Genomic DNA, 72,089 nt, shown 5'->3' on the forward strand with positions numbered 1-72,089 from the left:
CCCTGGCTAACAAGTTGAAATAGCAATACAAAATTGGGTTTAATTATTTATTTACTAAATACCTAACTAATCACACAGAATTATGTATACAAAGAATGAATCGTACCTTGATTACAAATTACGTCATAAAGGAAAAAGTCCCAAGCGGAGGGAGCAGATATGACAGCTGGTTACACAAAAGAAAAGGGTCTGGGTTTGAGTGAAAGAGCGGGAAGACTGAGGGACAAAGGGAAAAGGTGTGCTATCTTAAATACAGTATCTTATGCATTCTAAATTACCTCCCTTTTGGAAAAGGAAAATACAATAAATATTTACTCTGAGCTGCGCTTCGGTAGGTTGGTGGTAGATGGAAGGCCGTGTTGCCAAACCGAGTCCTTTGTCCTTTGAAGAATGTCTCTGGTGGTCAATTGGACACGTTGTAGTAACGTCGTTGTTTTGTAGACGGGAGACTCTGTCTGTTCTTTCCTAGCCCGCATTTCCAGCTGATGTTGCTAACTCAACAGCTAGGAGGTATCACTTCTGTAGTGAATAAGAGTTCAAAGTTCATACCATTCGCAACCAAAGCTCACGCTGAGGTTGGCTTAGTTCTGTAGTTGACATGTTAATCCTTGTCATATAAAGATAAATTATGAAGAGAAATTATAGATAAAACATATCGGTGCTCATCGGCCATTGGACATAAACATTACACAACTAGTTAGAAATCACAAATTCAATAATGAGTGGTTTGGAAGGAATCAGTGGCTAACTGCAAGCATTGCAAAGCAATCACTAGTCTGCTATTCGGTGGAGTGGATGTGTGGTCCAAGTCTGGGTTTAAGGGTCTCCTTTACAAGCTTAAAAGGATAAACATTCAACATGGGCCATGCTGTCAATCCAGCATGACTTCTTCCGCTTTCAAAACAACTGGAAACTCGGAACTGGGAAATCTCAGATTTCAGTAAGTTCAAGACAACTGGGACCTCTGAAAATATTAGCTCTGACAGGAAAAATACATTTTGAACAGTCATCCAAGAAGGTGAGTCCAAAAATGTATTGTATGCTGTTGAATACATTATTTAATATGCCAGGGAGATGTATACTGTAGCTAAGAAAGTAATACTAAGTGTATGTTGTGTAGTAAGCTATTAGCAGCCCATGTCCCTCACCCTAATAATTGGGTCCCTTTTCCCTTATAATTTAGCCCACTGTTCTGTCTTGGTGGTGCACATGTAGCCTATAGCCTGTTTTAGAGAAATGTCATCATTGAATACTGTAAGAGCTTCCATTGTCTGCTTATATGCCCCCTTTATTTATCCTACGGTTCTGAATTGGTGTGCAGGGAGAACACTGTAAGAACGGCCCATGTTCTGAATTATGTTGCTGTACATTTCAAAAGTGCTGAACAAATAGTTATATCGACTACATCCGTCCTAGCTCGCTCATTAATGTCATAATCGAAATAATGGATTGCCTCTTATCCAATCATTATCCCCTAATGCCATAGTTTGTACATCTCAATTGTCAGTAAAAACCACATTTGTTTAAGCAAGTCAGTCATATCAGCTACATTTTTTAAAAAGGCAGTAAATGAGGCTGAATGAACTGTTTCGCTGCCAGACAAAGCTTCGCTGATAGCCAGGTATAACAGTGGTAAGGTGTTGGGACTGCTGTTGGGACTCTGCTGTTTGGACAGCTTTATGTAGGCCTTAACAGTTTGTGGGCACAGTTTGTCACCATTATAGTCCAATTAATGTATTGTTTAGTATTGTGTTGTGCTGTGTAGTGGCTTTGCTGGCATGCATAAAAACATACATATATTTCTTTTCACCATGATTTACATGCTAAAACTGTCGCTTGACTTATGCAATGTTCCCAGAACATTCAGAAAATGTATGGTTCTGCTTTCTGTCAGTTCTTGGCAATATTCCTAGAATGTTCTAAAAAATGGAATTCCACACATTAACATCAATAAGCTCAGGGCCCACTTATTGGTTACACTTGATCTTAATGAGTCCTTGTTTCCTTTAAAATATGGTCTGTTTGAATAGTCTAAAATTAACAGCTTTGTATGTGTAAAAAAAACATGGCATGCTAGCTCCATCCTCGTGGTGCTGTGGACTAATTCCATGGATAGCGAGCGCAAATTATAGGTTTGAATCTCAGTGATGCCGTGTCACAATCAAAAATAAATGTGCTTGCATGATTAATGCCTAAGCATTTTCAGTTGTCATATCTGTGCTTTGAATTTAAAAACGTTAACCTAAAATAAGCTAGAAGTGTTATTAAAAGTCTTGTTGAAACATTCAGTCAAACTTTCAAGGAAGTTATTTAAAAACCTCCAAATAATATTTACATTTATTTTTTAGTGTTAATAAAACTTTCACTAATAATCATAACAAAAGATTTCGATAATATTCTCAGATTGTTACTTAATTACCTTAAAATAATCTATAATTTCCCTTCTCAGAGTGTTAATAAAATCTCCCAGGAAAACTGTCAAGGAGCTTGAGTAAAATGCTCAGAACCTCCCTGCTGTAACGCTGGAAGAGTGATGGGTATGGAGTCAGGCGCAGAGAGCAGAGGATTCGGGAAACGCTTTATTCTCCGTACAGTAACAGCGCACAAACGGGTGACCCCGAAACACAGGCGTAAAACACTCCAACAATGTACTAACTGGTGCATACGCTGTACAGCGGCAATCCCAACAAAAAACAGGAACACTCCTTGACAAAACAGCAAACAAGCCCGCACAAACACAGGCGGGCTAATTGAACTTAAATAACCCCAACCCCCCAAAAAACAACAAGGAACAGGTGAAACCAATTAGACTGAACAAAACGGAAAGGGGAAAGGGATCGGTAGCGCCACCCAAACGGGAAGGGGAGCCACCTTCGGTGATATTCGTGACACCTGCAACATAAAAAGAAACAGTCCCAGAACAGTCTAGAAGGTTCGCTTCTGTTGTTAGAATGTTAACAAAAAGTTATGTTTTACCAGTCAGGAAACATACTGTAGGGCTTCGTTCCCATAACCAATCTGAAACCAAAAATAAACGTTGCTACAATTTCCAAGGAACCAAACATGCTAGCTGGGTTGAGGCAAACTGTAGAAATGTGTTGCCCTGCTCCTCATTTTGCTATTAATAATTTTGGGTTTATGTTGACAAATCAACTGTAAATTTCGGTGTTCATCAAGGTTCCGTTTTAGGACCACTATTGTTTTCACTATATATTTTACCTCTTGGGGATGTCATTCGAAAACATAATGTTAACTTTCACTGCTATGCGGATGACACACAGCTGTACATTTCAATGAAACATGGTGAAGCCCCAAAATTGCCCTCGCTAGAAGCATGTGTTTCAGACATAAGGAAGTGTATGGCTGCAAACTTTCTACTTTTAAACTCGGACAAAACAGAGATGCTTGTTCTAGGTTCCAAGAAACAAAGAGATCTTCTGTTGAATATGACAATTAATCTTAATGGTTGTACAGTCGTCTCAAATAAAACTGTGAAGGACCTCAGCGTTACTCTGGACCCCGATCTTTCTTTTGAAGAACATATCAAGACCATTTCAAGGACAGCTTTTTTCCATTTACGTAACATTGCAAAAATCAGAAACTTTCTGTCCAAAAATGATGCAGAAAAATGTATCCATGCTTTTGTCATTTCTAGGTTAGACTACTGCAATGCTCTTCTTTCCGGCTACCCGGATAAAGCACTAAATAAACTTCAGTTAGTGCTAAATACGGCTGCTAGAATCCTGACTAGAACCAACATTTTTTATCATATTACTCCAGTGCTAGCCTCCCTACACTGGCTTCCTGTCAAGGCAAGGGCTGATTTCAAGGTTTTACTGCTAACCTACAAAGCATTACATGGGCTTGCTCCTACCTATCTCTCTGATTTGGTCCTGCCGTACATACCTACACGTACGCTACGGTCACAAGACGCAGGCCTCCTAATTGTCCCTAGAATTTCTAAGCAAACAGCTGGAGGCAGGGCTTTCTCCTATAGAGCAAATTTTTTATGGAATGGTCTGCCTACCCATGTAAGAGACGCAAATTCCGTCTCAACCTTTAAGTCTTTACTGAAGACTCATCTCTTCAGTGGGGCATATGATTGAGTGTAGTCTGGCCCGGGAGTGGGAGGGTGAATGGAAAGGCTCTGGAGCAAAGAACCGCCCTTGCTGTCTCTGCCTGGCCGGTTCCCCTCTTTCCACTGGGATTCTCTGCCTCTAACCCTATTACAGGGGCTGAGTCACTGGCTTATTGGGGCTCTTTCATACCGTCCCTAGGGGGGGTGCGTCACTTGAATGGGTTGAGTCACTGATGTGATCTTCCTGTCTGGGTTGGCGCCCCCCCCTTGGGTTGTGCCGTGGCGGAGATCTTTGTGGGCTATACTCGGCCTTGTCTCAGGATGGTAAGTTGGTGGTTGAAAATATCCCTCTAGTGGTGTGGGGGCTGTGCTTTGGCAAAATGGGTGGGGTTATATCCTGCTTGTTTGGCCCTGTCCGGGGGTGTCCTCGGATGGGGCCACAGTGTCTCCTGACCCCTCCTGTCTCAGCCTCCAGTATTTATGCTGCAGTAGTTTGTGTCGGGGGGCTAGTTGTTTGTTATATCTGGAGTACTTCTCCTGTCCTATTCGGTGTCCTGTGTGAATCTAAGTGTGCTCTCTCTAATTCTCTCTTTCTTTCTCTGTCTCTCTCAGAGGACCTGAGCCCTAGGACCATGCCTCAGGACTACATGACATGATGACTCCTTGCTGTCCCCAGTCCACCTGGCTGTGCTGCTGCTCCAGTTTCAACTGTTCTGCCTTATTATTATTTGACCATGCTGGTCATTTATGAACATTTGAACATCTTGGCCATGTTCTGTTATAATCTCCACCTGGCACAGCCAGAAGAGGACTGGCCACCCCACATACCCTGGTTCCTCTCTAGGTTTCTTCCTAGGCCACCGTGCTTCTACACCTGCATTGCTTGCTGTCTGGGGTTTTAGGCTGGGTTTCTGTACAGCACTTTGAGATATCAGCTGATGTACGAAGGGCTATATAAATACATTTGATTTGATTTGATGTTATTATTTTAGTTTGCAATATTAAGAATTTTGTTCTCGACTTCAGAAGTTTTGCCTAATATTAATTGCACAAAAGAGAACTTACTCATGAGAGGATTGCACCATATATTAATACTGTTACTCTATTAAGAGTCTGATGGCCTTTGAGATAGAAGCTGTTTTTAAGTCTCTCAGTCCCCGCTTTGATGCACCTGTACTGACCTTGCCTTCTGGATGATAGCGATGTGAACAGGCAGTGGCTCGTGTGGTTGTTGTCCTTGATGATCTTTTTGGCCTTCCTGTGACATCGGGTGGTGTAGGTGACCTGGAGGGCAGGTAGTTTGCCCCTGGTGATGCGTTGTGCAGACCTCACTCCCCTCTGGAGAGCCTTACGGTTATGGGCGGAGCAGCTGCCGTACCAGGCGGTGATACAGCCTGACAGGATGCTCTCGATTGTGCATCTTTAAAAGTTTGTGAGTGTTTTTGGTGACAAGCCGAATTTCTTCAGCCTCCTGAGGTTGAAGAGGCGCTGCTGCGCCTTCTTCACCACGCTGTCTGTGTGGGTGGACCATTTCAGTTTGTCAGTGATGTGTACGTGGAGGAACTTAAAACTTTCCAACCTCTCCACTACTGTCCCATCAATGTGGATAGGGGGCTGCTCCCTCTGCTGTTTCTTGAAGTCCACCATCATCTCCTTTGTTTTGTTGACGTTGAGTGTGAGGTTATTTTCCTGACACCACACTCCGAGGGCCCTCACCTCATACCTGTAGGCCATCTCGTTGTTGTAATCAAGCCTACCACTGTAGTGTCGTCTGCAAACTTGATGATTGAGTTCGAGGCGTGCATAGCGACGCAGCCGTGGGTGAACAGGGAGTACAGGAGAGCGCTGAGAAGGCACCCTTGTGGGGACCCAGTATTAAGGATCAGCGGGGTGGAGATGTTGTTACCTACCCTCACCACCTGGGGGCGGCACGTCAGGAATTCCAGGACCCAGTTGCACAGGGCGGGGTCGAGACCCAGGTTCTCGAGCTTAATGACGATTTTGGAGGGAACTATGGTGTTAAATGCTGAGCTGTAATCGATGTCCATCTGGACAAGAGGTGTTCCTCAGAAGGGTTAGGGCAGTGTGCAGTATGATTGTGATTGCGTCGTCTGTGGACCTATTGGGGAAGTAAGCAAATTGGTGTGGGTCTAGGGTGTCAGGTAGGGTGGAGGTGATATGGTCCTTGACTAGTCTCTTAAAGCACTTCATGATGACGGAAGTGAGTGGCTACAGGGCGGTAGTCATTTAGCTCAGTTACCTTAGCTTTCTTGGGAACAGGAACAATGGTGGCCCTCTTGAAGCATGTGGGAACAGCAGACTGGATTAAGGATTGATTGAATATGTCCGTAAACACACCAGCTAGCTGGTCTGTGCATGCTCTGAGGACACGGCCGGGGATGCCGTCTGGACCTGCAGCCTTGCGAGGGTTAACACGTTGAAACGTTTTGCTCACGTTGGCTGCAGTGAAGGAGAGCCCGCAGGTTTTGGTGGCGGGCTGTGATAGTGGCACTGTATTGTCCTCAAAGCGAGCAAAGAAGTTGTTTCGTCTGTCTGGGAGCAAGACATCGCGGTCGTGGTTCGCAACGGGGCTGGTTTTTCTTTTGTAGTCCGTGATTGACTGCAAACTACAGAAAGCTTTTGGTTGAGGTTATTGCTGCCAAACGAGGGTCAACCAGTTATTAAATCCAAGGGTTCACATACTTTTCCCACCCTGCTCTGTGAATGTTTACACAGTGTGTTCACAGAAATACATGAAAATGTATAATTGTTTGTGGGTTATTAGTTTAAGCAGACAGTGTTTGTCTATTGTTGTGATTTAGATGAAGATCAGATCAGATTGTATGACCAATTTATGCAGCAATCCAGGTATTTCTAAAGGGTTCACATACTTTTTCTTGCCACTGTATCTGGATCAGTGAATGCCGACCTGATAGACAAGGAAACACAGACACAAACACAGGTAGAACCCTTAAAACAACAACAAAAAACATGTCAAATTTGCAGTTTAACTGGTGAAAGAACTGTTTCCACGTGCTGAGCTTAAATTTCACATGAAATCGTATTTTCACATATATTCAATTTAGAGCTTACATGTTAGCACCACCCCTTCATAGGTGAGGATGAAAATATGTATTCACCTCATATGTGAATTGCAGTTTCAAAACTTCCATGTGAAATTTGAGGTTTCACATTTTCAAAACTTCCACGTGACAATCGGATATGCAGTTTCACATGAAAATCTTACTTTCACATGTGGAATTGCAAGTTCACATGTGAAAAATAATAAAATGTCAAAATGTACAGTCTTATATGTGAAAGTGAGTTTTTCACATGTGAACTTGCAATTCCACATGTGAAAGTGAAAATCTAATTTGCAGTTTCACCTGTAAGAAATCTGTAAACAAAGTAAATATAAACTAACACTGCATAGCTTAAAACATGGATGAAACAAAAAAAATATTTGATGGAGGCTTAGTCCTTGCATCCATAGTGTAGTCTTTGCATTTCTGCAACCCCATCCCTCAGCTTTCTACCGAAACTGTGGTGGGGAGCCTACTTTGTTAATGTTTCAATGAAGGATTGCCGCAACAAACACCTTTAAACAGCCATCACTAACATTGAGTGGCTGCTGCCAAAATACTGACTCAACTCTAGCCACTTTAATAATGGAAAAATGTATGTAATAAATGTATCACTAAGCACTTTAAACAATGGCACTTTATATAATGTTTACATATCCTACATTACTCATCTCATATGAATACACTGTACGCTATCTACTGCATCTTGCCATCTTGATGCAATTAAATGTATCACTAGCCACTAGCCACTTTAAACAATGCCACTTTAAATAATGTTTTCATACCTTACATTACTCATCTCATATGTATATACTGTACTCTATACCATCTACTGCATCTTGCCTATGCCGTTTGGCGATCACTCATTCATATATTTTTATGTACATATTCGTATTCATTCCTTTACACTTGTGTGTATAAGGTAGTTGTTGTGAAATTGTTAAGTTAGATATTACTGCATGGTCGGAACTAGAACCACAAGCATTTCGCTACACTCACATTAACATCTGCTAACCATGTGTATGTGACAAATAAAATTGGATTTGATTTGGATCAGACCTGAACAACGGTCAGGAGAAATTTTGTACCATTTCTCTTTACAAATCTGTTTCAGTTCAGCAATATTCTTGGGATGTCTGGTGTGAACTGCTCTCGATGTCATGCTACAGCATCTCGATCGTGTTGAGGTCAGGACGAAGGTGTATTTTCTTCTGTTGAAGCCCTTCTGTTGTTGATTTACTTCTGTGTTTGGGGTTGTTGTTCTGTTGCATCACCCAACATCTGTTGAGCTTCAATTGGCGGACAGATAGCCTTACGTTCTCCTGCAAAATGTCTTGATAAACTTGGGAATTCATTTTTCTGTCGATGATAGCAAGCTGTCCAGGCCCTGAGGCAGCAAACCAGTCAGGAAAGCCAAGACCAGCTTCTTCAGGCAGAAATTTGCATCCTGTAGCTCTAACTCCAAAAAGTTATGGGACACTGTAAAGTCCATGGAGAACAAGAGCACCTCCTCCCAGCTGCCCACTGCACTGAGGCTAGGTAACACGGTCACCACCGATAAATCCATGATTAACGAAAACTTCAACAAGCATTTCTCAACGGCTGGCCATGCCTTCCTCCTGGCTACTCCAACCTCGGCCAACAGCTCAGCCCCCCCCACAGCTACTCGCCCAAGCCTCTCCAGGTTCTCCTTTACCCAAATCCAGATAGCAGATGTTCTGAAAGAGCTGCAAAACCTGGACCCGTACAAATCAGCTGGGCTTGACAATCTGGACCCTCTATTTCTGAAACTATCCGCCGCCATTGTCGCAACCCCTATTACCAGCCTGTTCAACCTCTCTTTCATATCGTCTGAGATCCCCAAGGATTGGAAAGCTGCCGCAGTCATCCCCCTCTTCAAAGGGGGAGACACCCTGGACCCAAACTGTTACAGACCTATATCCATCATGCAATGCCTATCTAAGGTCTTCGAAAGCCAAGTCAACAAACAGGTCACTGACCATCTCGAATCCCACCGTACCTTCTCCGCTGTGCAATCTGGTTTCCAAGCAGGTCACGGGTGCACCTCAGCCACGCTCAAGGTACTAGACGATATCATAACTGCCATCGATAAAAGACAGTACTGGGCAGCCGTCTTCATCGACCTGGCCAAGGCTTTCGACTCTGTCAATCACCATATTCTTATCGGCAGACTCAGTAGCCTCGGGTTTTTCTAATGACTGCCGGGCATGTTGTCCGGTCCTCTGCCGGTCTCTATGGGGGTGCCACAGGGTTCAATTCTCGGGCCGACTCTTTTCTCTGTATGTATCAATGATGTTGCTCTTGCTGCGGGCGAATCCCTGATCCACCTCTACGCAGACGACACCATTCTATATACTTCCGGCCCTTCCTTGGACACTGTGCTATCTAACCTCCAAACAAGCTTCAACGCCATACAACACTCCTTCCGTGATCTCCAACTGCGCTTAAACGCTACTAAAACCAAATGCATGCTTTTCAACCATTCGCTGCCTGCACCTGCACGCCCGACTAGCATCACCACCCTGGATGATTCCGACCTAGAACATGTGGACATCCATAAGTACCTAGGTGTCAGGCTAGACTGTAAACTCTCCTTCCAGACTCATATCAAACATCTCCAATCTAAAATCAAATCTAGAGTCTGCTTTCTATTCCGCAACAAAGCCTCCTTCACTCACGCCGCCAAACTTACCCTAGTAAAACTGACTATCCTACCGATCCTCGAATTCGGCGAAGTCATCTACAAAATAACTTCCAATACTCTACTCAGCAAACTGGATGCAGTTTATCACAGTGCCATCCGTTTTGTTACTAAAGCACCTTATACCACCCACCACTGCGACCTGTATGCTCTAGTCGGCTGGCCCTCGCTACATATTCGTTGCCAGACCCACTGGCTCCAGGTCATCTACAAGTCCATGCTAGGTAAAGCTCCGCCTTATCTCAGTTCACTGGTCACGATGGCAACACCCACCCGTAGCACCCGCTCCAGCAGGTGTATCTCACTGATCATCCCTAAAGCCAACACCTAATTTGGCCGCCTTTTCTTTCCAGTTCTCTGCTGCCTGTGACTGGAACGAATTGCAAAAATCGCTGAAGTTGGAGACTTTTATCTCCCTCACCAACTTCAAACATCTGCTATCTGAGCAGCTAACCGATCGCTGCAGCTGTACATAGTCTATCGGTAAATAGCCCACCCAATTTACCTACCTCATCCCCATACTGTTTATATTTATTTACTTTTCTGCTCTTTTGCACACCAGTATCTCTACCTGTACATGACCATCTGATCATTTATCACTCCAGTGTTAATCTGCAAAATTGTAATTATTCACCTACCTCCTCATGCCTTTTGCACACAATGTATATAGACTCTCTTTTTTTTATACTGTGTTATTGACTTGTTAATTGTTTACTCCATGTGTAACTCTGTGTTGTCTGTTCACACTGCTATGCTTTATCTTGGCCAGGTCGCAGTTGTAAATTAGAACTTGTTCTCAACTAGCCTACCTGGTTAAATAAAGGTGAAATAAAAAAATTTAAAAAGCCCCAAACCAAGAATTAGAGTATGCTATAGCTAAGGAGATGAAGATAATTCTGGCGTTTGATTGCAAATATGCAGACAGAGTCAAAAAGAGAACACAGAAGGCTCTGGATCTTCAAACTCAGGGCAGCCATGGAATTCGTAGCAGAGAGGGAGAAGCGTCCATCCATGTACGGGTAAGAGAGTCTAGCTAGCTACATTTTCTGATAATACACATTTCTAATTTAGTTAGAAAGTCGTTTTCATTTCAAGGTAAAGTGTACTGTTAGCTAGCTAACGTTACATGTATGATCTGTGTATCTCAGAGCCATTATTATTTGTATCTCAGAGCCATTTGCATTGCTAGTTATAGCCTAATGTTAGCTAGCTAACATTGACCCTGTTTTTTTAGCTACCTCCATTTTCATGCAGGGTAGTAAAATTATGAGTTGGGATTATGGTTAATTGTTTATCTAACTACCTATGTGTCTAATCAAAAGACTCCTCTATGCAAGTAACTATTTCAATAGAACTTTCAATAGACGTAGCTGGTAATTTGCTCTGGCTATCTACTCCGAATTCAGAGCACTCTCGTCCGAGTGTGCCAGAGCGCAGAATAACTGACAAATTTACGAACGCTCAACACCCGTTGAATATGGCCGGTGTCAGTAAATGTTGGCAAAAAAAAGCGTAAATATATTGTTGCCAGCATCACCCTACTTTTCAGGCAGTGTCCAGTGTGCGCTCCGTGAACAAAACGCTCTGAATTTACCAACAGCCAATCTAACAACGCCCAGAGCACACTCTGGCACTCCACATTAAATGTACGAAGACACCCGTAGTATAAACTAGCCTTCAGTCTTGAAATCTTTGGTTGTTTAGTATATATCCTCACATGTTAATCCTTAAAGAGATGGATGGGGCTCTAGCTTAAAAGGGTGTGAACGATGCTGAATGGGTGTAGTCAAAGAACAGCTCTCCAGTCTGTACCAAAACATTCAAGGGCCAAAGTTGATCCACTTTCAAAGCAGAATTACTTTCCCATTTTTCCTCAACTGTAGTGTATTATATACTATTTTCTAGCTCTGTGTTTCTAGTTTTATCCAATATAAAAATCACAAATTCAAATTTTGCTACAAAAGACCGAATCGAGCCGGTTGGTCAAGTATTAGCTAAAGTACCAGTCAAAGTTTGGAAAACATACTCATTCAAGTGTTTTTCATTATTATTATTTTTTACTATTTTCTACATTGTAGAATAATAGTGAAGACATCAAACTATGAAATAACACATATGGAATCATGCAGTAACCAAAAAAAGTGTTAATCAAATCAAAATAGATTTTAGATTTTAGATTCTTCAACGTAGCCACCCTTTTCTTGATGACAGCTTTATCACACTCTTGGCATTCTCTCAACCATCTTCACCTGGAATAATTTTCCAACAGTCTTGAAGGAGTTCCCACATATGCTGAGCACTTGTTAGCTGCTTTTACTTCACTTTGCGGTCCAACTCATCCCAAACCATCTCAATAGGGTTGAGGTTGGGTGATTGTGGAGGCCAGATCATCTGATGCAGCACTCCATCACTCTCCTTCTTGGTCAAATAGCCCTTACACAGCCTGGAGGTGTGTTGGGTCATTGTCCTGTTGAAAAACAAATGATAGTCCCATTAAGCCCAAACGGCGTATTGCTGCAGAATCCTGTGGTAGCCATGTCGGTTAAGTGTGCCTTGAATTCTAAATAAATTACAGACAGTGTCACCAGCAAAGCACCCCCACACCATCACACCTCCTCCTCTATGCTTCATGATGGCAGCCACACAGGTGGAGATCAGCCGTTCAACTACTCTGCGTCTTACAAAGACACGGTGGTTGGAACCAAAAATCTCAAATTTTGACTTATCAGAGCAGGACAGATTTTCACCGGTCTAATATTTATTGCTCGTGTTTCTTGGCCCAAGCAAGTTTCTTCTTATTATTGGTGCCCTTTAGTAGTGGTTTCTTTGCAGCAATTCAACCATGAAGGCCTGATTCACGCAGTCTTCTCTAAACAGATCCTCAACCTAAATAAGATGAGGATGGAAGAGGATGGCTGATGTTTTAAAAGCCCGCAACCAATTGTGCTGTTTTGTTAGATTTTTTGCAGTGATTGTAACTTATTTTGTAACTTATTTTGTACATAATGTTGCTGCTACAGTCTCTTATGACAGAAAATAACTTACGGACATCAGACCTGGGATTACTCACCACGAACTGGAAGAAGCTTTTTCCTTTAACGTCTCCAATGAGAAAGATACTGCTCTCCCAGGAACAGGCCCAGATCCCCGTCATTTGCGTGAAGAAAAGACGGAGGAAAAGAGGACGCAGATCGGGCTGCCTTTAGAAAATCCATAGGCGAGTGAGTAAACTCCCATTGCCTTCAATTCTACTTGCTAACATGCTAACATGCAATCATTGGAAAATCGAATAAAATGACCTACGATTACGATTATCCTACCAATGGGACATTAAGAATCTTTAATATCATTAACATCTTATGTTTCAACGAGTCGTGGCTGAACAGAGAAGCAACAGTTGAAGTCTGAAGTTTACATACACCTTAGCCAAATACATTTAAACTCAGTTTTAGTAGAGAGAAAGTAGAGAGTAGATAGTAGAGAGAATGATTTATTTCAGGTTTATTTCTTTCATCACATTCCCAGTGGGTCAGAAGTTTACATACACTCAATCAGTATTTGGTAGCATTGTCTTTAAATTGTTTTAATTGGGTCAAATTAATTGGGTAGCCTTCCACAAGCTTCCCCCAATAAATTAGGTGAATTTTGGCCCATTCCTCCTGACAGAGCTGGTGAAACTGAGTCAGGTGTGTAGGCCTCGTTGCTCGCACACACTTTTTCAGTTCTACCCCAAATTTTGCTTTGCGATGGCCACTCCAAATCCTTGACTCTGTTGTCCTTAAGCCATTTTGCCACAACTTTGGAAGTATGCTTGGGGTCATTGTCCATTTGGAAGACCCATTTGCAACCAAGCTTTAACTTCCTGACTGATGTCTTGATATATTGCTTCAATATATCCACATCATTTTCCTCCTTCATGATGCAATCTATTTTGTGAAGTGCACCAGTCCCTCCTGCAGCAAAGCACCCCCACAACTTGATGCTGCCACCCCCGTGCTTCACTGTTGGGATGGTTTTCTTCAGCTTGCAAGCGTCCCCCTTTTCCTCCAATCATAATGATGGTCGGTCATTATTGCCAAACAGTTCTATTCTTGATTCATCAGACCAGAGGACATTTCTCCCAAAAATATGATCTTTGCCCCCATGTGCAGTTGCAAACCGTAGTCTGGCTTTTTTTATGGCAGTTTTGGAGCAGTGACTTCTTCCTTGCTGAGCGGCCTTTCAGGTTATGTCAATATAGGACTCGTTTTACTGTGGATATAGATACTTTTGTAACTGTTTCCTCCAGCATCTTCACAAGGTCCTTTGCTGTTGTTTTGGTATTGATTTACACTTTTCGCACCAAAGTACGTTCATCTCTAGGAGACGGTATGACGGCTGCGTGGTCCCATGGTGTTTACACATGCAAATTATTGTTTGTACAGATGAACCTTCAGGCTTTTGGAAATTGCTCCCAAGGATGAACCCGACTTGTGGAGGTCTACATTTTTTTCTGAGGTCTTGGTATGATTTCTTTTGATTTTTCCATTATGTCAAGCAAAGAGGCACTGAGTTTGAAGGTAAGCCTTGAAATACATCCACAGGTACACCTCCAATTGACTCAGATTATGTTAATTAGCCTATCAGAAGCTTCTAAATCCATGACATAATTTTCTGGAATTTTCCAAGCTGTTTAAAGGCACAGTCAACTTAGGTATGTAAACTTCTGACCCACTGGAATTGTGAATTACAGTGAATTATAAGTGAAATAATCTGTCCGTACACAATTGTTAGAAAAATTACTTGTGTCATGCACAAAGTAGATGTCCTAACCGACTGTCAAAACTATAGTTTGTTAACAAGACATTTGTTAAGTGGTTGAAAAATGAGTGTTAATTACTCCAACCTAAGTGTCTGTAAACTTCTGTCTTCAACTGGTAAGACGAGGGGTGGTTGTATGAGTCTTTTTGTCAATAGCAGCTGGTGCACTATGTCTAATATTAAAGAAGTCTCTAGGTATTGCTCACCTGAGGTAGAGTACCTTATGATAAGCTACAGACCAACACTATATTCCAAGAGGGTTCTCATCTATATTATTCATAGCCGTCTACTTAGCACAACACAGACCAATGCTGGCACTAAGACCACACTCAACCAACTATATAAGGCCATAAGCAAACAAAAAAATGCTCACCAGGTGTGCTCCAGGTGGCCGGGGACTTTAATGCAGGCTAATTTAAATCAGATTTACCTAATTTTTACCAGCATGTTTACATATGCAACCAGAGGAAAAAAACTCTAGACCACCTTTACTCCACACACAGAGATGCATACACAGCTCTCTCCCACCCTCTATGTGGAAAATCTGACCATCATTATATCCTCCTGATTCCTGTTTACAAGCAAAAACTAAAGTAGGAAGTACCAGTGACTCGCTCAACACGGAAGTGGTCAGATGACGAGGATGCAACGCTACAGGACTGTTTTGCTAGCACAGGTTGGAATATGTTGTGGGATTCATCAAATAGCATTGAGGAGTACACCACCTCGCTTCATCAATAAGTGCATCGACGACGTCATCCCCACAGTGACCATACGTACATTTTCCAACCAGAAACCATGGATTACAAGCTAAATCTGCAGAGCTAAAGGCTAGAGCTACCGCTTTCAAGAAGCGGGACACTAACCTGGACGCCTATAAGAAATCCCTCTATGCCCTCAGACGATCGATCAAAAAAGCAAAGCATCTATACAGGATTAAGATTGAATCCTTCTACACCGGCTCTGATGCTCGTCAGACGGGGCAGGGCTTGAAAACTATTACGAACTGCAAAGGGAAACCCTGATGCGAGCTGCCCAGTGATGCGAGCCCACCAGACGAGCGAAATGCCTTTTATGGTCACTTCGAGGCAAGCAACACCGAAGCATGCACGAGAGCACCAGCTGTTCTGGATGACTGTGTGATGACGCTCTCGGTAGCCGATGTGGGCAAGATCTTTAAACAGGTCAACATTCACAAATCTGCAAGGACAGATGGATTAACAGGACATGTACTCAAAGCATGAGTGGAACAATTGGCAAGTGTCTTCACTGACATTTTCAACCTCTCCCTGACTGAGTCTGTAATACCTACATGTTTCAAGCAGACCACCATAGTCCTTGTGCCCAAGGAAGAGAAGATAACATGCCTCAATGATTACAGCCCCGTAGCACTCACGTCGGTAGCCATGAAGTGCTTTGAAAGGTTGGTCATGGCTCACATCAACAGCATCCTCCCTGATACCCTAGACCCACTCCAATTTGCATACCGCCCCAACAGAAACACAGATGAGGCAATCTCAATTGCACTCCACACTTCCCTTTCCCACCTGGACAAAAGGAACAGATATGTTGGAATGCTGTTCATTGACTACAGCTCAGCGTTCAACACCATAGTGCCCACAAAGCTCATCACTAAGCTAAGGACCCTGGGACTAAACACCTCCCTCTGCAACTGGATCCTATACTTCCTGGCAGGCTGCCCCCAGGGGGTAAGGGTAGGCAACAACACTTTTGCCACACTGATCCTCAAGGCTGGGTGTGTGTACTTAGTCCCCTCCTGTACTCCCTGCTCACCCATGACTGTGTGGCCAAACACAACTCCAACACCATCATTAAGTTTGCTGACGACACAACAGTGTTAGGCCTGATCACCGACAACGATGTTAGGGAGGTCAGAGAACTGGAAGTATGGTGCCAGGACAACAACCTCTCTCTCAATGTAAGCAAGACAAAGGAGCTGATCGTGGACTACAGGAAAGGCGGACCGAACAGGTCCTCATTAACATCAACGGGGATGTAGTGCTGCGGGTCGAGAGTTTCAAGTTCCTTGGTGTCCACATCACCAATGATCTATCATGGTTCAAACACACCAAGACAGTCGTGAAGAGGGCATGATAAAACCTTTTCCCCGTCAGGAGACTGAAAAGATTTGGCATGGTTCCCCAGATCCTCAAAAAGTTCTAGAGCTGCACCATTGAGAGCATCCTGACCGGTTGCATCACCGCCTGGTATGACAACTGCTCGGCATCTGAATAAAAGGCACTACAGAGGGTAGTGCGTACGGCCCAGTACATCGCTGGGGTCAGGCTTCCTGCAATCCAGGACCTATATAATAGGCGGTGTCAGAGGAAATCCCATAAAATTGTCAGACTCCAGTCACCCAAGTCATAGACTGTTTTCTCTGCTTCCATACTGCAAGCGGTACCGGAGCTCCAAGTCTAGGACCAAAAGGCTCTTTAACAGCTTTTACCCCAAAGCCATAAGACTGCTGAACAATTAATCAAATGGCCACCGGACTATTACATTAACCCACCCCCCTCCAATTGTTTTCTACACTGCTGCTATTCGCTGTTTATTGTCTATGCATAGTCACTTCACCCCTACCTACATCTACAAATTACCTCTAAGCTGTACCCTCACACACTGACTCGGTACCGGTACCCCCTGTGTATGGCTTCGTTATTGTTATGTTATTGTGTTACTTTCGATTAGTTTTTACTTTAGTTTATTTGGTAAATATTTTCTTAACTCTTCTTGAATTGCACTGTTGGTTAATGGCTTGTAAGTAAGTAACAAATAAAGAGTATTTGATTTGATTTATTGAGAAGTGCCTGCAACTTGAACTCTGTGAGGCATTTATTTTGGCTGCAATTTCTGAGGCTGCTAACTCTAATGAACTTATCCTCTGATGCAGAGGTAACTCTGCGTCTTCCTTTCCTGTGGGCGTCCTCATTAGAGCCAGTTTCATCATAGCGCTTGATGGTTTTTGCGACTGCACTTGAAGAAACTTTCAGTTCTTCAAGTTCTTGAAATTTTGTCGTAAAGTAATGATGGATTGTCGTTTCTCTTTGCTTATTTGAGCTGTCCTTGCCATATAATATGGACTTTTACCAAATAGGGCTATCTTCTGTATACCACCCATACCTTGTCACAACACAACTGATTGGCTCAAACACACTAAGAAGACACACCTGTTAATTGAAATGCATTCCAGATGACTACCTCATGATTGTTGTTGAGCTGTCATCAAGGCAAAGGGTGGCTACTTTGAATAATCTCAAATATGAAATATGTTTTGATTTGTTTGGCACATTTTTGATTACTACATGATTCCATATCTGTTATTTCATAGTTTTGATGTCTTGATGGGGCCTAAACCTATCGCTGTTTCAATGAACTGGGTGAATGGAATATGAATGAGAGTATATGCTGTATATGCTGTAATAGAAATAAGGCCATGGTCTTGAAAAAATCACTCTGACATCAATGCAAATGTAATTGAAAATCTAATCAAACACTTAATCAGCGCCCATGAGTTCATGTTGCGCAACCTTTCTATAGGCTATGCCTGCAGGGGTACGCGCAGTGCCATTGGGGGTACGTCAAATAAAAATGGGATTCACATTTTCAAACAGTCCGTTTAGATTTTCCAATGGGGCTATACATTTGGGTGATGTTTTTTTCTCTCCTGAGTAGCCTCGTTTCACTGCCAAAAATGAAATTAAAACATTTAGTGTTGAGCAAAATAACAACACAATGTCAAATACAGGTACAGTAGCCTAGTCAAATAAGTAACATCCAATCACATTAACCATTACTCTCTCGTGGGAATTCCACTAACGGTCCGTATGTAGCCAAACGTAGCTGCTGCTCATTCTATTTGCTCGAAAATGGTTAAAAAAATATATTTTGAAAATAGGGCCCTCGTCCATAGAGACACATACCAGCTGTACTGGTAGTACTGCTACTACCAGCAGTACTACACCTGCACCTGTTGATGACACAAGTTGTTCTGCTTCCACGAGCACATCCAATGCTATCATCAGTAATTATACATTTGTTGCTAGCCCAGCTAGCAAGGACACTGACAATTGTGAATCTGATGCAGCTGAAGAGCTACTGCCCCCTTACCCAGGGAAGCACGGAACAACAGACAGGGATGTTGGACCATCGAAGAGGCGCAAATATGATTAGAACTACAACTCTATGAAATCTTCACTCTTGCGCAGACATTTAGAAACAAAACATGACAACTCGGAAAATAAGCCAAGGGAGTTTTCTGAGTGAGAATTAAGACAACTTTCGAGTAGTAAGACATGTATAAAAGCAACAGATACCATTAATAAGAAGGGTCTAGAATCGTCTTATATGGTGAACTAATGAGTGGCTAGGACAGGAAAGCCCCATACTATTGTGGAGGGCATAATTCTTCCTGCTGCCACGGATAAGGCTGAGACAATGCTGGGGGAAAAGGCCAAAAAAACTACATCAAACAACACTGTTTCACGACGCATCAGGGACATGGCAGGAGATGTTTTAAAACAATTATTGCTTCGCATACAAGCCTGTGATTTCCATGTGTTACAGCTGGATGAGTCAAAAGATGTGGCGGGTCTGGCACAGCTCCTGGTATATGTTTGTTACGTTTATGCGGGGTCAATTAAGGAAGACATCCTCTTCTGGAAACCACTGGTAACCAGGACAACAGGAGAGGATATTTTTAAAGAACTGGACAGCTTTGTGACATCAAATGAACGTTGATGGTCAAGATGTGTTGGTATCTGTACTGATGGCGCAAAAGCCATGACAGGGAGACATAGCGGAGTGGTAACCAACCAGCAGTTGCTCCTGACGCCACTTGGGTACACTGCAGGATCCACCAAGAGGCTCTTGCTGCCAGGGGAATGCCTGACAAATGAAAATACGTTTTGGACACTACACTGAAAATGGTTAACTTAGTTAAAGCAAGGACCCTGAACTATCGTGTATTTTCTGCATTATGCAATGACATGGGCAGCGACCATGTAACGCTTTCCAACATATAGAAGTGCGCTGTTTATCAAGAGGCGAAGTATTGACATGTTATTTTGAAATGAGAGATGAGCTTAAAGCTTTCTTTATTGACCATAATTTTCACTTGTCTGACCGCTTGCATGATGCCGAGTTTCTCACACGACTGGCCTATCTGGGTGGTTTTTTCTCGCTTGAATGATCTGAATCTAGGTTTACAGGGACTCTCCGCAACTATATTCAATGTGCGGGACAAAATTGAGGCTATGATTAAGAAGTTGGAGCTCTTCTCTGTCTGCAATAGGATCGGTGTACCGCTAGCGTGCCACTACGACAACATCCGGTGAAATTGCAGAGTGCAAAATTCAAAATACAAAAATCGTAATATTAAACATTCATGAAAATACAAGTGTCTTACATCATTTAAAAGCTTTACTTCTTGTTAATCCAACCGTGTTCACAGATTAAAAAAAAGCCACATCAAAATACTTTTTCAAAACCAGCAGAGGCGTCACAAAATCCCAAATAGCGATAAAATAAATCACTTACCTTTGAAGATCTTCCTCTGTTTGCAATCCCAAGGGTCCCAGCTAAACAATGAATGGTCATTTGTTCGATAAAGTCCCCCTTTATATCCAAAAATGTCAGTTTAGTTTGCGCCATTGATTTCAGTAATCCACTCGTTCAACATGCATACAAACGAATCAAAAAAGTTACCAGTAAAGTTCGTCCAAACAAGTCAAACAATGTTTCTAATTAATCCTCAGGTACTCTAAATGTCTAAATAAATTATACAATTTAAGACGGAGAATAGTATGTTCAATAGGGAAGATAAATAACGAAGAGGGCGCACCTCATTCACGCACACAACAAGACAACTTTTCTAATGAGGGACACCTTGGAAAAACTACAACTACTCATTTGTTTTTCAAAACACAAGCCTGAAACGCTTTCTAAAAACTGTTGACAGCTAGTGGAAGCCATAGGAACTGCAATCTGGGTCCTATCTATTTGTTTTTTCAATAGGTTAGCATTGAAATGGCCTGTGACCTCAAAAACACATTTTCCTGATGGATTTTCCTCGGGTTTCACCTGTCATATCAGTTCTGTTATACTCACAGACATTATTTTGGCACACCTGTATTTGGAGAGTTTCTCCCATTATTCTCTGCAGATCCTCTCAAGCTCTGTCAGGTTGGATGGGGAGCATCGCTGCACAGCTATTCTCAGGCATCTCCAGAGATTTTTGATCGAGTTCAAGTTCAGGCTCTGGCTGGGCCACTCAAGGACATTCAGAGACTTGTCCCGAAGCCACTCCTGCAGCATTGTTTTGGTTGTGTGCTTATGGTCGTTGTCCTATTTGAAGGTGAACCTTCGCCCCATCTGAAGTCCTGAGCTCTCTGGAACAGGTTTTTATCAAGGATCACTCTATACTTTGCCCCATTCATCTTTCCCACGATCCTGACTAGTTTCCCAGTCCCTGCCACTGATAAACATCCCCACAGCATAATGCTGCCACCACCATGCTTCACCGTAGGGATGGTGCCAGGCATCCTCCAGACGTGATGCTTGGCATTCAGGCCAAAGAGTTCAATCTTGGTTTCATCAGACCAGAGAATCTAGTTTCTCATGGTCCGAGAGTCCATTAGGTGCCTTTTGGCAAACTCCAAGCGGGTTGTCATGTGCCTTTTAATGAGGAATGGCTTCCGTTTGGCCACTCTACCATAAAGGCCTGATTGGTGGAGTGCTGCAGAGATGGTTGTCCTTCTGGAAGTTTCTCCCATCTCCACAGAGGACCTCTGGAGCTTTGTCAGCGTGACCATCGGGTTCTAAGTCACCTCCCTGACCAAGGTCTTTCTCCCTTGACTGCTCAGTTTGGCTGGGCTGCCAGCTCTAGGAAGAGTCTTGGTGGTTCAAAACTTCTTCCATTTAAGAATGATGGAGGCAACTGTGTTCTTGGGGACCTTCAATGCTGCAGACATTTTTTATTACCCTTTCCCAGATCTGTGCCTTGACACAATCCTGTCTCGGAGCTCTTCAGACAATTCTTTCGACCTCATGGCTTTGTTTTTGTTCTGACATGCACTGTAAACTGTGGGACCTTATATAGACAGGAGTGTGCCTTTCCAAATCATGACCGATCAATTGAATTTACCACAGGTGGGCTCCGATCAAGAAACATCTCAAGGATGATCAATGTAAACAAGATATATCTGAGCTCAATTTTGAGTCTCATAGCAAATGATCTGAATATTTCAGTATTTTATTTTTAATACATTTGCAAAAAATCCTAAATACCTGTTTTCGCTTTGTCATTAGGGGCTATTGTATGTAGATTGATGTGGGATTAAAAAAAAACATTTTTAGAATAAGACTGTAACATAACAAAATGTGGAAAAGGTCATGGGGTCTGAATACTTTCTGAATGCACTGTAAGTACATAGATGACGTGCTGTATTTTTTCCCATGCCCCTGTTCCGAGACGGGTGCTTTATAATTGTCCATTCTAAATCAAAACTAATTTCACACGTATATTATTTAGCATCTGTAAAGGCAACATAAAATTGGGCCTCCAGACTGATACAGCGGTCTGCTGAGGCGTCACAACAGATCCAGGTTCGATCCCGGGCTATGTTGCAGCCGGCCGCGACCTGGAGACCCTTGAGGCGGTGCACAATTGGTCCAGCATTGTCCAGGTTAGGGGAGGGTTTGGCTTGCTGGGATGTCCTTATCCCATCGTGCTCTAGCAACTCCTGTGATGGGCCGGGCGCAAGATCGCTGACACGGTCGCTAGTTGGATGATGTTTCCTCTGACACAATGGTGCGGTTGGCTGCCGGTTAAGCGAGCAGTGTCAAGAAGCAGTCTGGCTTGGCTGGGTAGTGTTTCGGAGGATGCATGGCTCTCGACCTTTGCCTGTCCCGAGTCCGTACGGGAGTTGTAGTGATGGGACAAGACTGTAACTACCAATTGTGGAGAAAAGACCATATGAAGTTAAGAATATTCTGATGGGTGACAATATTAGCCTATCACTTGGGAATAATGTATCATCACTTGTGAATGATGCCCAGCTTGTGCAGTAAGGCAAGAAACAACACATGCCTTTTTTTACGTGAGTGGTGTATTTATTTGGGATCTATCACATCCCACAACTGTCCCAGAGTATATTTGGAATATTTATTTATGGGGGATAGTAGATTGACATAAGTTAGTGCTTTTGCTGTTCATTAGGCATATTAATCTTGTTGGCTGATGATAAATTCTTCAATATGCGCCTCGGAATTCGATAAAAGGGACACGCGCAGTTGCGTTCCGCGATGTGTCTGTCATCATTCACTTGTAGCCTACTTCTTAACGGAAATGCCTGTGAGAAGGACCTGATCACGTGATGGGTATTGGCTAATAAGAATTGAGATATCTGAGAATGCCATGTGAGCTGTGTTTGAATACTCATACTAACTGCACTAACCATACTATTTGTGATGTAAATGTAGTATGTAGTATGCTGTTGGTCATAGTATGGATATAGTTAGTATGCCAAAAGCTCCCGTATGCCATACTAAAATCGCCAAAATACGAAGTATGCAAGCGTTGTACATTATTTCCGTGCATTTAGGGCCCATAATACAATTCTTCTGAAAATGGGCGTGGCTTCACAACTTTTTCAGATTTCAAGAAAATGGTGGAAAATATATACAGTGGGGCAAACAAGTATTTAGTCAGCCACCAATTGTGTAAGTTCTCCCACTTAAAAATATGAGAGAGGCCTGTAATTTTAATCATAGGTACACTTCAACTATGACAGACAAAATGAGAAAAAAAAATCCAGAACATCACATTGTAGGATTTTTTATGAATTTCTTCAAATTATGGTGGAAAATAAGTATTTGGTCAATAACAAAAGTTTATCTCAATACTTTGTTATACACCCTTTGTTGGCAATGACAGAGGTCAAACATTTTCTGTAAGTCTTCACAAGGTTTCCACACACTGTTGCTGGTATTTTGGCCCATTCCTCCATGCAGATCTCCTCTAGAGCAGTGATGTTTTTGGGGCTGTTGCTGGGCAACACAGACTTTCAACTCCCTCCAAAGATTTTCTATGGGGTTGAGATCTGGAGACTGGCTAGGCCACTACAGGACCTTGACATGCTTCTTATGAAGCTACTCCTTTGTTGCCCGGGCGGTGTGTTTGGGATCATTGTCATGCTGAAAGACCCAGCCACGTTTCATCTTAAATGCGCTTGCTGATGGAAGGTGGGTTTCACTCAAAATCTCACAATACATGGCCCCATTCATTCTTTTCTTTACACGGATCAGTCGTCCTGGTCCCTTTGCAGAAAAACAGCCCCAAAGCATGATGTTTCCACCCCCATGCTTCACAGTAGGTATGGTGTTCTTTGGATGCAACTCAGCATTCTTTGTCCTCCAAACACAAACGAGTTGAGTTTTTACCAAAAAGTTATATTTTGGTTTCATCTGACTATATGACATTCTCCCAATCTTCTTCTGGATCATCCAAATGCTCTCTAGCAAACTTCAGACGGACCTGGACATGTACTGTCTTAAGCAGGGGGACATGTCTGTCACTGCAGGATTTGAGTCCCTGGCAGCATAGTGTGTTACTGATGATAGGCTTTGTTACTTTGGTCCCAGCTCTCTGCAGGTCATTCACTAGGTCCCCCCGTGTGATTCTGGGATTTTTGCTCACCGTTCTTGTGATCATTTTGACCCCACGGGGCGAGATCTTGCGTGGAGCCTCAGATCGAGGGAGATTATCAGTGGATTTGTTTGTCTTCCATTTCCTAATAATTGCTCCCACAGTTGATTTCTTCAATCCAAGCTGCTTACCTATTGCAGATTCAGTCTTCCCAGCCTGGTGCAGGTCTACAATTTTGTTTCTGGTGTCCTTTGACAGCTCTTTGGTCTTGGCCATAGTGGAGTTTGGAGTGTGACTGTTTGAGGTTGTGGACAGGTGTCTTTTATACTGATAACAAGTTCAAACAGGTGCCATTAATACAGGTAACGAGTGGAGGGCAGAGGAGCCTCTTAAAGAAGAAGTTACAGGTTTGTGAGAGCCAGAAATCTTGCTTGTTTATTGGTGACCAAATACTTATTTTCCACCATAATTTGCAAATAAATTAAACTTGCACAATTGGTGGCGACTAAATACTTTTTTGCCCCACTGTATATGCAGTCGGACAAGAGTGGATACAATTTCATTGCTTTAACTAATTATGACAAATGTTAAGAAAATATTGAGCAATGTAATAAAGTAATGACTTTTCAAATAAGTTAAGTTGGCTGCCAATTTGTTAGCAAAGCTACATTATCCTTACCAACCGCAGCATATCATTACAGCAGACTTTCCCCCCATTTTTCTCTCTTTCTATCTCTCTCTCCCGCTATTCTCTCTTTCTCTTTATCTCCCTTGGTTCTCTCTTCCTCTCTCTCTGTTCTCTCCCTCTGTTTCCTCCTCTCTCTGTGTCTCTGTAGCTGCAGGCAGGACAGAAGCCATGCATGTCTGGTCTTTACAGAGTAACAGAGAGGACCTGGTGTTAGTAATGTCATCACACTGAGTCCCCCAGGCTGCAGCTCTGCATCTCTGGAGTTCTGGGGGCCTGCAGCTCTGGAGCCTTGCTCTGGGAGAGCAACTGCAGGTCCATTCAACCAACATTTAAAATTGCACCTTATATTTTCGACTTTTCTAACCCACAACAGTAAGTTGAGACCCCGACTGCTTTTTAAAATTTATATATAAAAATAATTGGGTGGGGACGGGACAATTTTACCGGCTCCTTCACCCGTGCGTGGCTTTAAGAAGGAAGTTCAAGTGTGCTGTTTGTTCTGTCTATTATTCATTGCTTTTTTACCATCAGTCTTTAAATCAAAAATATTTTCTGAGAATTCATGAGAAAGTTCTGGAGTTATTGCCACAGAGTTATTGGGCATGAATGACCTCAGTGTGTGTGTGTCTGTGTGTGTGTGTGCCTGCATATGTTACAGACTATGTCAGTGAAAGGGACAGAACATTCCAGTCTTTAAAGTGGAGCCAAGTGAGTAAGAAGCTCACAATGCTCTCAGAAAGCTATTGTAAACATCAATCATATTGCTCACACTTTATTTTAATAGTTCATTGGTAGATGCTCTACAGATGGTCATACTATCAACCAACTATCTGTTGATAAGCAACTGCTTGCTGAGTTTATGGTTAGGGTTAAGTTTAGGGTTAGGATAAGGGTTAAGGTTAGCGTTAGTAGAAAGTTAGTTGAAATGTTACTGATAATCTATGGAGCATCGACAGATGGGCTATCCAAATAAAGTGTTAACATTATTTAGAGCTTTAGGATCACCATCCATCAGTGGGATCTAAACTTAGAGACCCTAGGAAGTGTAACAGTATAACTTTAGACCGTCCCCTCGCCCATACCCGGGCACGAACCAGGGACCCTCTGCACACATCAACAACAGTCACCCACGAAGCATCGTTACCCATCGCTCCACAAAAGCCACGGCCCTTGCAGAGCAAGGGGAACTACTACTTCAAGGTCTCAGAGCAAGTGACGTCACCGATTGAAACGTTATTTAGTGCGCACCACCGCTAACTAAGCTAGCCGTTTCACATCCGTTACACTCACCCCCCTTTTGACCTCCTCCTTTTCTGCAGCAACCAGTGATCCGGGTCACGGCACCAATGTAACAGTATAACTTTAGACCGTCCCCTCGCCCATACCCGGGCGCGAACCAGGGACCCTCTGCACACATCAACAACAGTCACCCACAAAGCATCGTTACCCATCGCTCCACAAAAGCCACGGCCCTTGCAGAGCAAGGGGAACTACTACTTCAAGGTCTCAGAGGAAGTGACGTCACCGATTGAAACGCTATTTAGCGCACACCACCGCTAACTAAGCTAGCCGTTTCACATCCGTTACAGAAGCACAGTTTAGTTTTCTTCCCAAGTCTTATTGGCGATGTTCCTTGACAGATTAGTAAATTCAGCTGAGAAGCTTCTACACTGTATGCTGTAGAATGAGAAAGCTTTCGCTTCTAGAGAATAAGAGACTAGGAGCAGTTGAAAAGTTCAAATGAGGAGAGAAGGTGAAGCTCTTTTTCTTATGTTTGTAAACACATCATTTATAAGAGCAGGCTTGATGTTTCGGTAATCCTAGCCCTCTTTGTAATCCACAATCTCTTCTTGTTGCATTGTATAACAATATAACAGATGACCATAAGAAGCATTGAGGTGCTATCTGCCCATCTACACAGTGTGTGGGTTGTCATCTCCGGGCTAGCATTGCGTGTACTCTCTGGTTATATATTTGGACATAAGGCTAGTGGCCTGCATGGTTCATGGAATGGTAGTGGTGTTGCTTGGCCAGGCAGTATAAAGAGATGTCAGCTATTTCTTAACATTATAAAGTAACGTTATCTGGTCTGGCTTATAATAGTATTTGCACTCCTTATAAACAATGGGTTGGTTTGCTCATGAAATGTATATTATAAAGATCTACTAAGATGTCTGACTGATATTCTTGATCTTTTCCAATGACACAGCTTTGGGTAGATGTATACATGTAAAAGATGTAAATACATGTAAAAGAGAAGAGAGAAATCCAACGAGATGTTTATCAGGTTCACCGATGCCCCCAAGGGGCCATCACAACCCTTCTGTGATTCTAGGAACTGTGACCGTAATAAGGAGTGAGTACATGTTAGGACTTGACACTGTTTGTGTTGGCTGTATGTCCCAGTGAGCATCTGCTTCCTTTCTGTTTCCCCTCGCTACTCCAACATTTTCATTCGCTCGCCTGCAAACGATACACTCCTCCGGGGTCCGACTGACGCACTTTGTTCTGAAGAAGAAAAACACCCTCACTTGCCGTGTGGGAAAAAGAGAAGTCAAGAGTAAGGACGTTAGCTAACTCAGCCTCAAAAAGCTGCGTGTTTTGTTGTTGGAAAATTTCCTAGTGGGTGTTTATTTTCAATGAGCTTTATCATGCTCAAGGTTTTAAATGGTTATTTTTTTTTTTTATTCCTTTTGTATATGTATGTATCTGTTTAATAAATATCCCTTATGTCATCACACAAAGACACATAGTTACTTATCATGAAACACTTGGTGTTTATAAGATGTGCATGTGAAATCCTTGAGTATGCCTTCTCTTGGGTACTACGTTGAGAGATGTTTTCAGTTAATGATAAACTTGTGATCACAAAAAGGGGGAAAAAATCCTCCGATATTGGATAATAAAAACAGAGTGACAATAGATAGTCAGATGTTTTCTCTTTTATGACAATGAAAAGACAGACCTCTCCTAGATTCTCCTGGACCCCGGTGCTCTCTTGGCCACAACTCCCATGAATTCCAATGGGGTAGTCATGAATAACTTAATCAACACAAATACTACTAAATACTGGTAGATACTGTATTGACATGGAAAATAAATACATCTTCAGGAATTTAATGTATGCCTTTTATGTGGGTGACTACAAATAATACATGCACAGACTGTATGAGTCAGATATTAACTTAGCACCACATAAGTCCTTACTGATGTTTTCATCAAGTGTTTTCACTAAAGGCATGACACCTTGGGCAATAGCAGTAGATTGGCCAATCTATGCAACTGGATACCCTTATCAATGCCACTTTAGAAACATGTTTTTTGTGTTGGTATTGTTACTAAACTTTAAATTACTATATGATGTCAAGTGATTACAAAGTATGTGATCTAACATTTTGTCACTTTAGCTTCAAGTGAAAATACATGGGAAAATCAGTTAATTAAAATGACCACAATTGTCAACTCCTGACCTGCAGTGTTGCAGAAAGTCAAATAATGCTGTATTGGGCAACAATAAGGACTTATTAAGGTATTGAGTATTTGTGTAATAGTACTTCAATGATATGGCTATGACAGCTGCACTTCTTAAATACATAAAAACACAGAAGAGCATTATAAAAACACACTGTAAGGTAGTGATATATTATTGCTACATGGGACTGAGAGAACCTTTGCATAACCAAAGACCTCCACCCTCAAAACCATATACTTCTCTGACTATAAAAGGTGTGAAGGCTAGTTATTATAGTGAATGGTTAGTGACAAACAGAAATGCCGAAAGCTGTATTGAAATACCGGATGAGATTAGTTAGTCAATAATTGAGTGCATATCTTTCTCTTCGATTAAGTTAGTAAAGTGCCTAAGCGTTAAAATGTTGTTGTATTGCGTGTTTCCTTTCCTCATCTCCTTTGCTTCATGACCATCTGTAGGTGAAATGAATGGCTGAAATGACCTAAAATGGAATAATTTATGCCTACTTAGTTCAAATGGGTAAAAAATAATTATCTGGAGAAAATACTGAGTGATTTTCTTTTCTGAGATCCACCCCTACTTGGTTTTCCCATTTTAGCAACTTACAATGCAGTGGCCCATGAACCACTGAACAAACTGCCTACCACTGATCCCAAGGATGGCCTGAGAGCACGTTGGAGCCAACTCACAGCTACTCAAGACACTTGGTCTCTATGTCTGTTGTTTTTAAACTGTTTATCACTTGGCTGTGTGAACGCTAGGTTGGCCAAGTCCCTCACCCGTTCTCCCCTATTTAGAACACTTGATGGGTACTGGATGTGTCACTAAGAGTCTCAAGGCAGAGGTCAGATTGTTCTCTCCAGAAACTCTGAAAGCCACTTCAGTTTTTTTTCTGGGAAAGCTATGATGTACAAATATGGTGTGTCTATTTGTCTGTCTAGGATCTTCCTTTTTATTTAGACTATGGGACAAAATGATTGCGAGAGATTTTGTCTGCAATATTTGTGACCTTTGGTAAATCTTCCCAAGAGATTGTGATTTTCCAATGTATTTCTTTAAATCACTGTTTAATTGATTGGTGGTTTGTTTGTCTCTCATTTAACAAATACTGTCATAATGCATGTTCCACACTCTTTACTTTTTGAATTGACATGTGACATTTTGATTGGCTGCAGGTAGATAAGACAAATATAGAAGTCATTTGAAATATAGATTTAAGTTGGTATAGAATGAGAAATCTTTATGATTGCCCTTAGTTATCAAAACTGCAGTCTCGCTTGTGTCAATTGCATCAAATTATTTAAAAAAGGCCTAATTCCATCCACTTCAAATGACATCCAATTGGTTTGGAATTGACCCTTATTCTGTGATCATCTCCTTATTTGACCAGCTCCTGGTACTGCTCAGATCTCAGGAAGCGGCCAAAGGAGTCCTTCTCCATCAGAGCATAAATTCTCTTCTGGGCCAGGTCAAAGGTCCCCGGGGAAAGATCAACCAGGTTCCTCAGGGTCACATCCTTGGTGTAATGATCAATGTTCACCTGGAGGGAGGAAGAGAGCGAGAAAGAGACACAGAAAGGCAGGCAAAGGTAAGTCTGGGCTTCCACAACAAATACAACCACAGATTTGATGGCCACATTTTCTGTCACCTCTCTGGGTCCCTCGGTCTGGATGAAGTCCTCATAGATCTTCCTTGCCTTCACAGCCATCTTCATGGAAGACTTGATCTTCTTGAAGTCCTCGCAGGCCACCCAGAACTCAATGTTCTCCTCACTGAATTCAGAGCGCAGGAAGCTACGGAACATGGCCAGGCCACCTTGGAGATGAAGAGATAGAGAAAGAGAGAGAGAACAAGTGGTCCCATATTTTCCTGCCACACAGAGAGCATTGCGCCAATCTTCTAACATCTCCCATGAGACCTGAATTCCAGAGACAAACTGCCAACTGTGCCTCTGTTTTAAACTGTTAGATGATGTGATAGGACTAGCTCCGATAGCTTATGTGGTTGGTACAGTAGCACAGTGTTTACAACAGCAGAGTTTGGGTTGGATTCTTACATGGCCCGCTAATCCTCAATATATGTTGCTGTGAGTCATTTTGTATAAAAGTGTTTGCTGAATTGAGAACATTATACTGGGCATGACTATACATAAATAAATAACCAGCATCCTGATTCAGCCACTTCACTTTATTTATTTCCATCAAATGTGATTGTTTGATGGTTAGTTCTTGGAGCTCCTCATTTGTGTCAAATGGTCTTTAGTGTACACTTGTGGGTGCCAAGCAGAATTCCCACATTGAATGTGAAAAGAAACTGTACATGTATCATTGCCACACAGGAAGCACTTCATGTCTAAATTAAAATGTACAGGAAGTGCATGGCGGCCATAAACATTTTCAAGAGAAGTTTTGGAGAACAAACAAATTCTTTTTTTAAACTCAAACTGCAAAACAAACATTAGGAAATTATTTGTTTTGTTAACCACACCCTCCAATGTCACAAACTAACATTTATACAATTTAGCAAATGAAGGAACACTCAGGTAGTGGTTCAAAGGTCCTATGTTCATTTAGATTTTGGCGCCAGAGGGGCAACGGGGAAACTGAGGAACCAATAAGTGGAAACCTGTTTGAGAAAGCAATTTAGCTAGCGGATGTGAGGAAATCAATTATTTGGCACATTTTACATGACTTGGTGGTTACGTTTTTCTCTAGCTAGCTAGTTAAATAACTAAGCTAACCTAAATGCTAGCTAGCTAACATTTTCTGATATCCCTAGAGGGCTAGAGTTTGAAGTGTAGCTAGCTAGCTAGGTTGCCTGAATGCAAGGTAGTAGCTTAGTCTTGAGTCAAATGAGGAGGTAGCTACCTAGATATTTCGCGCGGGTGTGTTCATGGGCTTCCAGCAGGACGCCAATATTATGAATGAGTGTGAATTGTGAATTAAATGAAGTTCCTTTATGAACGAGTTCTGATTTTGATTGTTTGCTTAACACTAATATGTGATTAAAGATTTTGAACTAGGCCTATGCCTTTTGCATTTAACACCAGTTACAGTATGTGGCTTATTTGTCATTTCGACTGTCCCAGGGAGGGGCAGAGAGAATTTAAATTCCTGGTTTTGGCTTCTTTGGCAGAGTGATCTTGGTAGTTGTAAGGGGAGGCTTATGTAAGCCTGGTATACCCCAACCTGAGTCTTTATGGAATAGACAGGTTGCCTGCAAGGCATTTCTTTTCATTTAAGTAAATGTACATTTTATTATTTTGTAAATATTTCAGATTGTGGGTCTAGACCACAATCGCCACCTGAACGTAAAAGCATAGCTTCTGCAACAGAACAGTCTGCCTCCTGCAAGATTTCTGCCCCTACAACTACTAGTTCCCTATTTTACAATATTGCTTTTATTACAGGATTTGGGTTTTCCATTTATATTTTGAGGTTGAACTTTAGCACGTTTAGCACGTAGGGTGCACCGATTGGTGTCCCCTCGTCAGTCAGTATGTGTTATACCTGTGCTGGTTGCCATCTCGTTAGTAGGAAGGTGTTTCACCTGTGTTGGCCCAGGTGCTATTTAGGAGTGGCTGGCCGAGTGCTCCAGTTGCGCATGAGAGATGTTGGGGAGAGCTGCACTTTATGTCAGCTGTGATGCGATTTCGAGCACACCTTATTTAAGTTTGAAAGAAGCCAGAGTTTTGGTGTTTCCCATGTTTGTTTTGCTCCATATTGTTTTCACTCTCTATCCTAAGTTGTTGTGGGTTTTTCTTTCAGTTGGTCATTCCGGAGGCAATCCAAGTGGGCATCCATGGTGGGTGTCTTTCAGAACCCCTTACTAGGTGCTTTGCCAACTTTCAGGGGGCACCCACATGGGTGCCTTTCAGAACCCCTTTTGAATGCCTTTCTCTTTGTCAATAATTTTTTTGTTAGGTCCCTTTGTGAGCGACATTTTGAGTTTGTCTTGGTGGAACATAACACTTTAGAGTAAGTGATGTGGCTGTATGACTGTTTGCAGTAATACAGTAGAGCATTTGGTTGAGAATAAATATAGAACATTGAACAACACCTATTTAAACCCCATGAGGGAAACTAGGGGGAATCCATATTAACTGTAATATTAATGTCAAAGTTCTTCATTAGATAATCAGAGCACAGCAGTTTCCAGTTCCCGGGTTATTAATCACTTTAATTTTGAGCTGAGCTCTATCTGGGGATGTTACAATAACATCCCTAACCTCTCATAGTTTCATAGCTACTCTACAAGCTATGAGTTTTGCTGGAGAGGAGACTGATGGGTCTGCTCAGAGGAGTTGCACCACTGGGTGAATCTGATGGTTGTGTGTGTGTGTGTGTGTGTGTGTGTGTGTGTGTGTGTGTGTGTGTGTGTGTGTGTGTGTGTGTGGGCTACTACCATGCACTAACATCAAAGCATGTGGTACCATTACAACCCACTAAATCATGTACTTATGTATGTAAGCACTGTACATATCTGATCCCAGATGAATATATGATTTACACATGTACAGTGCATTCGGAAAGTATTCAGACCCACTTTTTCCACATTTTGTTACATCACAGCCTTACTCTAAAATTGATTAAATAAATGTTTTTCCTCATTAATCTACACACAATACCCCATAATGACAAAGTGAAAACAGGTTTTTAGGAAGTTTTACAAATGTTAATGTAATATATATATATTTATTATTTACATAAGCATTCAGACCCTTAGCTTTGAGACTCAAAATTGAGCTCAGGTGCATCCTGTTTCCATTGATCATCCTTGAGATGTTTCTACAACTTAATTGGAGTCTACCTGTGGTAAATGCAATTGATTGGACATGATTTGGAAAGGCACACAGCGGTCTATATAAGGTCCCACAGTCGACAGTGCATGTCAGAGCAAAAACCAAGCCATGAGGTCGAAGGAAGCCTCCGTAGAGCTCCGAGACAGGATTGTGTCAAGGCACAGTGGCCTCCATAATTTGTAAATGGAAGAAGTTTGGAACCAACAAAAATCTTCCTAGAGCTGGCCGCCCGGCCAAACAGAGCAATTGGGTTGAAGGGCCTTGGTCAGGGAGGTGACTTAGAACCTGATAGTCACTCTGACAGAGCTCCAGAGGTCTTCTGTGGAGATGGGAGAAACTTCCAGAAGGAAGTTCATCTCTGCAGCACTCCACCAATCAGGCCTTTATGGTAGTGTGGCCAAATGGAAGGCACTCCTCAGTAAAAGGCACATGACATCCCACTTGGAGTTTGCCAAAGAGCACCTAATGGACTCTCAGACCATGTGAAACAAGATTGTCTGGTCTGATGAAACCAATATTGAGTTCTTTGGTCTGAATGCCAAGCATCACTTCTGGAGGATACCTGGCACCATCCCTATGGTGAAGCATGGTGGTGGCTACATCATGCTGTGGGGATATTTTTGAGTGGGGGGGACTGGGAGACTTGTCAGGATTGAGGGAAAGATGGAAGTACAGAGAGATCCTTGATGAAAACCTGCTCCAGAGAGCTCAGGAGCTCAGACTGTGGTGAAGGTTCACCTTCCAACAGGACAACAACCCTAAGCACACTGCCAAGACAATGCAGGAGTGACCTGGATGTCCTTGAGTTGCCCAGCCAGAGCCCGGACTTGAACCCAATCAAGACCTGAAAATAGCTGTACACTGCTTGTAGCGTTATAACCAAGAAGACCCAAGGCTGTAATTGCTGCCAAAGGTGCTTCAACAAAGTACTGAGTAAAGGGTCTATTTTCTACATTTTCCAAATATTCTAAAAACCTGTTTTTTGGGTTGCCATTATGGGGTATTGTGTGTAGATTTATGAGGGGGAAAAATAACTATTTTTTCTTAATCAATTTTAAAATAAGTTTAATGTAACAAACTGTGGAAAAAGTCAATGGGTCAGAATAGTTATGTATGTTATGAGTAAGGAGAGATTCCTGGCATTCACACACACACACACACACACACACACACACACACACACACACACCCTGGAGGAATGCACCACACTGGAACATTTAGACCAGGCCTTTGAGGAAGGCATATTTTCCAGCAGTTTAATTTTAGATGCAGGTTTAATTTATTACACAATATAGACGTTATGCCCACAGATGGATTATGAAATGTTACTTCTCTGGATAACAAGAGTGAATACCATCAAAGTTACTGTAATCAATACCATCAAAGTTACTGTAATATTATACTAGTCTGTCTGCTCTGTATTTTGCATGACTCGTAAAGTTTAATATGATGGGGTGAAGAAATATATAGTTTTACACAAGACCTCATGGCTTTTCGTAAGGACTTATTTGTTGTGTGTGTGTGTGTGTGTGTGTGTGTGTTTGTGTGCGCATGCCTGTAGATCTGGGCATACTCACAACTGTTGGTCAGCACATGGTCCAGGGACTCACGCCACTGAGAAGCCTCCTCAGGAATGGGCCTGTACAACACACAAACACAATACAACACCCACATATTATAGTCAATCACCGTAAACTTGATTTAACATGAGACAAGCAAATGAGCACGGTCAGTCCTTACTAACCAAAGAAGAAGAAGAACTTATCTACTGGAAAGCCCAAACAACATTAGCCTTTGATTGGACTATATTTCCTGCCTATTCATCTTCATCAGCCCATTATCAGAAGGCCATGTTGTTAACAGCTGGATTCAGAGAATCAGTGTTCAGTGTTTTAACCCCAGGGTCAGAAGTTTGTCACTCCCAGCCTCTTCATACTGCTCCATGTAAGGTCATTGAGGTCCTTGATTGCCCTCCCTCTAACACACACACACTAGTCAGAGAGAGAGCCCTTCAGCATCTCATCTTTATTGATGGCTGTTCTACTGAGCTAGTGGGGGAAATAGCTTGCAAACATCCATTATGTCAGAGGTTACGCAATTAAGTGGAAGACACAGCCGCAGTATGCAATGCTTTTATGGTCAATTTGGAGATGATTTAACATGTAAACATCACAGTGACACTTCACAGGATGTTCTCTCCAAATTCTCTCTCCACTGCATTCTCTTTCTCCTCTTCCTTCAACACTCACTTTCTGTAATCATACATACAACGGATTATTTCCCTGTAGAAGGTAGTGCATGATAAACTGTAGAGACTGAACACATATAGTACAGTATATACATTTTTGTGATAAGCAACCATTATCTTGGTCTGGTCAGTTCCAGTGCCTGGGATGGAGATGTCTCAACCTTTGAACTCTTCATTTGATACAGTACATGCAATGGTCTCTGTCCATGCACGGCTATCAATTATGAGGCTAACGTGCATACTGACAGGCTCTCCCTCTCTTTCTAAGTCAGATCTGGAGATGAAAGCCAAGCAGTAAATCATGGAAGCAATTTACAATTGTCTATTTGACACTGTTTGAAGTAGAGTAAGGCCTAAACGTTTCACTCCTTTGAGGAGCACTTGAAGTAAAATCATCACTTGAAAATGGACTGAATCTGAGTCAGGGATAACTGATAACTGGGATAACTGACAGACCATGTTGCAATAAGGTGTGTTCACGCACTCATGCGAGAGAGAATGCGTTCCTGTTAATCTTTGTGTGTGCGAGGACGGTCCGTGCTACTCACTTCTGAAGCTTCTCTGGCTTCTTCTCTTGTTTCTCTGGGTATGGGATGATCAGGTCAATGCCATTCTCAGGCTTCTGGAGGAGAACCCCCAACTTAGACTTGATCTCTTTAGCCCTAAGAAAGGAAAGTCATGAGGAAATAAGGCCATTTAGGAGGATGCTGTAATGTTTTAAATGGCACACATTCATGAGAGAACAGTATAACAACACTAGTAATGACTTTGGCTAATGCAGATTGTATTCAGAAAAACCAAGTGAGACACAGATAGCTATAACTAATCAATAAAGTTCAATATAATACAAGTTGAACAGCAATCAGCAACAGAGCAAAATACATACCCAACCTTAAAAAGGAGGGACTAATCATAAACTAGGCCTTCACATTCATTTATTTGGATCTTAAATGTACCCTGTCAGACCCAGGATAATACAAACACATCCTCAGATGAATCAGACCCATTAGTAGAGGTCCTGTGATGTAGCCTTTGCTTTCAATGGCACAGTGTCAGGAGTTAGATTACACTATAATGTAATCATAACATGTAAAAGGGCTAAAAGGTTACGTCATTTTTATAATATAACTTTCATTTTAATCTTCAATCAGCTTATTATGTTAACTATTAATAATCAAAATACCCACTTCTAAGCCATCTCAAACTTAAAGAGAGTGTCCACAATATTTTGTGGACACAATAACACACTAACAATTTTACTTGCCATTTGCAAAAAGGCAATAATCAAATTATTATTATTTTTTTACAAAGAGGACATTTAAGTGATTAAACCAAAAATACTTTGAATAGAATACCCACCTTTATCATTATCTACTGCTCCCATTACTCAGGTTAGAAAAACAGCAGAGACAACTAAACAAAACAAAGTCTGATCAATAATGTATGACGTGGTGAGCCTCACGTAGTTGATTCCTCTTTGTTACTTTCATCGATCCATGTAGTCAGCGATCAATAGATGGGCTCAACTAAAACCACAGCCACACGTGCAGCCTCTTGTTAGCAAGACAGACCTTGTTGTTCCCGACCGGGGATGACACCCAACTACATCTACACTCTTAGAAAAAAAGTGTTCCAAAAGGGTTCTTTGGCTGTCCCCATAGGAGGAACCCTTTTTAGTTCCAGATATAACCCTTTTTGGTTCCAGGTAGAATATTTTGGGTTCCACGTAGAACCCTCTGGTGAAAGGGTTCTACATGGAACCAAAAAGGGTTCTTCAAAGGGCTTTCCTATGGGGACTGCCAAAGAACCCTTTTAGGTTCTAGATAGCACCATTTTTTCTAAGAGTATAGATTCCAGGTAGGGTTGCAAAATTCCAGGAACTTTCAATCAATTCCCTGGTTTTCCAGAAATCCTGGTTGGAGGATTCCAGATATCCTGCTTATTCCCTCCTATCTCCGGGATCTTTCAACTGCAATTTCTGGAAAACCCAGGAATTTATTGAAAGTTCCAGGAATTTTCAACCCTAACTACGACAGACCACACATTTCCATGGGTTTCTACAGAATATTCATTCTAACCAGAGCTGTAATTAAGAGATTGCCCAGGAGTTCAGGGCATTGACGTTATAAAATCAGGATAGCCCACATGAAGAAGAAAATAATGTGTTACGATTTTTAGACGTGTTAGTAGCATTGGTCTAGGTAACTTTTTTTTAGGACATCTCCAAGTAACGATGTGTAATTAAAAAATAAATCCCCCATGAAAAGGATAATATACTGCATCTTACATTTTTGGTTTTTGATCAACTGGTAACTGTTCTAATTGTTTGACTGATGAGCGGCTTTCAGGGAATGCCTGTTTGAAAAACAGCCCTGTGTTATTGCCATAAGTTATTCATGAACTTCCTACTATTTCAGAAAAATACTTATCCAGATAATAGTCTGATTTAGGAAATCCATAACTCAATATAGAAGTATTCATCATATGCATGAATACTATATTAAATCAACCCATTTAACTGGAACAGGGCAGTATATCATACTGATTCCGCTTTCCCATTTGGCTGCTTATGCTGTTTTATAAATTCATGACCAGAGGATGACAAAGAGCAGATAGTGAACCTCTGTTTTGCTTTTCAGCTTGGCTAAATATTCCTGTCTTGCATGTGGATGCAATTGACCTGCAGCTGAGTTGGTGCTGCAAATGGGAATAGAGTCAGCATGATGCTATCCTTCAGGTATTAATTAAGATCATGAAACAATACCTTTATATCTGCAACTGGAAACTTTTTGGACAGTTAAAAATGTTTGATCAAGTATTTAAATCAACTTTAAACTTTCCACTTGTCTTAAAATGAAGAGCAAACGATATTCACAATAATCTAGATTACTATACAGCATATTTCAATAATTTAAACCATACTAAAAACATCTCAGCATTTTTACAAAATGAGAAAAAACTATAAATACAGAAATCAGATTTTGAATATAGGTCAAACATTTTCTGACTAAGAAATCAACTCATAAAAGTTTTGAATGTAGTTTCTCTGGGCTTATTTCAGGCAAAAATAGGAAAGATTACCCTTTCAGAGAAACAGAAGAGCATACTGCTTTTGGTATCTCACCTTATCCGACATGTTTGGGGCAACGCAGCTAATCCTTTACACATTTTATGAAGTTTTCCTTTTTGATGTTTTGTTGAGTGAGTCCACCACCGTAAGATTCAGAGTCCCTTTTCTTTTTGACTTTGTCCTTCAGCACTCTTGGGGAGTTTATATACAGAGAGCCTATTGGCTTTGGGACAAGAGCATTAGCCAATGAAACGGATGTCTGCGACTGCAGGCAGAGGAGTCAGGGTCGACTGCATGAGAAGTGGTCTGCTAGAACTGGTATGGCTGGAAGTAGAGGTTAATCCCTAACCACAGATTTGTGATCAGATTCTTACATTTACAAAGATAAAGAATTTGCACTGAACTCAGCCACTGATCAAGTGGTGAAAGATACATTTGTTAAGTAATTTATTAGATAAATACATGCTAGCAGATACCCATAGACTTCCATTCATTGTGCTAACTCTATTAAAATTGGCTCGAGGAATTACCTCTAACTTCCTTCATACTGGACACAGAGACATGAAAAGTATATCCACGAGTTCATCTGACTCATTGCCAAAATCCGAACGTATCCCTTTTATTAACATGCAAATCAAGATCACTTTAGTAAAACTTTATTTAAAAGGTCCTTAATAACAAAAAGGCATTTATAAATTGTGTTCACCATTTATTAATAATTACTCCCACATTTATAAACCATTTACTAATCATTAGTAAAGTATTTTTGCAGTCCCTAATCTAAAGTGAACTCTATCTATACTTTATAAATACAGAAAGATGAAAGATGGGCATGCCATTGCTAGACATTCCTGTGGTACCTGGTAAAACAATTATCACACAAAACAGGATGTTTAAGGAAATATAAATATATGTGTGAATAATTAACATACTAATATTTACAAATGTTGGCGTAATGATTTAATAAATGGTGAGCAAACTGTCAATGCCTTATACATGATTTATTATGGACCTTTAAATAAAGTGTTCTAGTTCCTTTTGATTATCTTTCTCAGTTAGAAAAAACAGTTGTGAATTCAAGTTTGAGTATAGACTGCAGACTGCAGTCCCAGGACTAGCCCAAACTCCAGTGGAGCTGGAGAAACATGTTTTCAGATAAACATGAACTATTTGCGCAATGTATGCTAGGCCTTTTCAACCATCACACAAAGCAAACATCATTAGCTATAAATAGGAAACGTTTAGTCACAGATATCCCATCTACAGCCATTTAAGAAAACAAGGTGAAAGACCAAACCTTCTAATCCATATGGGAGTTAGAGACAGTGATTTTTTGTTCATATACAATTATTACAAGAGTGAAGAGGCAACTCCAGGATGCTGGCCTTCTAGGCAGAGTTCCTCTGTCCAGTGGGTGTTATTTTGGCCATCTTAATCTTTTCATTTTAGTGGCCAGTCTGAGATATGGCTTTATCTTTGCAACTCTGCCTAGAAGGCCAGCATCTCGGAGTCGCCTCTTCACTGTTGACAATGAGACTGGTGTTTTGCGGGTACTATTTAATAAAGCTGCCAGTTGAGGACTTGTGAGGCGTCTGTTTCTCAAACTAGACACTAGTTTTAAGCCCAGGCCCTGTCCCCGCAGGAGACCTTTTGGTAGGCCGTCATTGTAAATAAGTATTTGTTCTTAACTGACTTGCCTAGTTAAATAAAGGTTAAATAAAATAAAACAATGTAAATTGTGACAACTTCTCACACAGTAACCATGGTTGACATCAGCATGGTTGGTTGGATCATGGTGCTGGCATTTTAGAGGTTAAATTGCCACAAGTCCAACATATATTCAATAAATGTTAACCGTTAGTTGTTTTGAACAAATTACCATAATGCAGTAAATCAGTCCCTTGGTACCATTTATGCTTCATCTGCATGTTTACAGTACATTGAAAGTAAACAATCCCTCCAAATCTGATGTGAGGAATCCTCTGAGAAGAACATGGGGGAAAAAAATACAACAAATGTCAAAAACAAATGATGAACAAGCTTGGAAAATTGCAATTACACACTCATGATACTCAAAGAACAAGTAAACATGACATACAGTCTGATCCTTCTACTGTCTGAAGAACATTCTGTGTACAAAGAAAAAAAGAGAACCCTTCATTTGGCTCAGAGATGCTGGAGAGCATCTCTGAATAGAATCCAAGACAGGAACTAAAACAATACCATTCTCTGGTCGATGGAACATGATTTACAGCCGGTAGCCATGCTATAGAGACTAGGCTGCTTGGCAGGGAGGGATATTTGGAGAGCGCACAGAAAACAGTGGCCAGTTTCCTGAATAGGAGAAGGTGCCGTTCCTGTCCCAGACAAACCAGGACCACACCAGTTACATAAACAAGGGCCTTAACATTGTTCTATTGAAATATCAAACTTTCTTGATAATGTTTTCCCCTTAGTTACAAAAACAAAGGTCAAATAATTAAAATTTTGACCAGATTCGTTGAGACTTGCTAACTTGTCTTTGCTCCTTGCGTGCTGTGTTGTCTATAGAACATGTAGGCTATGGATCTAATCTATAGACCCCCAGACATCAACAGTGACATATTGGACTATTGACAGATCATTTGTTTGTAGAAATGGAAACTGAAGACATGGATATTGGTTCAGTATGGTTGATAACAGAATGTCATCTGGCATGTTTTCAAGTGGACCATAAAGGGGCACCAAGCAGCTCGTCTTATCTTGATGACATGGTAAACAATACATTTTCCCCGCCTCAGTGGAACAGCAGCACTGTGTCAGGCAGATGGGGGTTGAGAAAAAAAGCAAAATAACTTTCTGTTAGTGGCAGCTCCATCAAAAGCTAACATGTTTGGAAAGTGTTTGTGTGCTCTAGGCAGCAGCATCAGTGGTAACGGATCAGAGACCATGTAAGCATACAAAACCACAAAAGCTTTGTTTTGATTACAGACTTTACTGGAAGCCCAAACTGCCAAAGATGATCGTTATAATGCAGTTCAAATAAACATGGACCAGTTGGCAGCCGGGCAGTTTGTTTGTTCCATGGACATATGCTCTATGCTCAGCTTAGGGATGTAATGACCCAAAGAAAGGTCTGCCAAGGGAAAACACTGCCGTGCAACCCCAATGGCTGGGATGTCATTGTTTTAGTTGTCATTTCACATACAGTTTGTGCTTATATTTAGAGCAATTAGACAGGAATCTAAAAAATGGTCCAGATGCGTTAACTATTTGGTCGTAATGAATAAGTGGTACTACAAATGTTGTATTTACATATTAACTATGTACTACATGGTAGTTAGTTAAACTAGCAAATACATGGTTTTGTAATGTAAAGCGAGGCCATGTATTTCAACCCTCACATTACGCTCTATCACCAAGATGAATATTCAATAACTGTAATGTTGGCACCAGGGGATCTGAACTTCGGTTACATCATGTGAATGAGGGCATATGTTATTACCGCGTTATTGATTTCAGTTTGGATGAAATCTGACTTTAATCTTGGTACAATATTTGGAATGCCATTCCAATCACACTTCAGAGAGTAGGCAGAACCCCTGCGTGGAAATTGCATAGTACAATAGAACTATTTCTAAAATCACCTCACTTCTAAGGGATCTGAAGAAAGAACAAGTTGTCCAGTTATAATTTCTAAGACCCTTTTCCAAAAATGGAAGACTCGTTCAAATCTCCCATCTCCACTTAACATGACTAATCATGTTGTTATTTGGTCGTTTAAGTGCAATAAGCCATGGTATTTGCCATAATCACTGGTTTCCTGGGAAATCAGAATATATCAGGCTTCCTGGTGCCAGAGTGTTTGACGAAACAGGAAGGCGAGTGTAATCTCACATTGACATTTCTCCAAAAATACCACAGAGCACCAATCCTGCTGTAATCTCTGTGCTTTGTTATGACTCCTTGAGTGCCTTAGCGCGGCTCTCAGACTGCCCCTCTGACGTTTTACTTCCTCCTTGGCAAAGGTCAACAGCAAGAGAGGCTGATAAAGCAGATTACCATAGAATAAGCATCATCATGGAGCCTGTATGAATGAAACAAATGGAATGGAGACTAGGCTTGATCAATGAAACCAAATGGGATGCCACGGAAAGGATTTAACTGGTAATTTACGAACATTTGAACATCTTGGCCATGTTCTGTTAAAATCTCCACCCGGCACAGCCAGAAGAGGACGGGCCACCCCACATAGCCTGGTTCCTCTCTAGGTTTCGTCCTAGGTTTTGGCCTTTCTAGGGAGTTTTTCCTAACCACCGTGCTTCTACACCTGCATTGCTTGCTGTTTGGGGTTTTAGGCTGGGTTTCTGTACAGCACTTTGAGATATCAGCTGATGTATGAAGGGCTATATATAAATACATTTGATTTGATTTAACCCAACTCCTCTGAATCACGTTGTTATTTCCAATGCTATCTCCACCAGTGGCGTAGCACAGTTTAGCAAGGAAACCCGCAATTTCCAAGCAGAGAGAAAAATGTGCGGTTTTATAGCTAATCTCATGCTATTTTAGTCATTTTGCAATGAGGGCGAGTGAAGATGTTGTTGGTTTAGAGTTATTTTCCTGCTATTCTACACATTTTGCCATGAGTCTAAGAGAAAATGTGCAGTTTGAAAATACCGGACTGGGAACCCTCGCTGCGGACCCGGACTGGGAACCCTCGCTGCGTGCCCCGGACTGGGAACCCTCGCTGCGTGCCCCGGACTGGGAACCCTCGCTGCGTGCCCCGGACTGGGTACCCTCGCTGCGTGCCCCGGACTGGGAACCCTCGCTGCGGGCCCCGGACTGGGAACCCTCGCTGCGGGCCCCGGACTGGGAACCCTCGCTGCGGGCCCCGGACTGGGAACCATCGCTGTGGGCCCCGGACTGGGGACTCTCGCTGGGGACTCCGGACTGGAGAGCGTCGATGGAGGCTTCATGCCATGACTCCTCACTGGAGGCTTCGTGCCATGGATCATCACTGGAGTGATGGAGTGAGGACGCACTGGGCTGTGCAGACGCACCGGAGACACAGTGCGCAGAGCCGGCGTAGGATATCCTGGGCTGAAGAGACGCGAGGAGACACGAGGAGTGCCCCCCCCAAATAATTTTTTGGGGCTGCCTCTCAGGCTTCCGTGCTAGCCGTGTTCCCTCGTAACGCTGGGCCCTTTTACTCGCTGCCTCCGCCTTCCTAGCTGCTTCCACCTGTTCCCATGGAAGACGATCCCTTCTGGCCAGGATCTCCTCCCATGTCCAGGATCCTTTGCCGTCCAGGATGTCCTCCCATGTCCAGTCCTCCTGAAGTCGCTGCTCCCCCTTACCACGCCGCTTGGTTCGTTTGTGGTGGGAAGTTCTGTCACAGCCGTCGTCGGAATGAGACCAAGGTGTGGTGAGCGTTCATTTTCTTTTATTTGTTAATGACGCCAACAAAAACAAGAAATAACAAACACGACTGTGAAGCTTACAAAGGCTATAGTGCCCCTAACAAAGACAACTTCCCACAAAGACAAAAGGGAAAAAGGCTGCCTATGTATGATTCCCAATCAGAGACAACGATACACAGCTGTCCCTGGTTGAGAACCATACCCGGCCAAAACATAGAAATACAAAAACATAGAAAACAGAACATAGAATGCCCACCCAAATCACACCCTGACCAAACCAAATAGAGACATAAAAAGGCTCTCTAAGGTCAGGGCGTGACACTGAAAAAGATGAAGATGATCATGATCATGTGAGCTACACCAGTGATCTCAACACTTTTAAACTGTTCCAAACTGGACTGGACTTGACCCAGGACAGGCAGGCCTGGATGGATTCCTACAGAGGTGTCATGTTTCTCCAGAATGCTATCACAGGCCAGAAGAGAGAGGAAATTAAATGGCTTTTCCCACAGCACCATTAATTGCTTAGATAAAGGAGGTTTATTTGCAAAGGCTTTTCCGGAGAACCCGCCTGCTTAAAATTATTTGCTTTTAAATTACAATGCCTCTCTCTCTTTCCCATTATGCAAGTGTACCCGAAGCTAAATACAGGCCAGGAGATAAATAGATATGTGAGTTATCATTCCTCTCCTTAGAGAAATAAATGAATCCTCATTGAGAGAAAAATTTGTTTCCACCACAAATGAAAGGACGGTGTCAGTCTAAAGGGTTTTAAGTGGCTCTATAAGATCATTTTTATAGAGATGTACAGTGCCTTCGGGAAAGTACTCAGAGCCCTTGACTTTTTCCACATTTTGTTACGTTACAGCCTTATTATAAAATGGATGAAGTTATTTTTTCCCCTCATCAATCGACACACAATAGCCAATAATGACAAAGTGAAAACAGGTTTTAGAAATGTTTACAAATGAAATCTGAAATACCTTATTTACATAAGTATTCACACCCTTTTGCTATGAGTCTCGAAATTGAGCTCAGGTGCATCCTGTTTCCATTGATCATCATTGAGTTCTTTCAACAACTTCCTTGGACTCCACCTGTCCACATTGTATATGATTTGGAAAGGCACACACCTGTCTATCACACCTGTCTATATCAGGTCCCACAGAGCAAAAACCAAGCCATGAGGAATTGTCCACAGAGCTCCGAGACAGGATTGTGTCGAGCAGTTTGGATCCACCAAGACTCTTCCTAGAGCTGGCCACCCGGCCAAACTCTGACAAAGCTCCAGAATTCCTCTGTGGAGATGGGAGAACCATCCAGAAGGACAACCATCTCTGGAGCACTCCACCAATCAGGCCTTTATGGTAGAGAAGCCTCTCCTCAGTAAAAGGCACATGTCAGCCCGCTTGGAGTTTGCCAAAAGGCACCTAAAGGACTAAGACCATGAGAAACAATATTCTCTTGTCTGATGAAACCAATATTGAACTCTCTGGCCTGAATGCCAAGCATAACATCTGGAGGAAACCTGGCACCATCCCTACGATGAAGCATGGTGGTAGCATGGTGGTAACACTTTGTTGCTTTTATGAATTTTGTCTTGCTGCTTTTTGTTTTATGTTGCTCTGTCTGTATGCTACGTCTTGCTTGTCCTATGTTGCTCTGTCTGTATGCTATGTCTTGCTTGTCCTATGTTGCTATGTATTGCTTGTTCAATGCTGCTATTGTCTATATTGTAATTGTTTTTAATAACCTGCCCAGGGACTGCAGTTGAAAATTAGCCGGCTGGCTAAAACCGGCACTTTTACTGAAATGTTGATAAATGTGCACTGTCCCTGTAAAAATAAAAAATAAACTCAAACTCAAACTCAGCAACATCATTCTGTGTGTGTAACGGCTGTCTTGGGTGGAAGAAGGCGAGGACCAATGCGCAGCGTTGTACGTGTTCATCTTTTTAATAAAGTAAACTGAACACTGAATAACAAAACAACAAAGAAACAACCGGAACAGTTCTGTCTGGTGTAGACACACTAAGACTGAAAACAACCACCCACAAAACACAATGGAAAACAGGCTACCTAAATATGGTTCTCAATCAGGGACAACGATTGACCACTGCCTCTGATTGAGAACCATACCAGGCCAAACACAGAAATAGAAAATCATAGACAAACTAACATAGACAACCCACCCAACTCACGCCCTGACCATACTAAAACAAAAGACAAAACAAAGGAACTAGGGTCAGAACGTGACAGTGGGTATGTTTTTCAGCAGCAGGGACTGGGAGACTAGTCAGTATAGAGGGAAAGATGAACGAAGCAAAGTACAGAGAGATCCTCGATGAAAACCTGCTCCAGAGCAGTCAAATCAAACTTGATTTGACGGTAAGTATAGAGCTTACCGTAAAATGCTTACTTACAAGCCCATAACCAACAGTGCAGTTCAAGAAGAGTTACAAATATTTACCAAATAAACTAAAGTAAAAAATGATAAAACAATAACACAATAACATAACAATAACGGGGCTATATACAGGGGTACCGGTACCGAGTCAGTGTGCGGGTGTACAGGTTAGTTGAGGTAATTTGTACATGTAGGTAGGGGGTGAGGGGAGTATGTATAGATAATAAACAGTGAGTAGCAGCAGTGCACAAAACATATGGAGGGGTGGGGGGGTGGGGTCAATGTAATAGTGGCCATTTGATTAATTGTTCAGCAGTCTTATGGCTTGGGGGTAGAAGCTGTTAAGGAGCCTTTTGGTCCTACTTGGCGCTCCGGTACCGCTTGCCGGACCTCAGACTGGGGCGAAGGTTCACCGTCCAACAGGACAACGACCCTAAGCACACAGCCAAGACAACGTAGGAGTGGCTTCGGGAAATGTCTCTGAATGTCCTTGAATGGCCAAGCCAGGGACTTGAACCTGATCGACCATCTCTGGAGACCTGAAAATACCTGTGCAGCGACGCTCCCCATCCATCCTGACAAAGCTTAAGAGCATCTGTAGAGAAGAATGAGAGAAACTCCCCATACACAGGTGTGCCAAGCCTGTAGTGTCATAGCCAAGAAAAATCAAGGCTGTAATCACTGCTAAAGGTGCTTCAACAAAGTAATGAGTAAAGGGTCTGAATACTTTCAGTACCAGTCAAAGGTTTGGACACAATTTCTCATCGGATGGACTGTTGTTTCTCTTTGCTTATTTGGTTTTGCCATAATAGTACTTGGTCTTTTACCAAATAGGGCAATCTTCTGTATACCACCCCTACCTTGTCACAACACAACTGATTGGCTCAAACGTATTAAGGAAAGAAATTCCACAAATTTACATTTAACAAGGCATACCTTGCAAAGCATTCCATGCATTCCAGCAGCCCCATGAAGCAGGTTGAGAGAATGCCAAGAGTGCGCAAAGCTGTCATCAAGGCAAAGGATGGTTACTTTGAAGAATCTAAAATCTAAAATATACTACTGTTCAAAAGTTTGGGGTCACTTAGAAATGTTCTTGTTTTTGAAAGAGAAGCAAATTTTTTGTCCATTAAAATAACATCAAATTCATCCGAAATACTGTGTAGACATTGTTAATGTTGTAAATGACTTGTAGCCGGAAAAGGCAGAATTTTTTTATGGAATATCTACATAGGCCTACAGAGGCTCATTATCAGCAACCATCACTCCTGTGTTCCAATGGCATGTTGTGTTAGCTAATCCAAGTTTATCATTTGAAAAGGCTAATTGATCAATAGAAAACCCTTTTGCTGCAATTATGTTAGCACAACTGAAAAATGTTGTCCTAATTAAAAAAAGCAATAAATCTGGCTGCCTTTAGATTAGTTGAGTATCTGGAGCATCAGCATTCGTGGGTTAGATTATAGGCTCAAAATGGCCTGAAACAAGTACCCGCAAAACACCGGGATAAAATTCGACAACATCCTGTGAAATAGGAGCGCGCCAAATTCAAATGACAAAATTGTAAAATTAAACATTCATGAAAGTACAAGTGTCATACACGGTTCTTTAGTTTAGAATCTTAGTAATCGAACCAAGTTGTCCGATTTACAATAGGCTTTACGTTGAAAGCATAGCATTCGATTATCTGAGGACAGCGCCCCACAACAAAAAAAATGTCAAACCAGCACAGGCGTCACAAAATCATAAATAGCGATAAAATAAATCACTTACCTTTGAAGATCTTCCTCTGTAGGCAATCCCAAGGGTCCCAATTACACAATGAATGGTCGGTTTGTTCGATAAAGTCCTTTATTTCCCCAAATGTCCGTTTAGTAGGTGTCATTGAGTTCAGTAATCCACCCGTCCCGTTCAACACGCAGACAAAGAAGTCCCAAAGGTTACTGGTAAAGTTCGTTCAAACAGGATGTTGTCGAATTTTATCCCGCTAAGTTAAATTGTACCAGCAAAACACCAGTCTCAACGTTAACAGTGAAGAGGCGACTTTGGGATGATGGCCTTCTAGGCAGAGTTGCAATGAAAAATCCATATCTCAGACTGACCAATAAAATAAAAGATTAAGATGGGCAAAAGAACACAGACACTGGACAAAGGAACTCTGCCTAGAAGGCCAGCATCCTGGAGTCGCCTCTTCACTGTTGACGTTTAGACTGGTGTTTTGCGGGTACTTGTTTCTGGCCATTTTGAGCTTGTAATCGAACCCACAAATGTTGATGCTCCAGATACTCAAATATTCTGAAGAAGGCCAGTTTTATTGCTTTTTTAATTAGGACAACATTTTTCAGCTGTGCTAACACAATTGCAAAAGGGTTTTCTAATGCTCATTTAGCCTTTTCAAATGATGAACTTGGATTAGCTACCACACCGTGCCATTGGAACATAGGAGTGATGGTTGCTGATAATGGCCCTCTGTAGGCTTATGTAGATATTCCATAAAAATTCTGCCATTTCCAGCTACAGTAGTCATTTACAACATTATCAGTCTACACTGTATTTCTGATCAATTTGATGTTATTTTAACCCAAACTTTTGAACGGTAGTGTATTTAGATTTGTTTAACACTTTTTTGTTACTACATGATTCCATATATTTATTTCATAGTTTTGATGTCTTCACTATTATTCTACAATGTAGAAAATAGTAAAAAATAAAGAAAAACCCTTGAATGAGTATGTGTGTCCTAACTTTTTACTGGTACTGTATGTAAATGTGATATTTCTGTATTTTAAAAACCTGTTTTTGATTTGTAATTTGGGGGTATTATGTGTAGAGTGATGAGGAATAAAAACAATAGAATACATCTTAAATTAAGGCTGTAACGTAAAGTGAAAAAGTTCATCTGCGCAAACAATAGTACGCAAGTAAACACCATGGGACAAGTAGCCGGCATACCACTCAGGAAGGAGACGCGTTCTGTCTCCTAGAGATGAACATACTTTTATGCGAACAAAGTACAAATCAATCCCAGAACAACAGCAAAGGACCTTGTGAAGATGCTGGAAGAAACAGATACAAAATGATCTATATCCACAGTAAAACGAGTCCTATATCGACATAACCTGAAAGGCCACTAAGCAAGGAAGAAGCCTTGCTCCAAAACCGCCATAAAAAAGCCAAACTACGGTCTGCAACTGCACATGGAGACAAAGATTGTACTTTTTGTAGAAATGTCCTATGTTCTGATGAAACAAAAATTGAACTGTTTGGCCATAATGACCATTGTTATGTTTGGAGGAAAAAGGGGGATGTGTGCAAGACGAAGAACACCATCCCAACCGTGAAGCACGGGGGTGGTGGCATCATGTTGTGGGGGTGCTTTGCTGCAGGAGGGACTGGTGTACTTCACAAAATAGATGGCTTCATGAGGAAGAAAATTATGTAGATATATTGAAGCCACATCTCAAGACATCAGCCAGGAAGTTAAAGCTTGGTCACAAATGGGTCTTCCAAATGGACAATGAGCCCAAGCATACTTCCAGTCGTGGCAAAATGGCTTAAGGACCACAAAGTCCAGGTATTCGAAAGCCTTGACCTCAGTCCTATAGAAAATTTGTGGGTAGAACTGAAAAAGTGTGTGCGAGCAAGGAGCCCTACAAACGTGACTCAGTTACACCAGCTCTGTCAGGAGGAATGGGCCAAAATTCACCCAACTTATTGTGGTAAGCTTGTGGAAGGCTACCCGAAACATTTTACCCAAGTTAAACAATTTAAAGGCAATGCTACGTAATACTAATTAAGTGTGTGTAAACTTCTGACCCACTGGGAATGTGATGAAATAAATCATTCTCTCTGCTATTATTCTGACATTTCACATTCTTAAAATAAATTGGTGATCCTAACTGACCTAAGACAGGGACTTTTTCTAGGATTAAATGTCAGGAATTCTGAAAAACTGAGTTTAAATGTATTTGGCTAAGGTCTATGTAAACTTCCGACTTGAACTGTAATTACTGTATATTTGGCAGGCACTGATGCTGTTTATTGCAGTAGCAATCATGAGCAAGAACCAAAAACCAAGCATACAGGGTAAGAAACAGGAATCGCACCACCTGTATTACTTAAGGAACCTCAACTTACAGTGCCTTGCGAAAGTATTCGGCCCCCTTGAACTTTGCGACATTTTGCCACATTTCAGGCTTCAAACATTAAGATATAAAACTGTATTTTTGTGTGAAGAATCAACAACAAGTGGGACACAATCATGAAGTGGAATGACATTTATTGGATATTTCAAACTTTTTTAACAAATCAAAAACTGAAAAATTGGGCGTGCAAAATTATTCAGCCCCCTTAAGTTAATATTTTGTAGCGCCACCTTTTGCTGCGATTACAGCTGTAAGTCGCTTGGGGTATGTCTCTATCAGTTTTGCACATCGAGAGACTGACATTTTTTCCCATTCCTCCTTGCAAAACAGCTCGAGCTCAGTGAGGTTGGATGGAGAGCATTTGTGAACAGCAGTTTTCAGTTCTTTCCACAGATTCTCGATTGGATTCAGGTCTGGACTTTGACTTGGCCATTCTAACACCTGGATATGTTTATTTTTGAACCATTCCATTGTAGATTTTGCTTTATGTTTTGGATCATTGTCTTGTTGGAAGACAAATCTCCGTCCCAGTCTCAGGTCTTTTGCAGACTTCATCAGGTTTTCTTCCAGAATGGTCCTGTATTTGGCTCCATCCATCTTCCCATCAATTTTAACCATCTTCCCTGTCCCTGCTGAAGAAATGCAGGCCCAAACCATGATGCTGCCACCACCATGTTTGACAGTGTTCAGGGTGATGAGCTGTGTTGCTTTTAAGCCAAACATAACATTTTGCATTGTTGCCAAAAAGTTCAATTTTGGTTTCATCTGACCAGAGCACCTTCTTCCACATGGTTGGTGTGTCTCCCAGGTGGCTTGTGGCAAACTTTAAACAACACTTTTTATGGATATCTTTAAGAAATGGCTTTCTTCTTGCCACTCTTCCATAAAGGCCAGATTTGTGCAATATACGACTGATTGTTGTCCTATGGACAGAGTCTCCCACCTCAGCTGTAGATCTCTGCAGTTCATCCAGAGTGATCATGGGCCTCTTGGCTGCATCTCTGATCAGTCTTCTCCTTGTATGAGCTGAAAGTTTAGAGGGACGCCAGGTCTTGGTAGATTTGCAGTGGTCTGATACTCCTTCCATTTCAATATTATCGCTTGCACAGTGCTCCTTGGGATGTTTAAAGCTTGGGAAATATTTTTGTATCCAAATCCGGCCAAATCCGATTTATCATCATTAGTCATTTAGGTCAACATTGGATCATTCAGAGATCCTCACAGAACTTCTTGAGAGAGTTTGCTGCACTGAAAGTAAAGGGGCTGAATAATTTTGCACGCCCAATTTTTCAGTTTTTGATTTGTTAAAAAAGTTGGAAATATCCAATAAATGTCGTTCCACTTCATGATTGTGTCCCACTTGTTGTTGATTCTTCACAAAAAAATACAGTTTTATATCTTTATGTTTGAAGCCTGAAATGTGGCAAAAGGTCGCAAAGTTCAAGGGGGCCGAATACTTTCGCAAGGCACTGTATTTTCCATGTGTTGTTATCAAGGACAAAATGCACTAACGATAATCAGAAGACCTCCACCTCAGTGTCTGATGAACCCGATGTCTCTCCACATAATAATGAGGATGACTATGGCAAAACATTCAATCTGGGCCTGAAGTCTAGATGTGTTTGGTTTAGCAGAAGAAGCAGGCATGGCCATGCACGCCTACAACTCAATCATCAAGTTTGCTGATGACACTACAGTGGTAGGCTTGATTACCAACAAAGACGAGACGGCCTACAGGGAGGAGGTGAGGGTCCTCGGAGTGTGGTGTCAGGAAAATAACCTCACACTCAACGTCAACAAAACAAAGGAGATGATTGTGGACCTCAGGAAAGAACAGAGGGAGCACCCCCCTATCCACATTGACGGGACAGTAGTGGAGAGGGTAGTAAGTTTTAAATTCCTAGGCGTACACATCACGGACAAACTGAATTGGTCCACCCACACAGACAGCGTTGTGAAGTAGGTGCAGCAGCGCCTCTTCAACCTCAGGAGGCTGAAGAAATTCGGCTTGTCACCAAAAGCACTCACAAACTTCTACAGATGCACAATCGAGAGTATCCTGTCGGGCTGTATCACCGCCTGGTACGGCAACTGCTCCGCCCACAACCGTAAGGCTCTCCAGAGGGTAGTCAGGTCTGCACAACACATCACCGGGGGCAAACTACCTGACCTCCAGGACACCTACACCACCCGATGTCACAGGAAGGCCAAAAAGATCATTAAGAACAACAACCACCCGAGCCACTGACTGTTCACCCCTCTATCATCCAGAAGGAGAGGACAGTACAGGTGCATCAAAGCAGGGACCGAGAGACAGAAGCTGTTTTTCAATCTCAAGGCCATCAGACTGTCAAACAGCCACCACTACCATTGAGTGGCTGCTGCCAACATACTGACTCAACTCCAGCCACTTTAATAATGGAAATTGATGTAAAAATGTATCACTAGCCACTTTAAACAATGCCACTTAATATAATGTTTACATACCCTACATTACTCATCTCATATGTATATGTATATACTGTACTCTATATCATCTACTGCATCTTGCCATCTTTATGTAATGTATCACTAGCCACTTTAAACTATGCCACTTTATGTTTATATACCCTACATTACTCATCTCATATGTATATGTGTATACTGTACTCGATACCATCTACTGCATCTTGCCTATGCCATTCTGTACCATCACTCATTCATATATCTTTATGTACATATTCTTTATCCCTTTACACTTATGTGTTTAAGGAAGTAGTTGTGGAATTGTTAGGTTAGATTACTCGTTGGTTATTACTGCATTGTCAGAATTAGAAGCACAAGCATTTCGCTACACTCGCATTAACATCTGCTAACCATGTGTATGTGACAAATAATATTGGATTGGATTTGATTTGATCAGACTGCTTGACCTTAATGAGGCGAGTTAGAAAACGGCCAAACCAAACTAAACTTATAATGGAAAATGGCTGCAGTCTGAGGTGACCAGTTGTGTGATCTTGGAGATGGTGAGGGGAACAGAAGGCTGAGTTGTGCTTGTGAAACATCCCCTTTGTGGAATTTTAAATACCCTGTAGCCTATTGAGCTCACTGTAATCTATAGTGTTTGGCTGGCTGACAGGGAGAGGGAGGAGGGGGTTCACACAGAGGAACACATCTAACAGAGATTTGACTAAATTGACTATGTGGGCCTGAACTGCATTCTTTTTGGACTATGGTAGGTCAGATAAGATCTGAGGTATTGAGAAAAATCATATTTTCACAGGAGAGATTTCGCCCTTTGTTTGGCCTGCAAGACTTGAACACATTAATGTAGTCTCTCGTTATTCTCCCTATTATAGAGACGTACAGTACTCAAGCATTCCCTGGTATCAGAATTTAGCAGATTAGGCCTGATCGTTAATTTTCTCAGTCCTATGTGAGTTAAATTCAAACATGGAGCAACATGCAAAGAACGCTGTGATTAATTTCGGAGAGCTAAACAACAAATAACCTGCTGCTTGTTTTGTGCAGTCGCCCAGAAAGCATCAGTCTGTTTCTTACTTCATATTCATCACTATGTTCCTCATCAAGGGTGCCTCTATTCAGAGGTAACAGAATGTTCTCAGAGGAGCGCAGAATGGATATCTCACGCAGGTACAGAGTGCAGAGGAGAGGAATAAAAGCAGAGAACGTGAAGGTTGAGGCTCAATTAGTGTTAGTTGATCTTAAAGAGGAGAGGCCAAGTCAAAGCTGAGGTCACAGCAGTCCAGTCTCCTGCCACTCTTCATCTAACATTGAGCCCGTGGATTGAGATAAGGTTAGCCAACACGTTCAGGTTAACAAAAATTAAATACACACTTTCTTGAATTAACTATCGACAATTTTTATGGAAGGTTTTTGTATTTCTGATGTTGTGAGTGGGCTTTTATGGAACATATCTGTGATGAACAGGCACTCAGTAGGAAATCATACATATTTAAGTATTTTCTTTGTCTTATGGTGAGTTGAATGAAATAACAGAGAAATGGCCTATGAGATGGTCTCTGTGATCTACAGAGGATAGAGCATCTAAACCCCATGGAGACCAAGGTCAGGGGATAGCACAGTTTTCCCTTTCCGTTAGGGACACGCAGCAAAACATTTCCCACGCTTCGAGTGTCACATGCAGTTGCGTCTCTTTTTCTCTTGCTCCTTCTCTCACACCCTCTCTCTCTCTATCCTCCCTAGTTGAGGTTAGATGTAACCAAATTGGATCTCCATTTAACCTCAGAAGTATTTAAACTCAAGGGACATCAACGCACCCCCCCCCCCCCCTCTCCAAAATTCCCTCCCTAGCAGTTATTGGAAAATATGGACCCCCTCTCTCTCCCTCCCTCTCTCCATCTCCCCAACATCTCTTTCTCATAACTTATGATAACATACTGTATGTCACCCTGCCAAAATATTATGGAAAGTACAGTATTTGTTGGGGGTTAGAGAGAGTGGTGGGAGGACGACGGCCTCAGAGCTTGGGATGTGAACAGGCAGATGTTTCAACCATAACCACAGGTGGAAGAGGACAAAATCTAATTTTATTGGTCACATACACATATTTAGCAGATGCTATTGCAGGTGTAGCGAAATGCTTGTAAACAACTGTAGCTTAGTCTGATAACAAGTTCCTAGCCCAGGTGTATTTATTTACTAGCCCTTAAATTAAATAAAAACCTTTAAATGCTGGCTGGAAAGCATTCTTTTAAAAATAATTCCCCCCCAGTCTATTAGGGGGGAGGAGAAGGGGGGAAACAGAACTGGGCTCAATGCTTCTTTTTTATTTAGAAGCCTAGTACCCCCACTGGTGGTTCCCTCATAGAACTTCCGCCTAAGTGGAGAACGACCGCCCCCTATCATTGAAGCCATGGAAGTTCAAGACCAACCGCGTACTGCAGGCGTTGCTTTCAGAAAACAGGATCCCCCATTATAGTGAATGAAAAAATGGCAATCTTTGTGTAAATAAAAACATGTGTCCAAGACAATCAAGGTACCAATAATTGCTTCTACTACACCAGATGTATATCCTTGAACCGATTATCTAAAAATCACACAGAAGAAGTTATGAGGATAATTGACTGGCCAATGGCAGCCTGCAGTACCCCGGTTGGCCTTCAACTGGAGTTATTCAATAAGAAGGGCTGCACTGAGCTAGCCTGGAATGTCACTTCCTGGAGTAGCTCAAACTGCGCATTTTATGTCTCCATGAGAAGCCATATTAACCAACTTCCTTTGGTTTCAATGCACTAGTGAGTCTTCACATAGGAATGAATGGTGTCAAGTGATTGATGGCGTTGTCCATTCATATATACAGACTACAAGTTATTTCTCCCTCGCCCATTGAAATAAACATACATTTATTTTACTAGTTTTACACCGATCTGCATTAGAATGGTTGGCGTCTCCTGCTACCTGACCACCTTGAGTGACCAAAAATTAAGGAAAGTTTTGACTATGTACAGACTCAGTGAGCATAGCCTTGCTGTTGAGAAAGGCCGCTGTAGGCAGACCTGGCTCTCAAGAGAAGACAGGCAATGTGCACACTGCCCACAAAATGAGGTGGAAACCGAGCTGCACTTCCTAACCTTCCGGCAAATGTATGACCATATTAGAGACACATATTTCCCCCAGATTACACAGACTCACAAAGAATTAGAAAACAAATACAATTTTGATAACTACCATATATATTGGGTCGGCTATTCCCAAACTGGGGAACGCGCAATGTAATTCACATTTTAAAACTGTACATTTAGATTTTCCAACAGGGCTATATATATGGGTGATGTTTTTTTCTCACCTGAGTAGACTCGTTTCATTGCCAAAAATCAAATTAAACCATCTAGTGTTCAGCGAAATAACAACACAATGTCAAATACAGGTAGCCTAGTCAAATAATTTATTAATAAGACATAGTGGAGTGGTAACGCTCGTGCAGGCAGTTGCTCCCAACGCCAGTTGGGTACACTGCAGCATCCACCGAGAGGCTCTTGCTGCCACGGGAATGCCTGACAGCTTGAAACACGTTTTGGACACTACAGTAAAAATGGTTAACTTTGTTAAAGCATGGCCCCTGAACTCTCGTGTATTTTCTGCAATATGCAATGATATGGGCAGCGACCATGTAACGCTTTTATAATGGTTATCAATGGTCAAAGTTTTGACACATATTTTTTAATTGAGAGACGAGCTTAGTTTTCTTTACTGACCATACTGACTGCTAGCATGTTGACGAGTTTCTCACACGACTGGATAATCTGGGGGACGTTTTTTCTCTGCTGAATGATCTGAGTGAGAAATGGACAACCAAAACAACTGAACAACTGCCTCCAGTCCACTTACCGATATCTGAACAAGAGCCTCATCTAAATTGCAACAAGTTGTTCTGTGAAAATTTAATTTAATCAGAAGCCGCAGCCAGATTTCTGGATAGGGCTGTGCTCAGAGTATCCTGCCTTGGCAAATTGTGCTGTTAAGACACTGATGCCCTTTGCAACCCCTTACCTATGTGAAAGCTGATTCTCGGCCATCACTAGCATGAAAACTAAATACAGGCATAGACTGTGTGTTGAACATGATTTAAGACTGAGACTCTCTCCAATAACACCCAACAGTGCAGGGGTATGTGCATCCTTTCAAGCACACCCTTCTCATTAACCTGTGGTGAGTTATTCACAATTTTTGATGAACAAATAAGGTTTTATATGTAAGATGGCTAAATAAAGAGCAAAATGATTGATTATAATTATATTATTATTTGTGCCCTGGTCCTATAAGATCTTTTTGTCACTTTCCACGAGCCAGGTTTTGACAAAAACTAATTCTTATGTTTAATAAATGTATTGTATAGTGTGTGTGTGGCAGGCGTACAATGATGTCAAAAAACAAAATTTGAGAGTGTTCTGAACCTGGTGCTAGAGGGGGTATGCAGCAGGAGGTTGAATGTTTGAAGGGGTACGGGACTATAAAATGTTTGGGAACCACTATATTGGGTGAAATACTGCAGTGTGCGATCACAGCAGCAAGATTTGTGATCTGTTGCCCCTAGAAAAGAGCAACTGGTGAAGAACAAACACCATTGTAAATACAACCCGTATTTATGTTTATTTATTTGCACATCATTACAACACTGTACATAGCCATAATGACATTTTAAATGTCTCTTCTTTTGAAACTTGTGTGTAATGTTTACTGTTCCTTTTTGATTGTTTTATTTAACGTTTGTTTATTATCTGTTTTAATTGCTTTGGCAATGTAAACATGTTTCCCATGCCAATAAAGCTCTTTGAATTGAATTGAAAGGATGTTGTGCTGTATCAGTTTATTCCCACATGGTGGCAGTACTCTCCTGTGAATGTTATCCCAGTGGTCGACCTCATGCAGGGGGCTCTTGGTTACATACACTACACAACCAAAAGTATGTGGACACCTGCTCGTCGGACATCTCATTCCAAATCATGGGCATTAATATGTAGTTGGTCACCCCCCTTTGCTGCTATAACAGCCTCCACTTTTCTGGGAAGGAATTCCACTAGATGTTGGAACATATCTGCAGAGTCTTGCTTCAATTAACCAACGAGCATTAGTGAGGTTGGGCATTGATGTTCAGCGATTAGGCCTGGCTCGCAGTCAGCGTTCAAATTCATCCCAAAGGTGTTTGATGGGGTTAAGGTCAGGGCTGTGTGCAGGCCAGTCAAGTTCTTTCACACCGATCTCAACAAACCATTTCTGTATGGACCTCACTTTGTACACAAGGGGCATTGTCATGCTGAAAGAGGAAAGGGCCTTCCCCAAACTGTTGCCACAAAGTTGGGAGCACAGAATCGTCTAGAATGTCATTGTATACTGTAGCATTAAGATTTCACTTCACTGGAACTAAAGGGCTTATCCCAAACCATGAAAAAAAGCCCCAGACCATTATTCCTCCATCAAACTTTACAGTTGGCACTATGCATTGGGGCAGGTAGCGTTATCCTGGCATCCTCCAAACGCAGATTTGTCAGTCGAACTGACAGATGGTAAAGCGTGATTCATCTCTCCAGAGTATGCGTGTCCACAGCTCCAAAGTCCAATGGCGGCGAGCTTTACACCACTCTGGCCGACTATTGGCATTGCACATGGTGATCTTAGGCTTGTGTGCAGCTGCTCGGCAATGGAAACCCATTTCATGAAGCTCCCGACCAACAGTTATTGTGCTGACGTTGCTTCCAGAGGAAGTTTGGAACTCGGTAGAATTGGTATTTTTGTATTTATTATGGATCCCCATTAGCTGCAGTTTATACAATTGTAAAACATTACAATACATTCACAGATTTCACAACACACTGTGTTCCCTCAGGCCCCTACACCACCACTACCACATATCTACAGTACTAGTGAGAACTACAGTATATGGGCAATAGGTAGGCTGTGAATGTGATTTTCAATTGGGCTGCCCACCTGGGACCAACCTGGGTTTGTTCTCAGTCTCCATGTTGGAGCCAGATACTGCTGCCCAAGCAAGCTTTCTTAAGAGATGACTAAAGCAGTTCTTTGTAAAATATATAAATGTTTATTTATAGTACATGCTCAGATCAAATGCAATGCAGGAACTCTGAGTAAAGCGATAGTTCAATCAAAATGACAAAATGTACACATTGGTTTCCTCACCCTGTATACAATCCCAAAAATGTGCATGTCAGTAGTGAAGTTCTCAAGCTAGAGGACTTTCAGTACACCAGTGTTCCTCAATCCTGGTCCCAAGGGGTGCACATTTTAGTTTTTGCCCTTGCATTCACATGCCTTATTCAATTCAAAGGTTTGATGATGAGTTGCTTAGTGAAAGGAAGTGTGTGAATGTTAGGGCAAAAAAAAAAAATGTGCACCACTTTGGGCCCCTAGGACCAGGATTGGGAAACACTGCAGTACAAAGCAAGTGTGATGCAAATCATATAGAACAATCATTTTGGTAATTTGCGTATAATTTGCATCATCACACTTTTTGCCCTGTACTTAAAGTACTCTATCGTGATTGCGTGATTGCTAACATGCAACATTTATATAACATAAAATATTACCATAGTTTTTTGTTGCTGTTGTAAAACATCCCTTTCATAGCCCCTACAACTCCATTCAGGAAAGCTGTCAAGTAACTTTTGCTCCATCGCCTCCACATTTATGACAGTATTCATAGGGAAATCAGCCCCTCGAGCAGTGCTGCTGTTGCTGTTTTACCACAGTTAAGTCCTGACTCTTCTTCATCAATGTCTGAGAGTCTGCAGATCAGAAGTCTCCTCTGCCTTTTTAAGTTTGATCCAGGCCTGTTCATAGGTAGCTGTGAAAAGAAAACATAACCTATTTAAGGTTACTGATCTAGTGCAACATTTCAATCTTTACCTAAGGGCTCTAAATGGTCATCTTAGCTGGTACTGTAGCTAGTTGGGTTAACCTTTTGGCCAGACATGGATAAGACATGTGGGCTATATGAGCCCCTTTGGCTGAATTTACACAGGCAGCCCAATTCAGTTTCTTCTTTCCACTAATTAGTCTTTCGGCCAATCAGATCAGTTATTTTGCCAATAATTGGGCAAAAAAATTTAATTGGGCTGCCTGTGTAAACGCAGCCAAAAGAACCCTTTACCACTTATGTGCTTATGATTACATAATCTTAATATTTTTGACCATTGAGATTTCAGAATCAATTCCAAAATCATATTTCATTTAAACTTTTCTGATTAGCCTGTTCTAATAGACTGAGTTTAGCCAGCTCAATAATGTAACATTATATTTATTTTATTTTAGTTAGTGTACGAGGCAAAGTTTCTAATTTCTGTTTTGTTATGGGTTCGTTTTCTTTTTTTTCTTTTTTTTTATAACCTTCATAAAATTAAAATAAAAAATCCACAAAAAAAGACTTGAGTCCTTTAAATCGATTCCACAAAAAAAGGACTTGATTCCTTAAAAATAATACATTCCCAACACATTATAGCATGTGAACCGTGAACAATTCATCAGCATTGTGCAACCAAAATGGCTGCTGCCATTTAATACAGTCTGCCAAATTGTATTTTCCTTGGTACAAACATGACTTGGACCGAGTCGGCCAACAGTAGATAAATACAGCGAAGGCCGTATAATTAGCTACTGAGAAATGTTCACTCACAAAGAACGACAAAATCAACTCAATCAAACACGAGTTTTTCGTTTACTACTAATGCAAGCTTGTTCAGCAAGCAAACCATGTTAAAGTTTAAAGTTAGGTCCAATGCAAAACTAGCTAGCTAACCAATGTTAACTAGATAATTCAACAATAGCACAGATAGATGAGACAGATATTTCACTGCATGTATAAATGTGAGACATCCGGTTTTTGTTTCCTCTCACTACCAAATATGGAAGCCCAGTGGACGGCAGTGGGAGAAGATTGAGCTAGATGGATTTTTGCAACACAATCTGCACATTTTCTCATAAATGAAACATTTGATCTCCATACAGTTTTCTGTTTCCAAAAATAGAATCTATAAGAAACAGAGTGCTCTAAGTTAGGTAAACTTGACATACCTAATTGTTTATAGAGATTACTTTGTTAAAAACGTCTTATGGCTGCAATCCCGTTAACGGGATCGATATGACAACAGCTAGTGAAAGTGCAGGGCGCCAAATTCAAAACAACAGAAATCTCATAATTAAAATTCCTCAAACATACATGTTTTAAACATACCGTTGTTAATCCCACCACAGTGTCCGATTTCAAATAGGCTTTACAGTGAAAGCACCACAAACGATTATGTTAGGTCACCACCAACTCACAGAAAAACATTTTTCCAGCCAAAGAGAGGAGTCACAAAAAGCACAAATAGAGATAAAATGAATCACTAACCTTTGATGATCTTCATCAGATGACACTCATAGGACATCATGTTACACAATACATTTATGTTTTGTTCGATAATGTGCATAATTATATCCACAAATCTCGGTTTACATTGGCGCCATGTTCAGAAATGCCTCCAAAATATCCAGAGTAATTACAGAGAGCCACGTCATATAACAGAAATACTCATCATAAACTTTGATGAAAGATACATGTTTTACATATGATTAAAGATACACCTGTTCTTAATGCAACCGCTGTCAGATTTGTAAAAAACTTTACGGAAAAAGCATACCATGCAATAATCTGAGACGGCGCTCAAAGGTACACAACATTTCTGCACCATGTTGGAGTCAACAGAAATATGAAATTACATCATAAATATTCCCTTACCTTTGATGATCTTTCATCAGAATGCAGTGCCAGGAATCCTACTTGCGCAATACATAATTGTTTTGTTCGATAACATCCATTACTAGTGTCCAATTAGCTACTTTTGCTAGCACGTTTAGTTCACATGTCCAAACGCTGGCGCCAGTCCAGGCGAACTCGGACGAAAACTTCAAAAAGTTATATTCCAGGTCGAATAAACTGGTCAAATTGGGTAGAGAATCAATCTTCAGGATGTTGTTATTATATATATCCAATAACGTTCCAACCGGAGCATTCATTTTTGACTACAGAGTAATGGAACGCATGGCGATATCATGAGAAATGCGCATGACCAGGAACTGGCATTCTGCCAGACCACTGACTCAAATAGCTGCCATCCGGCCCCACATCACACTAGAGGCTTCATTCCACGTTCTACTGACTGTTGACATCTAGTGGACGGCGTAGGAAGTGTGAACAGATCCATATCTTACTAGGATGTGAATAGGTGATGAGTTGAAAATCAACCAGCCCCAGAATTTCCACTTCCTGTTTGGAAGTTTGCCGGCCATATGAGTTCTGTTATACTCACAGACATAATTCAAAAAGTTGTAGAAACTTCATAGTGTTTTCCATCCAATAGTAATAATAATATGCATATATTAGCGTCTGGAACAGAGTAGGAGGCAGTTCACTATGGGCACGCAATTCATCCAAAGTGAAAATGCTGCCCCCTATCCCTAAAAAGGTAATGCAACCGCTGTGTCAGATTTTTTTTAAAAATACGGAAAAAGCAAACCATGCAATAATCTGAGACGGCGCTCAGAAAAATAATAAAATTATCCGCCATGTTGGAGTCAACAGAAACCAGAAATCACATTATAAATATTCCCTTACCTTTGATGATCTTCATCAGAATGCACTCCCAGGAATCCTAGTTCCACAATAAATGCTTGATTTGTTCGATAATGTCCATTATTTATGTCCAAGTAGCTACTTTTGTTAGGGCGTTAGGTACACATATCCAAACGCTCGTGCAGGTCCAGCATGACTTCGGACAATAACTTCAAAAAGTTATATTACAGGTTGAAGAAACATTTCAAACTAAGTATAGAATCAATCCCTATCATAAATCTTCAAAAACGAGAATTCCTTTGTTTCTAGAGAAGCCATGGAACGTAGGTCGATATCATGTGAAATGTGTGTGACCAGGAAATGCCTCTCTGCCAGTAACCTGACTCATTCAGTTCTTATTCAGCCCCACAACACAGTAGAAGCCTCATTCAAGTTTCTAAAGACGGGTGAAATCTAGTGGAATCCATCTTCATCCATATCCCACTGTGAATTCAATAGGGCCTGGTTTGAAAATCGACCAACCTCAGATTTCTCACTTCCTGTTTAGATTTCTTCTCAGGTTTTTGCCTGTCATATGAGTTCTGTTAACCTCACATCATTTAAACAGTTTTAGAAACTTCAGAGTGTTTTCTATCCAATACTAATAATAATATGCATATATTAGCAACTGGGACTGAGGAGCAGGCCGTTAAATCTGGGCACCTCTGGGCACCTTTCATCCAAGCTACTTAATACTGCCCCTGCAGCCATAAGAAGTTAATTAAGGACGAGTGCACTAGATAGTGGGCGTTTTCCTAATGAACGTCATGCATATTCAGCAAGGCACAAATGGTCTTCATTCTCTTTGGCGGTGGCTAGCTAGCTTGTCCCAAGTAGATATTTGGCTAGCTAATTCACAATTTTTTTACTTTTAAATACGCACATTTATTTGCAAGTTTTCCTACTAATAGTAAGTTACTCCTGTGAATCAGCTTTTTTTTCATGATAGAAACAAATCTCATCAACAAATACCTTGTTTACTGTAAAATGGAAGGGTGTTACTGTAACGGTTTTCTTCATCTGAAGGAGAGGCGGACCAAAATGCAGCGTGGTGGTTATTCATGTTTTTAATAAAGACGACTATACATGAACAGACTAAACAAAACAAGAAAAGTGAAAACCTAAACAGTCCTATCTGGTGCAAACACAGAGACAGGAACAATCACCCACAAACACACCGTGAAACCCAGGCTACCTAAGTATGATTCTCAATCAGAGACAACTAATGACACCTGCCCCTGATTGAGAACCATACTAGGCCGAAACATAGAAATAACCAAATCATAGAAAAACAGACTGACTGCCCACCCATCTCACGCCTTGACCATACTAAATAAATACAAAACAAAGGAAATAAAGGTCAGAACGTGACAGTATCCCCCCCCCCCCCCCCCCAAAGGTGCGGACTCCGGCCGCAAAACCTTGACCTATAGGGGAGGGTCTGGGTGGGCGTCTGTCCGCGGTGGCGGCTCTGGCGCGCAACCCGACCCCACTTCACCATTGTCTTAGTCCGCCTCATTGTCCGCCTCCATGGCTCTCTAACCATGGCAACCCCTCTCAATGACCCCACTGGACAGAGGGGCAGCACGGGACAGAGGGGCAGCTCGGGACAGAGGGGCAGCTGCTCGGGACAGAGGTGCAGCTGCTCGGGACAGAGGTGCAGCTGCTCGGGACAGAGGGGCAGCTGCTCGGGACAGAGGGGCAGCTGCTCGGGACAGAGGGGCAGCTGCTCGGGACAGAGGGGCTCTGGCGCCTCTGGGCTGAGGGGCTCTGGCGCTTCTGGGCTGAGGGGCTCTGGCGCCTCTGTGCTGACTGGCGGCCTCTGGGCTGACTGGCGGCACTGGCGGCCCCTGGCTGACTGGCGGCACTGGCGGCCCCTGGCTGACTGGCGGCACTGGCGGCCCCTGGCTGACTGGCGGCCCCTGGCTGATTGGCGGCACTGGCGGCCCCTGGCTGACTGGCGGCACTGGCGGCTCCTGGCAGACTGGTGGCACTGGCGGCGCTGGGCAGACTGGCGGCTCAGGCGGCGCTGGGCAGACGGGTGGCTCAGGCGGCGCTGGGCAGACGGGTGGCTCAGGTGGCGCTGGGTAGACGGGTGGCTCAGGCGGCGCTGGGCAGACGGGTGGCTCAGATGGCGCTGGGCAGACGGGTAGCTCAGATGGCGCTGGGCAGACGGGAAGCTCTGGCAACGCTGGAGAGGAAGGCTCTGGCAGCGCTGGAGAGGCGAGGCGCACTGTAGGCCTGATGCGTGGTGCTGGCACTGGTGGTACTGGGCCGGGGACACGCACAGGAAGCCTGGTGCGGGGAGCTGCCACCGGAGGGCTGGTGTGTGGAGGTGGCACAGGATGGACTGGACCGTGAAGGCGTACTGGAGATCTTGAGAGCAGGGCTGGCACCAACCGCCCTGGCTGGATCTTCAGTCTAGCCCGGCAGATTTGAGAAGCTGAGATGTAGCGTACAGGGCTAAGCACGCATACTGGGGACACCGTGCGTTCCACCGCAGGGCACGGTGCCTGACCAGTACCACGCCTGCCACGGTTAGCACTGCTAGGCGCACTGTAGTGCTGAGCTGGCACAGGACGTGCAAGGCTAGGGAGGTGCACAGGAGGCCTGGTGCGTGAGGCTGGCACCATCTTCACCAGCCGACTAGCACGCACCTCAGGACGAGTATGGAGAGCTGACCCAGGTGTCATCAAATCCTCGACACGCTCCGTCGGGCGAATTCCGTGTCTCATGCACCAACACAGCAACTCCCTCATATCTCTCTCCTCCAATCTCCCCATTAACTCCTTCACCGTCTCTGCTTCGCTCATCTCCAACACCGGCTCCTTACGATAAACAGGGGGAGTTGGCTCAGGTCTGACTCCTGACTCTGCCACACTCTCCCTGTGCCCCCCCCAAGAAATTTTGGGGCTGACTCTCGGACTTCCGTCCGCGCCGCCGTGCTTGCTTCGCCAACCTCATTCTCCTGTAACCTTCCGCACACTGCTCCATCGAATCCCAGGCGGGCTCCGGCACTCTCCCTGGGTCGACCGCCCACCTGTCTATCTCCTCCCAAGTTGTGTAGTCCAGATTCTGCTCCCATGTCCCGAAATCCTGACCACGCTGTTGCTGTTCCTGCTGCTGCTGCCTCTGTTCCTTCTCCTGCTGCTGCTTTTGCTGTTGCCCGTTACCACGCCGCTTGGTCCTGTTGTGGTGGGTGATTCTGTAACGGTTTTCTTCATCTGAAGGAGAGGCGGACCAAAATGCAGCGTGGTGGTTATTCATGTTTTTAATAAAGACGACAATACATGAACAGACTAAACAAAACTAGAAAAGTGAAAACATAAATCAAATCAAATCAAATCAAATTTTATTTGTCACATACACATGGTTAGCAGATGTTAATGCGAGTGTAGCGAAATGCTTGTGCTTCTAGTTCCGACAATGCAGTAATAACAAGTAATCTAACTAACAATTCCAAAACTACTGTCTTGTACACAGTGTAAGGGGATAAAGAATATGTACATAAGGATATATGAATGAGTGATGGTACAGAGCAGCATAGGCAAGATACAGTAGGTGGTATCGAGTACAGTATGTACAAATGAGATGAGTATGTAAACAAAGTGGCATAGTTTAAAGTGGCTAGTGATACATGTATTACATAAGGATACAGTCGATGATATAGAGTACAGTATATACGTATGCACATGAGATGAATAATGTAGGGTAAGTAACATTATATAAGGTAGCATTGTTTAAAGTGGCTAGTGATATATTTACATCGTTTCCCATCAATTCCCATTATTAAAGTGGCTGGAGTTGAGTCAGTGTCAGTGTGTTGGCAGCAGCCACTCAGTGTTAGTGGTGGCTGTTTAACAGCCTGATGGCCTTGGGATAGAAGCTGTTTTTCAGTCTCTCGGTCCCAGCTTTGATGCACCTGTACTGACCTCGCCTTCTGGATGATAGCGGGGTGAACAGGCAGTGGCTCGGGTGGTTGATGTCCTTGATGATCTTTATGGCCTTCCTGTGACATCGGGTGGTGTAGGTGTCCTGGAGGGCAGGTAGTTTGCCCCCGGTGATGCGTTGTGCAGACCTCACTACCCTCTGGAGAGCCTTACGGTTGAGGGCGGTGCAGTTGCCATACCAGGCGGTGATACAGCCCGCCAGGATGCTCTCGATTGTGCATCTGTAGAAGTTTGTGAGTGCTTTTGGTGACAAGCCAAATTTCTTCAGCCTCCTGAGGTTGAAGAGGCGCTGCTGCGCCTTCTTCACGATGCTGTCTGTGTGAGTGGACCAATTCAGTTTGTCTGTGATGTGTATGCCGAGGAACTTAAAACTTGCTACCTTCTCCACTACTGTTCCATCGATGTGGATAGGGGGGTGTTCCCTCTGCTGTTTCCTGAAGTCCACAATCATCTCCTTAGTTTTGTTGACGTTGAGTGTGAGGTTATTTTCCTGACACCACACTCCGAGGGCCCTCACCTCCTCCCTGTAGGCCGTCTCGTCGTTGTTGGTAATCAAGCCTACCACTGTTGTGTCGTCCGCAAACTTCATGATTGAGTTGGAGGCGTGCGTGGCCACGCAGTCGTGGGTGAACAGGGAGTACAGGAGAGGGCTCAGAACGCACCCTTGTGGGGCCCCAGTGTTGAGGATCAGCGGGGAGGAGATGTTGTTGCCTACCCTCACCACCTGGGGGCGGCCCGTCAGGAAGTCCAGTACCCAGTTGCACAGGGCGGGGTCGAGACCCAGGGTCTCGAGCTTGATGACGAGCTTGGAGGGTACTATGGTGTTGAATGCCGAGCTGTAGTCGATGAACAGCATTCTCACATAGGTATTCCTCTTGTCCAGATGGGTTAGGGCAGTGTGCAGTGTGGTTGAGATTGCATCGTCTGTGGACCTATTTGGGCGGTAAGGAAATTGGAGTGGGTCTAGGGTGTCAGGTAGGGTGGAGGTGATATGGTCCTTGACTAGTCTCTCAAAGCACTTCATGATGACGGATGTGAGTGCTACGGGGCGGTAGTCGTTTAGCTCAGTTACCTTAGCTTTCTTGGGAACAGGAACAATGGTGGCCCTCTTGAAGCATGTGGGAACAGCAGACTGGTATAGGGATTGATTGAATATGTCCGTAAACACACCGGCCAGCTGGTCTGCGCATGCTCTGAGGGCGCGGCTGGGGATGCCGTCTGGGCCTGCAGCCTTGCGAGGGTTAACACGTTTAAATATCTTACTCACCTCGGCTGCAGTGAAGGAGAGACCGCATGTTTTCGTTGCAGGCCGTGTCAGTGGCACTGTATTGTCCTCAAAGCGGGCAAAAAAGTTATTTAGTCTGCCTGGGAGCAAGACATCCTGGTCCGTGACTGGGCTGGATTTCTTCCTGTAGTCCGTGATTGACTGTAGACCCTGCCACATGCCTCTTGTGTCTGAGCCGTTGAATTGAGATTCTACTTTGTCTCTGTACTGGCGCTTAGCTTGTTTGATAGCCTTGCGGAGGGAATAGCTGCACTGTTTGTATTCGGTCATGTTACCAGACACCTTGCCCTGATTAAAAGCAGTGGTTTGCGCTTTCAGTTTCACACGAATGCTGCCATCAATCCACGGTTTCTGGTTAGGGAATGTTTTAATCGTTGCTATGGGAACGACATCTTCAACGCACGTTCTAATGAACTCGCACACCGAATCAGCGTATTCGTCAATGTTGTTATCTGACACAATACGAAACATCTCCCAGTCCACGTGATGGAAGCAGTCTTGGAGTGTGGAGTCAGCTTGGTCGGACCAGCGTTGGACAGACCTCAGCGTGGGAGCCTCTTGTTTTAGTTTCTGTCTGTAGGCAGGGATCAACAAAATGGAGTCGTGATCAGCTTTTAAACAGTCCTATCTGGTGCAAACACAGAGACAGGAACAATCACCCACAAACACACAGTGAAACCCAGGCTACCTAAGTATGATTCTCAATCAGAGACAACTAATGACACCTGCCTCTGATTGAGAACCATACTAGGCCGAAACTTAGAAATACCCAAATCATAGAAAAACAAACATAGACTGCCCACCCAACTCACGCCCTGACCATACTAAATAAATACAAAACAAAGGAAATAAAGGTCAGAACGTGACAGTTACATCCTTTTCCCAGTTTTCAACAGACGTTGAAAGGTGTATAATAAACAGTGAGAAGATGCATTTGGAGTAATTATTGCATGGTGAGTCATGCGTCCTTGGCTGTGTAATCAGTAATGTGCTGTATCCATGACTACCCATCGAATCAATCGGCAAAGCAATGATCACTGATAGATAAAACATGCTAGCACCAGTAAGGAAACACATTTATAGCTGGGTTTAACACAACTAAGTAAACTCACCCCATTCCGTACAAATGTGCGCAACCGCAACATTCAAACGAGGCTACAAAGAAAACTAATGGGACTGTAGCGACTGTGTTGACGTCAAAATCAGGGGTGTGAACTAGGTTTCTATTCAAGCGTTGATCAACATGGTAATTGCTCTATAGTATTGGAGAAAAGTTTAAAAAACTGACCCTCCGTTACATCTTGACATGTCATGTCGTAACGTACCGCACTATTTCTGTCTTACAATCTCTCTCCACCAGGTGTAGCACTTCTATCATCCTTTAAAAACAAGAAATGGACAGTGACGGGGGTAAGGGGGGGATACTTAGTCATTTTTTTGTCATCATTGCATGCGATCATCATTCTCAAAGCCGCTGTTTACTTCTAAGATCACTTTGGCACCGCCCTAAAAACCCGATTCAAATTCGACACAAACCTTCAAATAGGTATGTAATGACACATTATATAACCTCTTTATAGTGTTTTATTTAGGCGATAAGGTGATAAGTTGGACAGATCGAGTGAAAAAAAAAGCAATTTTGCCACACAACATCTCTCCTTCTCACTATCACGCATTAGTTTCGCTTCCCCACCCGCCATTTTTTTTTTAAACCGACGGGGCTCATTGCCTGCTTGAATTATGCAGAAACGGGCAACGTGGGGGTCATGTAATTGATTCTGTTGGAAAGGGGAGTAATTGTGCTTTATAATTGTATTGTCATTACAGTTGATCTGGAAATATGACGTTTTTGGGGCACTAAAATAAGGGCAATTGTACGGACCAAGGCGATGTATGAGTTTACGTTAGCATGAGGCAGCATGGCAGCATTTACCAATGTGCCCAGCCATATTACTATTCTGTAATGAAACAGGGAGGAACCCATCTGACTGACTTCTGATAGACCAATAAACGCGACATTGAAAAACCCATCTCGACACTTGATCCCACCTACTCGGCTCACTTGCCTTCCATTGAAAACGACAGGATGTAGTCGTTGGTGTGACTGACACACCTATCTAGCTAACTCGACAACACATGTCAATTCGGTCAACAACAAGGCTAGCTAGCTAACTGAACATCAAGGTGACTCTTTGAGTGAAGTTGCTAGCTAGCCATTGTATTTCAGCCCGCCTTGAGTTAGCTAACGTTCCCAAATAGCGTTAACTAGCAACCATGCCAAACATTAACTAGCTAATGTTAGCTATACCGAGTCTGCAGTCAGGCAGCAGCAGAAGATACAAAAAACTATTAGCTTACAACACAAGCAAATATTACATTTAGTCAGTTCCACTTACCAGTTGAATAACTAGATTTCCAGCTCCAGTTGTCTTGCCTGGACATCTCCAACGTTAAGCGCCTGAATGCGTATGCGCCCCAGGTGGTATACGCAACTGGGTTCCAGAGACAACCTCTGACCATATTCACGCCAGATAGCCCACTGGGGACCTATGTTGCCAACATAGGTTTGCCTGTGTGTGACCAAACTGGTTAACCCGACTAGGGTCCAATCATAATTCCTGAAAAAATAACACCAGATGACTAAGTTAAAGCCCATTAAAAATATATTTTTTGAGGCCCATTTCTGGCCCAAAATATTAACCAGTAAAGATCATCATTAAACCTTTTATCGCAGTGGGCTAAATCAGGGTCACATAGAGTGTTTATTTGTAGCCATAACCAAATCTACTTTGAAACAAAAATATACACCTCACACACATGGTTATGGGCTTAAAAAGAGAAGACACCTGTACCATGTCAGATATAGAGCTCAGTTTTTATATTTGTTACTTTTACCTTCGAGGTCAAACAACCATTATCTCTGGTTTGGAACATTGCTTTCCCAGTCAGAACATTGCCTGGTGCTCCACTAAAGATAATTTACATCTGTGAGTCCATGCTGAAGTGGCTTCATCAAAATAGTCCCGAGTACCCCTCTTCAGCATCCCCAATGCATTGAACAGCTCTCAGAATTTGCCTACAAACTAGCTTTATTGATACTCCTCAGCTGGGACTAATGGACATTTTGTTCCAAATAAGATCAGATCTAACTTAAATACAAATTCAGCAGCTCTGAGTTCCACCTGCGCTAGGTCCACTCCTCACTGATGACATTTAAATAACCATGACTTGGACACTTGTCATCAAGACATTGGCTGATTAAAAGACATCTTCAAAATTACATTTTCTAAATCAGATAATTATTCTTATCACATTTGTAGTGGGTACTATGCAATATTGTGTAGTCTACCAACAAATTCATTACTTGAATAGTTACCATGTCGTTACATTGCATGTATTAGTGACAGTACTTTAAAAGTGTTACCTCAACATTATCTAAATTAAGTCATACAACTGGTTTTACATAATCTCAGCAGGATTATGAACCATTGTGGATATGTTAGATGGCTGACGTGGTTGTAGCAGCTGAGGAGTGTCAATAAAGCTAGTTCGGTAGGCATATGATGTATGCTGAGAACTGTTCTGCCACAATGCCAGTTTGATTTATATCATTGGTTGCAAACATAGATGACTTGATCAAGCAATAATAACTAACAAGGCTTTATGACTCTATATTACGTAGATGCTCTCACACTATCTCTCTTTTATTTCCTGTTTCCAAGAACTAGCTTCCAGTTCACACCATATGAAACAAAAGCTCAGATAGTCTACACAATGCACATACAATGCACAGTTATTAGCTGGCAGGAACATTTGGTGTTCCTGGTGATTTGGAATACATCCCAAAACGGTTGCCTTGGTGACCCAATTAGTGTAAAGTTAATGTCACTGCCAATTGGGTTTAATGAAAATAATCCCAGCCTCATAATAATCATAGTAATGATAGAGTATGAGCAAACATGTTCTATCATCATTCGAAGATGACCGTTGTATTGCATGTCTGATATCCTGTTACACTGAAATGGATGTTGTCTAGCTTCGTAAGGAGAGGCTCTGATCGGTATTATGAATAGTAAATATATAGAAAATCATAGCTAAATTACATATTTTGTGCTACTTAGTTATTAACTACAGTATATAGT

General features: G+C 42.3%; 1 protein-coding gene across 1 annotated transcript; it reads right to left on the reverse strand.

The window, feature by feature from the left end:
• Positions 1 to 27,962: 27,962 nt before the first annotated feature.
• On the reverse strand, positions 27,963 to 38,840 carry LOC110524579 (regulator of G-protein signaling 5). Its single transcript, XM_021604378.2, has 5 exons — positions 38,684 to 38,840; positions 36,108 to 36,221; positions 34,889 to 34,950; positions 30,159 to 30,325; positions 27,963 to 30,050 (listed from the first exon to the last, which is right to left on the reverse strand). The coding sequence occupies exons 1-5, from the start codon at positions 38,725 to 38,727 to the stop codon at positions 29,889 to 29,891; spliced, it is 549 nt and encodes a 182-aa protein (XP_021460053.2). The 5' UTR covers positions 38,728 to 38,840; the 3' UTR covers positions 27,963 to 29,888.
• Positions 38,841 to 72,089: the final 33,249 nt, after the last annotated feature.

The sequence above is a fragment of the Oncorhynchus mykiss genome, chromosome 5 (assembly GCF_013265735.2).
Source record: "Oncorhynchus mykiss isolate Arlee chromosome 5, USDA_OmykA_1.1, whole genome shotgun sequence".
In the NCBI taxonomy this organism is placed as follows: Eukaryota; Metazoa; Chordata; class Actinopteri; order Salmoniformes; family Salmonidae; genus Oncorhynchus; species Oncorhynchus mykiss.

Excerpts from the sequence above, each read along its gene's own strand:
- LOC110524579 (XM_021604378.2), bottom strand. The coding sequence starts at position 38,727 with ATGTGTAAAGGATTAGCTGCGTTGCCCCAAACATGTCGGATAAG. Across the intron at positions 36,222-38,683 it reads CCCCAAACATGTCGGATAAG|GGCTAAAGAGATCAAGTCTA; the intron begins GTGAGATACCAA and ends TTCCTTTCTTAG. Across the intron at positions 30,051-30,158 it reads AGACCGAGGGACCCAGAGAG|GTGAACATTGATCATTACAC; the intron begins GTGACAGAAAAT and ends TCCTCCCTCCAG.